General features: G+C 47.2%; 2 protein-coding genes and 1 non-coding gene across 5 annotated transcripts in view; 2 read left to right on the plus strand and 1 right to left on the minus strand.

Moving 5' to 3' along the window:
- The first annotated feature begins 728 nt into the window (after positions 1-728).
- Positions 729-37,599, plus strand: DUSP16 (dual specificity phosphatase 16). The gene is made up of 6 exons (XM_007540059.3): positions 729-1,295; positions 3,273-3,411; positions 21,892-22,055; positions 27,947-28,106; positions 33,619-33,742; positions 36,337-37,599. The coding sequence occupies exons 1-6, from the start codon at positions 1,068-1,070 to the stop codon at positions 37,466-37,468; spliced, it is 1,947 nt and encodes a 648-aa protein (XP_007540121.1). The 5' UTR covers positions 729-1,067; the 3' UTR covers positions 37,469-37,599.
- Positions 37,600-48,062: 10,463 nt separating this feature from the next.
- Positions 48,063-70,987, minus strand: part of BORCS5 (BLOC-1 related complex subunit 5) — a 73,251-nt gene continuing 50,326 nt past the window's right edge. For all 3 annotated transcript variants that reach the window (XM_016185056.2, XM_016185055.2, XM_060183853.1), the window contains exons 3-4: positions 66,481-66,638; positions 48,063-48,659 (exon numbers count right to left, since the gene is read on the minus strand). In XM_016185056.2, coding sequence (XP_016040542.1) covers positions 48,429-48,659; positions 66,481-66,638 — 389 coding nt within the window. In that variant the 3' untranslated portion in view covers positions 48,063-48,428. The remainder of the gene's footprint in view (positions 48,660-66,480; positions 66,639-70,987) is intronic.
- On the plus strand, positions 58,997-59,130 carry LOC132536253 (small nucleolar RNA SNORA29). The gene has a single exon (XR_009547907.1). It is a non-coding gene; the product is annotated as a small nucleolar RNA SNORA29 (small nucleolar RNA).

Genomic DNA, 70,987 nt, shown 5'->3' on the forward strand with positions numbered 1-70,987 from the left:
CTCATGAAAATTAATTTTCAAAAAAAAAAAAAAAAGGTCTAAGAGAGAGAAACTGGGGGCTGTGGGGTATGAGACTACCTGAGGTGGAGCTGAGTACATACAATGCGGATCAGCTCAGTGTTGGGTCTGGTGAGCCTGTTGACCATTTTTCTCTCTCCTGTTTCCTTAACAGGCAGCTGAAATCTTTTGCTGTCTCTTTTCTTCTCTGTGAGGACAGTTTAAAAGGGGCTGGCATTTCTGTGTGTGTGTGCCATCATAGTTAATTATCATAACAGAAGAGATTTTTTTTTTTTGTCCTGATACTATATAACTGTTACCCTGGTTCTAGATTGTTGCCTATATATATCAGATTCAGAGGTACAATGGAGGGGAACCAACTTGGAATAATGATCCCTTAGGCAACTCTTAAGATTCTTTTTTGATTTCATGCTTCAAGTCATTTAGATTGGGACCCCAGGTGAATGTAATTCACAAACACACATCCTGTTTTACCGTTTTAAATGAAATTATTTTGGAGTTTTCCTGTTTGGGGGTAAGACTGAAATCACTATGAGTGTACTTGCTCTAAAAGCCATACCTGCTGTCTTGTCTGTGGGAGTGAAACAGAGCATTGAGCATGGCACCTGACTGATGGAGTAAATATCATGAAGCATACACGCTCTCTGACCGGCTGCTCTTTCTTTCTCTGACCCGTGTTTTGTGTTCTGTCTTCCCCTCTCTGCCCAGGCTTCTGAAGCTGTTGAAGCGAGGGAGCAAAGGTAAAGAATGATGTAATGCGCCGGCCGCCCCAAAGCTCCTTTTGTTGTGGGATGGTTCCTCCAGTCATCCTCTTCTGAATCCCATGTGAGGGGCGGCTTTGTGGAGGGCACCCTTTGCAAGAGCACATCAACGGGCCACAGAAAGGGACATTCACTTGGAGGGCTCTTGCTGAAAATGGGCTCTCGCCAGTCCCCGCCAGCCTGACCTCCTCCATTTTTAGCACAATGGAGTGGCTGAGCCTCTGAGTGCCCCACCATTACATCATCGTGGCAAATTAGAGGAGGTGGGAAAAAAGAGGACTTATTGTCATGGCCCAGGAGATGATTGGAACTCCAATTGTCACTGAGAGCTTGGTGGCTCTGCTGGAAAGTGGGACAGAAAAAGTGCTGCTAATTGATAGCCGGCCGTTCGTGGACTACAATACATCCCACATTTTGGAAGCCATTAATATCAACTGCTCCAAGCTCATGAAGCGAAGGTTGCAACAGGACAAAGTGCTCATCACAGAACTCATCCAGCACTCGGCAAAACACAAGGTGAATAAATGCCTTCTTGGGTTTTGTTTTTTGTGTTTGTTTTTAAGAAGGATGATTATACTGAATGACTGAATGAGAATGGCTTTAGATGACATCTCATTTCTACAAAGGGTAACTTAAGGAAGTTTGATTGCTTTTTAAATTGTTATCTTATGTCATCTCACATGTGTTGTCACATTTAAGACTGTTTCTCAAACTAGACAGAAGGGTTAACTTGCTTTAATTTGTCATGTGATATGCCTTCCTATTAATGACATGATAAAACTGCTTTATTATTTGAAATACTAATAATTAATATAGATTATTATTTATTATTCTAGTGATGAATAACTGTTACTGGTAAGTTACATATGTATAATTGATAGTCCATGTGCATAATTCCTTAACATACTGTCTTGTGTTACTGACAAATTTAGTGAAGACATTCTTTTCAAAAGCCTTGGGAAGATGTTAGAAATGAATTACAGGGGGAGTCAGGCTGTAGCGCAGCAGGTTAAGTGCACATGGCTCAAAGTGCAAGGACCAGTGTAAGGATCCCGGTTCGAGCCCCCGGCTCCCTACCTGCAGGGGAGTCACTTCACAAGTGGTGAAGCAGGTCTGCAGGTGTCTGTCTTTCTCTTCCCCTCTCTGCCTTCCCCTCCTCCATTTCTCTGTCCTATCCAACAATGACGACATCAATAATAACTACAACAAGAAAACAACAAGGGCAACAAAAGGAAATAAATAAATATTTTTTTAAAAAAGAAATGAATTACATTAGAAGTGCTCTTTGGGGGCCGGGTGGTAGCACAGCAGGTTAAGCTCACATGGTGCAAAGCACAAGGACTGGCATAAGGATCTGAGTTCGAGCCCCCAGCTCCCCACTTGCGGGTCGCTTCACAAGTGTTGAAGCATGTCTACAGGTGTCTATCTTTCTCTCCCCCTCTCTTTCTTCCCTTCCTCTCGATTTCTGTCTGTCCTATCCAACAATAACAACAGCAATAACAACAACAATAATAATAACAATGATAAACAACAAGGGCAACAAAAGGGAAAAGGTGACCTCCATAGCAGTGGATTCATAGTGCAGGCACCAAGCCCCAGCAATAACTCTGGAGGCAGAGAGAGAGAGAGAGGAGAGAGGAGAGAGAGAAGTGCTCTTTAATTTGTGGAAAGGTAAGGTAGGCCTTGGTCAATACTTAAGGATATAACCCCCCTCAAGGAAGGTTTTTGCTGGGGTACCAAAATAGCATCTCTGTGGTATAAAGGTTAGTGGTTTTCTTCAGGGATCAAATAAGTTCATGTTTTCATTTAAACAACTAAGCACACATTTTAAACAACTGATTTATTTGTTATTTTGCGAATCTGTTTTATAAAACTTTGCTTTTTGCAAAGGATCACTGTTGATTTTGTTTGGCGAGCTTTTACCTTTCCAGTGTTAAGGATTTTTTTTTTTAACTCAAGAGTTCTTAGCACTCCTCTGCTCAGAAATAGTATCAGTTTTCGCCTCTTGCAAGTTGGTTTTTTTTTTCTGATATCATAAATACTTTATTTGTTTACTTATTGGATAGTGACAGAGAAATTGGGAGGGAAAGGGGAGAAATTGGGAGGCAAAGAGGAGAGGAAGAGAGAAAAACACTTGTACTGCTCCAACACTTGTGACACTTAAAATTAAAAAAAAAAATTCACACCATTTTACCTCAGAATTACCATTTCATTAATTCTACTTGAATAAGCAAACTAAATAAAGATATCATCAAAATACCATTTATAATATCAAACATAGGGGCTGGGCAGTGGTGTGCAGAGTTGAGTACACGTGTTATGCAAGTTGGTTTTTACAAGCATTGAAACCACTTGTGTGGTAGGTTTCGCCATAAGCTGACAACATCTGATGACAATTCAGGTTATTAATTGGAAGCAGGAAGCAGGGGTTTGCTACTCCGGAAGTTCTGTCAGATGACTCTTCTCCCTGACAGCTTCACATTTGCCTTTCAGGTCGACCTTGATTCCAGTCAGAAGGTGGTTGTTTATGATCAGAGCTCCCAAGATGTCGCCTCTCTGTCATCAGACTGTTTTCTCACTGTGCTTCTGGGCAAACTGGAGAAGAGCTTCAGCTCTGTCCAACTGCTTGCAGGTAAGGGCTGGGATAGTAGCTGGGATTCGCAATCTCTCCGAGCCCCATGAATAAGCAGTTCTCCGTAGTGGACCCGAAGTACAACTGGTCGCCAACTTGGAACTTAAGATAGGAAGTGATTATCCTCTAGCTTCAGGCTGATGTAATCCTTCTATTTAATGTGAATGCTGTCATTCTGTCACATCGGCCAGTGTGTTTCTGACTTAGTTCAAATAACCCCTGCATTTGGGTACTTATTAACTCAAAGTGCCCCACAGATCTTACTGTGCCTACAAAGATAGTGCAGACCCAGATGCTTTACTCTGGAATTTTTTCTCTTTACCTGTGATCTAATACTGTCCATCTCAGCTCTTGCTCTCTTTCCCCGCTGGCTGTGGGAAGAACCATTCTGGTGGGAAAGTCTGCTGATCAAAGCAAGCTAAGCCAACATGAAGACTGGGGTTTTAATTTCCTTCACAGTCTTTATTTATTTATTTTTAAAAATATTTTACTTATGTATTGAGAAATATAAAGTACCAGACATCACCCTGGGACATGTGCTGCCAGGGATTGAACTCACAGCCTCATGCTTGGGATTCCAATACTTTATCCACATCCTTTATAGTCATTATTACAGTATTCAGTATCCCTTTCTTAGAACAGTGATCTTCATTTAGCGTCCCTCAACCCATTTGTGGAATGCAGAAATTTGCTATATGGAAAGGTTAAATTAGAAATAAATCAAAGTGGGGGGTTGGTGGGACATAGCTCACCAGGCAGGGTACCTGTAACCCAGGTTCGAGCCCCATTACTACATGGGAGGTGCCATGGCAATGGAGAAAGTTCTAGTGCTGTGATGTCTTTTCCTCTCTCTGCCCAACCCCCCCCTCCCCCGAGCTAGCCTGGAGTGGTGAGATTCTATATGTACGAGGCACCCAGTTTTACACACACACACACACACACACACACACACACACACACTGTGAAGCTGTAAGAGAAGGGGCAGGGAGAGGGCTCAGCAGATAGAGTGTACACCTTGCTATGCACGAGACCCTGGGTTCAAGTCCTGATACCTCATAAGAGCACCATGAATGGTGGAGCAGTGGGTGGGAATCTCTCCCTGTTTCTCCTTGTCCCCATCTTCCTAGCTTCCAAAGATAACCACCGTAGTTCTTAGTTTGTTTGCTTCTGTTTTTTGTTTATTTTTACAAGTTTGTGTGTATCAGTTCTCTAGAGTCCATGTATGCGTGAAATCATCTGTAGATCTGCTGCTTTTGAAAGCGCGTCACCAAAACCATTAAACATATTAAAAACTGGGAGTTGGGTGGTAGTGCCTCGGGTTACGTGCACGTGGTACAAAGCGCAAGGACCATCATAAGGATCCCGGTTCGAGCCCCGGCTCCCCACCTACAGGGGAGTCCCTTCACAGGCGGTGAAGCAGATCTGCAGGTGTCCATGTTTCTCTCCCCTTTTCTGTATTCCCCTCCTCTCTCCATTTCTCTGTCCTAACGACGACGACATCAATAACAACAACAATAATAACTACTACAACAATAAAAAGACAACAAGGGCAACAAATGGGAAAATAAATAAATAATTAAAAAATATTAAAAAATGTTGTTAGGCTTCTGCACATAGCTAGACTCCAAGGGGAAGCTCCCCACCATTCTTAACCTTGTAAAACTGAGCTAGGGAGAGTGTGTGGGAAACTTTTTCTCCCTAATAGTTTAGGGGACAATCTCAAAATTTATTCACGTGTGTGCATTTTGCAAATTAAAAAAAGTATTACCTTGCAATCAGATGGCTAAATAAAGTACCTGGGAAGAGCTAGTTTATATTTGCCCTCAAGGAGGGTATTGTGGAATGTGAAATTCCCACCCCATCAAAGTCCAGACCAGAGTCTCCAGCCTTTGCTTCCCCTGGTTTGCAGATGATACTGGCTCACAGTGCAGGAAGTAGATTTTTATTTCATAAAACACAGGGACCTGGGCCACAAAGGTGTAGTGACAGACAGGAAGGACGGTTCTCCACAGTGTGAGCTAAAAAGGTGTTAGGCCAGGTGGTGGTTCACCTGAGAGAGTGTACTTATTACCGTGCACAAAGACCCAGGTTCAAGCCCCTGGTCCCCACCTGCTGGGGTAAAGCTTCACAAACGATCAAGTAGTGTTGCAGGTGTCTCTTTTCCCCTCTCTCTCACCCCCTTCTCTGTCAGAGAGAGACACCTGCAGCACTGCTTCACTGCTTGTAAAGCTTCTTCCTGGCAGGTGGACACTGGGGGCTTGAACTGGGGTCTTCGGCCTACTGCAACATGTGTGTTCAACCAGCTATCACCACCCGACCTCTGGTATCTTTTTCATACCTTTAGGCTGTTGTGTATAGGTAGGTATGATAAACTTGTTTTTTTTTCTTTTCTTTTTTAAGATTTATGTGTGTGTGTGTGTGTGTGTGTGTGTGTGTGTGTGTGTGTGTGTGTGTGTGTGTGTGAGAGAGAGAGAGAGAGAGAGAGAGAGAAGACACCAGAGCATTTCTGTGGCATATCGGGTGTCAGCAATCAGACTCAGTACTTCATGTTTGCAAGTCCAGCACTCTACCCACTGCACCACCTCCAGGACAATGATCTTAGTGCTATTGGCAACTGCTAGAAACGGAGACATTTCACCTTTAAGAGAATAGGATTGATGAGTTCCTGGTGAGTGGGTGTTTTTCCATCTGTGGGTTTAGGTAGGGTTTCTCTATCTCCAGTTCTCAAAGAACAAGAATGGTTTCCTGTCTCTTTCAGATCATTTATTGCCACACCTCCCCTTATGTGGTTTTTCTTTTCTCATTTCTGTAGGTGTTTCCTCAATTCAAGTCAGCCTCCCCCCTCTCCCCACAGAATTCTACAACAGAAGTATAATGGTAGGCCCTGTCTTCTTGTGATAGGCACATTCCTTTCCTGGGAGTAAACCAGCTGTATTATTTATTGGATGCATTTGGGAATGGTTTTTGAAGCCATTGTAAGGGACTTTAACCTTGAAATCCTATTACTGGGCTCAGGGCTGTTCTCCCCTGTCTCCCCATCATGCTTACAGTGCCCTCCCCAGCCAGAAGGGAGCAGGGATATAACCCTCGTCTGAGATAGGTTAACTTGACCTAGTAAACTCCAGTTGCTTCCCAATGAAGGATTTGTTAAAAAAAATTTATTTTCTCTTTTGTTGCCATTTTTTTAATTGTTGTTGTAGTTGTTGTTGTTGATGATATCGTCATTGTTAGATAGGACAGAGAGAAATGGAGAGAGGAGGGGAAGATGGGGAGAGAAAGATAGACACCTGCAGACCTGCTTCACCACCTGTGAAGCGACTCCCCTGCAGGTGGGGAGTCGGGGCTCAAACTGGGATCTTTGAGCTGGTCCTTGCGCTCTGTGCCACGTGCGCTTAACCTGCTGTGCTATTGCCTTACTCCCAAGGATTTTTTTTTAAAGCCACTTTGACAGCTGATTATCACTGAAGCCTGATGTCCCCATCCCCATCCCCATCCTTCTAATCCTGAAGCTTAAAATCTGGTTTTACAATGATCTCTCTGCCTGTGTCAACCACATCTGTGGGACTTGGGCCTTCCTGACCAGCTTCCCGTTTGCTGAGCCCTGTTGCTATTCCCAGCAAAATGATTCATTTGATAGGCATTGTACTGTCAGGCCACAAGTCTCTCATTATTATCATAAGTTCCTTTTTTTTTCCTCCAGGGTTATCACTGGGGTTTGATGCTAGCACTACAAATCTACCACTCTCAGTGGCCAATTTTTTTTTCTATTTTATTTGATAGGACAGAGAAATTGAGGAGGAGGAGAAGGAAATATAGAGGGAGAGAGAAAAATAGACACCTGAAGACCCACTTCATTGCTTGTGAAGCATTCTCCTTGCAGGTGGGGAGCAGGAGCTTGAACCCAAGTCTTTGTGCACGATACTAAGCACACTTAACCAGATACACCACCACCGCCTGGCCCCCTACCTCCCTTTTTTGCTGGGGCTCGGTGCCTGCACCATGAATCCACTGCTCCTGGAGGCCATTTTTGTTGCCCTTATTGTCCTTGTTGTTATTGTTATTGTTACTGTTGCTTTTGTTACTGGATAGGACAGAAAGAAATGGAGAGAGGAGGGGAAGACAGGGGGAGAGGAAGACAGACACCTGCAGACCTGCCTCACCACTTGTGAAGCTACTCCCCTGCAGGTGGGGAGCCGGGGCTCGAAATGGGATCCTTATTCCAGCCCTGTGCTTGGTGCCATGTGCACTTAACCCGCTGTGCTACCACCCGGCCCCCCTTTTGTTTGTTTTTGTTTTGCAAATCCGGGGCCTCATATATGTGCTATCTCTCCCACACCCAAACCCCAGTCATGCTTTAAATTCATATGGAGATACAGAGGCAGAGACACCTGAGCATTGAGTTTCCCCCAGTCCTGGGGCTCTTCCATGCAGTGTAGGGGCTCAAACCCAGGCCAGGAACATGGCAAGGGCCTGCTTTGTCAGCTCTCTCTCATCCCTGCTGCCATAAAATTTTAAACTTATGTCATCATTGACATTTTTCACATACTAGCTTATCCTCTCAAATGGATTCTCTTGCAGTCTCCTGTTCATTTGTATTCCCCACAAAGCCTAACACTCCTTAAGATTTTAGTAAATATTTGATATGTAAATAAGTTATACACCATTTGTTACACAGGATTTCTGTTATTCAGATAAACAATAATGAAATTGTCATGAAAAATTGAGATTGTGTTGAAAAAGATTTGCACTTGTTCAGATAAAGCAAACATCTGCTAAGGAAAAAGTATCTAGCACGGAAATGTTTCCTTCCGTTTTCCTTTTTTTTTTTTTTTTTTTTTGCCTCCAGGGTTATTGCTGGGTCTCGGTGCATGCACCACGAATCCACTGCTCCTGGAGGCTATTTTTATTTTTCCCTTTTATTGCCCTTGTTTTTTCGTTGTTGTGGTTATTATTATTGTTGTCATTGATGCCATCGATGTTGGATAGGACAGAGAGAAATGGAGAGAGGAGTGAAAGACTGGGAGAGGAAGATAGACACCAGCAGACCTGCTTCATTGCCCGTGAATTGACCCTCCTGCAGGTGGGGAGCTGGGGGCTCAAACCGGGATCCTTATGCTGGTCCTTGCAGTTCGTGCCATGTGCGCTACCGCCTGACCCCCCCCATTTCCTTCCTTTTAAAGTAGATTTAAATATGGTTTTAAAAAATTGTTTAATTTTTTATTATCTTTATTTATTGGTTAGTGGCAGCCAGAAATTGAAAAGGAAGGAGGGAGAGTTAGAGATGGAGAAAGACAGAGACACCTGAGACCCTGCTCCATCCCTTGTGAAGCTTCCCCTCTGCAGGTGGGGACTAGGGGCTTGAACTCCGGTCCTTGAGCACTGTAACGTGTGCTCAACCAAGTGTGCCACCACCATCCAGCCCCTAAATATGATTTTTAAGATCTCATTAAAAATACCTTTGCAATTAAACAATGCTTATTTTTGTGTGAGCCTTACATATAACACTTTGAGAAAGAACGAACAGCCTTAGAAACATGACTTCTTTCTTAGAAAGATACAAATTCTTGAAATCATGTGAATTGACAGAAAAAAATTGTTAAAAAATATAAGTTGATCTGTTTAGCCATTGGTAAACCTCCCAACCACCAAACTAAACCAAAACATAATAATATCTCATTCCTAGAGAATGAAAGGGTTTGATTATCAGTAACAATCTCATCTGGGGGAGTCGGGCTGTAGCACAGTGGGTTAAGCGCAGGTGGCGCAAAGCACAAGGACCGGCATAAGGATCCCGGTTCGAACTCCGGCTCCCCACCTGCGGGGGAGTCGCTTCACAGGCAGTGAAGCAGGTCTGCAGGTGTCTGTCTTTCTCTCCCCCTCTCTGTCTTCCCCTCCTCTCTCCATTTCTCTCTGTCCTATCCAACAACGACGACAACAACAACAATAACTACAACAATAAAACAACAAGGGCAACAAAAGGGAATAAATAAATAAAATAAAATGTTTTTAAAAAAACAATCTCATCTGAGCAAAAAAGAAATGAATTTGGATCCCTTTGGACAGTTTTTCATCATTATTGATGAATAGTAGGTAAAGGCAAAACCACCACCACCCCCCTTTAAATTCTGAAGTCTGTCACTGCACAAGCACAGCTTAGAAACACAAGTAGCTACATCTTTAAAAATAACACATAAAATTTCAAATTAGGGTGCCAGGCAGTAGTGCACGGGGTTAAGTGCACATGTGAAAAACAAGGACTGGCATAAGGATCCTGGTTCAAGGCCCCAGCTCCCCACCTGGGGGGGGGTTACTTCACAAGCGGTGAAGCAGGTCTGTAGGTGTCTTTCTCTCCCCCTCTCTGCCTTCTCCTCCTCTCTCAATTTCTCTCTGTCCTATCCAGCAGCGACAGCAATAACAACAGTAATAATAACTACAGTAAGGGCAACAAAAGGGAAAAAATAGCCTCTAGGAGCAGTGAATTCATAGTGCAGGCACTGAGCCTTAGCAATAACCCTGGAAGCGAAAAAAGAAAAAAAATTCAAATTAACAGAATGAGCTAGACATTTATTACTAAGAACTCAAATTAATGGAATGATGGAATAGATGTGAACTAAACATTTATTTCATGGATCCTATTTTGAGGGTTGTATTAGACAGTGCATGTGGAATATGTATAGGGATAGTCTTTATAAAGCTGCTGTCACTATAAGTTAAAAATACAAAGCAAACAGTTGCCAACATTGATTTCTTGGTCAACTTCTTTGGTTTTGATAACCTCCAGAAAACTAGTTCTCTTTAGAAATAATCTTGCCTCTTAGCCTTTAACACTAGATATCCCTTTATTCTACTTAGCTTTAAATCTACTTTGTTTCTACTTCTAAGGGTGTCAGACTGAAAATAATAAATGACTTCTTATTTTATGCTAAATTAAGAGAGTAAGTGGATTTGATTAGTAGAAATAAAGAGCAGCCCACAGGCGAGAAATACTGTTCTATTACTTCTGCGTGTCTCCTCACGGTCACAGTTAAGTTAGAGTCCAGAAAGCCCAGGGCAGCCTACTGGTTCTGCAAGCTCCTCTCTCTCTCATCTGGTGAGGCTCAGGTAGGACACAGCCCGAGAGCAAACTCAACCAGCCACAGGCTTCAGCCATCTTATCTACAAATAACCGAATAACAGAGACCTGCGTGAGTCTCTCACATTCTCCCTGTGTGCTGACCTATAACCACAATCATCCCAGAGCCCTCTGGGACCTCAGCAGGAGGCTGGATGGGGGATCAAGAATGCCCATTCCAGGTCAGACTTCTCCTGAGAGGCTCTTTCCGCTCTGTCTTAGCTTCTGGAGATGACACAGTTGTCACAGTCTGACTGCCCGCTTTATGGAATACAGCAGTATATGAAAATTAACTCTGTAGGGCCGGCCAAATAGCTCACCTGGATAATGCACTGCTTTGCCTGGCCCTCACTGCATTGAACTTTGGTGCTGTGGTCTCTCTTACTCACCCTCTCTCTCTCTACCTTGCAGTCTCTGTTTAAAAAAAATTTACACTGTTTGTAAGCAGTCTGAAGCATTAACTTACTTTAGTCAGGAGGATTATTTAAAAAAGTAACTTATATGCTCTGTGCTCAAGTGTAGCTCTGAGTAATGATGGGAGAAGTCATTCATTAAGCATTTATTCTGTCAGTGCCACTGTGAAGGGCTCTTACAAACATTTATTCTGAGAACATAGTTCAGGTTGTAGATTAATGTTTGCTGTGGATAAGGGCCAAATACCTATTTCTTTGGGTTAGACTTGCTAGTGTTGTGTGAGGTGTGAATTGAAAGGCACTGGGCTCTGGATGGTCTAAACAGGGATGTAGATTCCTCCACCAGCTCCTTAAAGGCTTGTCCAGCTGTGGCTTCATGGAAGTTGAGAAGCCCATCTCCCTAGTTACAGCTTTTGCTGGATTTGCTATTGCAGTCATTTCGATGGCCTAATTTGGCTCCCCCCTTTTTTTTTAAGATACAGAGGTAAACACACACACACACACACACACACACACACACACACACACACACACACACACACACGCTTATTTTAATGCTGTGGGGGCCAGGCTCAAACCTGGGTGTGCACATGGCAAAACTGCACAAAACAGAGCTATTTCTCTGGCCCTACTTTGGCATTTCTGCCTTCCCTTTGTCTGCAGGAGGGCATCTTCCATCATCCTCTCTGCAGCCCTTTAGTAACTGGTGAGGGTGTAATGGGCTGTCTGGTGTCTTAAGGATACAGTGAATTGTAGGTGTCTCTTTGCCCTCTGGCTTCCGTGGGTCTGGTGCATCTGCTCCTAGGTCCCAGCTTGATGAGGCCATGCAAATGGAACCCCCACTTTTTTTTGCCACTGCCCCATTTTATTGGATAGGACTGAGAGAAATTGAGGGGGAGGCTAGATACCTACAGACCTGCTTCACTGCTCGTGAAGTGTCCCCTGTGCATGTGGGACGAATGGAACCATTCTTTCAGAGAGAGAGAGAGAGAGAGAGAGACCACACTGCCATTCCATTGTTCATGGAGCTTCCCCTGGTGTTGTATATGCTGCTCTCATATGGTGGCCTGAGACTTGAACCCAAGTCCTCATGCATGGCAAAGAGTGTACTCTATCAAGTAGGCTGTCTCTTGGCCTCTGTATATGTATTTTCAAGGTTGATTTGACTTCCTATGAGATGGACACTTCCCACATGAGAAAGAAGCCCTCCCATATACATGGTGCCAGAGAGTGAGCTGGGAGGCTCTGGCATGAGTCCTGTGCTCCACCAGCTGAGCTATTGCCCCAGATGCTATGTTTAGATTCTGTCCTTCCCCAGTTTAACAGGCATTGGTTCTCTTAGGATGGGTCTAGAATTGTCAACACAGGAGGAAGGCCCTTCTGTTGCTGGTTGCTGCCCACCTCTCTCATTTCCACTAATGCTGCTGCCCTTCATGTCTAGATTTTTGGTTTCAGCTCTTCGTTTGAGCTCTCCTGGCCCTTACCCAGTTGCTCTGACCCTGTATGTCAGCCTCTTTGGTCCTCAAGGGCCTCTTCTTCCATTCCTGAGCTCCTGGTGGGCTCAGTGCCATCATCAAGCCATATCTACTGGCAATGTGAGTTGCTGCCATTATACACACTTCTTTGGTTCCCTGCCATAATCAGCTAACAGTTCACCTGATGATTTGGTTAAAGTTTGTCCCACTAAACTACCAGCTCCAGAGGGGGGGCTGTCAGGTTACCTCTGTGCCCTTCCACAGCACTGTCTCCGCTCATAGTAGGCATAGTAGGCATTCAGTGAACGTCTCCTTAGATTTCAGTGTTACTCCCCTTGGTCTCTAACGTTGTCTAGTTGACTGGGCGGGTCTCCAGTGCTTCCTCCATGCTCTGTGAAGTCTCCGGGGAAGCCGTGTCCCTGGCCCAAGGGGAGAACTGCTGATAGAAAGCGTAGTGGTTCTCAGGTAGAACCCATCACAGGAGAGAGGAGAAGGCAGTGAGCTTCAGAGACAAGGCCTGGGGAAGGAGTGGTTCAGCGACTCATGGACAGTTCACACGTTAGTCAAACATGACTCTCAGGCCTCATCCTCCTGGGCCTGGCTGCTCATCCCTTTTCATCCTGACTCACAGAGACTTTTATTGGACCCTTAACCACAGCTGTGGACATCCCACCAGCTACTGCTGCCTCATTTGGGGTGTAATGCAGTTGGTCTGATCAGCTATCTAAGGGGCCTACCCTGTTCCCTGAGCTGGGGGTGTGGGGGGCATCGCTAGACCTTCTAGGTCATCCTGGGGATCAGTGCCACTGGCCCCTTGGGCCTGGGAGAAGAATACCGAGGGTTCCGTTTTTGGACAACTGAGGCAGCGCTGACCAACCCTCTCCTGTTCCTGGCTCGAGCGTTCTCTGTCACCCGCTGAGTCTGCAGGGCCTCAGGGTCTCAGCATAGGAAGCAGATTCTGGGCCCCCACCCATGCTAGGCCCAGCTTATGGCTTTGAACAGAATCAGGAAATCCTTTCGAACACCAAAAATATACAAGGCTTATGTCCATCAACAGCTATTCATTGTCACAGGGAAGCACTCAATAAACATTGGCTGACCTCCAGTTGTGTGCCAAGCACTGTATGGAGTGGACTGCAGGGTCTCTGTCCTCAAGTAGTTGTCAATGTGCTACTGGCAGGGTTAGGGGAGGGTGGGGGCTACTCCTGCCAGGTTCCACTGAGCTGGAAAAAGTATATCTAGACAGGCTTGTCAAGGGAAACTTTTTTAAAATTTTTTTTTAGATTTCTACTGCAGGGGGTTGGGGGGCAGGCTGTAGCGCACTGGGTTAAGCGCACATAGTATGAAGCACAAGGACCTGAGCAAAGATCCTGGTTTGAGCCCATGGCTCCCCAGCTGCAGGGAGGTCATTTCACAAGCAGTGAAGCAGGACTGCAGGTGTCTATCTTTCTCTCCCCATCTTTATCTACCCTCCCTCTCAATTTTTCCCTGTGCTATCCAATAATAATAAAAAAAAATTGGAAAAAAAAAATAGCCTCCAAGAACAATGGGTTTGTAGTGCCCACATCAAGCCCCCAGTGTTAATCCTGGAGGCAAAAAAAAAAAAAAAAAAAAAAAAAAAACAGGCAAGGAGAGAGTGAGAGAGACCACAGCACTGAAGCTTCCTTCAGTGCCAGGGGGACTGGGCTTCAACCTGGGGGAACACATGTTCAAGCAGTGCACCATCCGAGTGAGCTGTCGTGCTGACCTGGGAACTTTTCTTACTTTCTAATGCAGCAGAACAGAACTGCAGCAGTTGGTGAGCACCTCACAGAAAGGAGTGGGGTGGATGTCACAGAACTGGTTCCCATGCTGAGGGTATGTGGTGTTCAGAAGGCTTGACTGTAACATGGATTTTAAAAATATCTTTTTATCTTATTTTTTTATTGCTACCAGGGTTATCACTGGGACTCGGTTCCGGCACTACAAATCTACCACTCCAGGTGGCCTCCCCCCTTTTTTATGTGATAAGACAGGTAGAAGTTGAGAGGGATTGGGGGAGATATAGAAGGAGAGAGAAAAACGCCTGTAGACCTACTTTGCCACTCCTGAAGCTTCTCCCCTGCAGGTGGGAACTGGGGGCTTGAGCCCGGGTCCTCCCTCACGTGCTATGTCTGACACCCAACAGGGTACGCCAACTGGCCCAGCTGTAGTGTGGATTTAATGGCCATGGGGAAAGTTGGGATATGCTGCTCTGGAAGAGGTGTGGCTTGTGCTTGCCCTCTGTGGACAGGAATACAGTGGGTCAGGACAGAGTTGCCTGGGGCCTGAGCTGTGAGAGCACAGGTGCTCCCAGAAACAGCAAGAAGGTGGACCTGCCGGATAGGTGCAGGCTGGCAGGGAAGGAGCTGGGTTGGGTGGCAGCTTGGGGTTCCTTTAGAAAGGACATGCCTTCCCTGCTTGTGGCTTTGGGATTTGATTTTGCGAGTGTTAGGGATCAGAGAATACACTGACTTTACTGTAGCATCTGACCCTGGGAGCGCCGCCCCCCCCCCCCGGCTATTAAATTTATGTTTAAAATGTCAATAAATCTTTTAGGTGAAAATGGCCAAAAGGGGCTTTAAAATGTTAGAGTACTGTCGGGGGGGGTAGATAATGGTGATGCAAAAAGACTCTTGTGAGGGGTCGGGTGGTAGCACAGTGGGTTAAGTACACATGGCACAAAGCGCAAGGACTGGCGGAAGGATCCCGGTTTGAGCCCCTGGCTCCCCACCTGCTTGGGAGTCACTTCACAAGCATTGAAGCAGGTCTTCAGGTGTCTATCTTTCTATCCCCCCTCTCTGTCGCCCCTCCTTTCTCGATTTCTCTCTGTCCTGTGCAACAACAACACAACAATAATAATGACAACAAGGGTAATAACAAGGGCAGCAAAGCGGGAAAAATGGCCTCCAGAAGCAGTGGATTTGTAGTGCAGGCACAGAGCCCCAGCAATAACCCTGGAGGCAAAAAAAAAAAAAAAGACTCTAGTGATTGAGGCACCAAAGGTCCCAGGTTCAACCCCCAGCACCACTATAATAATCAGAGCTGAGCAGTGCTCTGGTAAAAATAAATAAATGCAAAAATAAAATACAGTTAGATGTCTGTTGGGCTGGGAGATACTGCACCTGGCTGAGTGCACATACTACCATGTGCAAGGACCCAGCCTTGGGCCCCAGATCCCCACCTGCAGGGAGGAAGCTTCACGAGTAGGGAAGCAGGGTTGCAGGTCTCTCTTTCTCTCTCCCTTCTGTCTCCTCCTCCCTTCTTAATTTGTCTTATCAAATAAATTAATAAAATAGAAAAAATGTTAGAGTACTATAAACCATTAACCCCCCAATAAAATGATTTTTAAAAATGTTAAGAGTTTAGGTCATCAAGCTCCCAAGTACCAACCTGGCAATTTGGGGTTTCCATACAAAAATGAGTAAATATTTTTTAACTTTAAAAATTTATTTATTTATTTATTATAGGATAGAGACAAGGACTGAGAGGGGTGGGGGAGATAGACAGGGAGAGAGATAGACACCTGCAGCCCTGCTTCACCATGTGTGAAGCTTTCCTCCTGTAGGTGGGGACCAGGGGCTTGAACCTGGGTCCTTGTATACTATAATGTGTGTGTTCAACCAGTTGCACCACCACCTGGCCCCGAAAATGTGATCTTTCTAAGCCCTCCCCCACTCCTCCTATGCTGATGTGAGTAGAGACCTTCTTATGTTAAAAATTTTTTTAAAAATGCTATTTGTCTAGTATTCTTAGAGAGGGGATAGGGGAATCCACCAAAGCCCCACTCTTGTAGCCCTTGGAGTCCCCTTTGGGGCAGTCACGGTTCTTCCAGGAGGTGCTGGGGGTTGCAGCCAAGGCCCCAAGCCCTGGAAGGTGTGCACTGTACCCGCCGTCTCCGGGCCCTGGAAGTGGAGGCCGCCTAAGCCGTCCCTCTCGGAAAGGTCAGGCCAGGCTGCAGGGTTGCTATTTGAGTCACGGGTGCACCTGTTCACAAGGCTGCCTCTGTGGGCCTGACCCTCCACTTGCACAACGGGCTTTGGGCTTCTCCTTGGCCACATGGTCATTCTGGCCACATTACTTTTGACGAGTCGGTTGGGTTGCACACTTGAGAACCATCTCTGTTTGCTTGAGGGTCTCCATGATCAATCCTGAAGACACCTCAACCCTGTAGAGTGCACAGCTTGCCTTGTGTGAGGACCCTCGCCCAAGCCCTCAGCACTGCATGGCTTTCATTCGCATGTCTCAGTGATAAGTGATGTGGAACATTTCTTCCTGTGTTGGAGAGCCAGTATTTTAGAGTGACCCCCCCCCAGAGGGAGCCAAGGGCTTGGGTTTTTCTTTTTTAATATTTATTTATTTATTGGATATAGACAGCCAGAAACTGAGAGGGAAGGGGGGAGGTAGAGAGGTAGAGAGACAGAGAGACAGCTGTAACCCTGCTTTACCACTCACAAAGCTTTCCCCCTGCAGGTGGGGACCAGGGGCTTGAACCTGGGTCCTTGTGCACTGTAACATGTGCATTCAACTAGGTGCACCTCTGCCCAGCCCCAAAAACCGTATTTTAAAACAATGAAGCTATGTGAATGATGTAAAAATGGCTCAGTCTAACATTTAGTTTGTACGTAACTTTTTTATTTTTATTATTTTTAAAATAATTTTCCCCTTTTGTTGTTCTTGTTGTTTATCGTCATTGTTGTTATTGTTGTTGTTGGACAGGACAGAGAGAAATGGAGAGGGGAGGGGAAGATGGGGAGAGAAAGATAGACACCTACAGACCTGCTTCACCGCCTCTGAAGCGACTCTCCTGCAGGTGGGGAGCCGGGGGCTCGAACCGGGATCCTTGCACCTGTCTGTGCTCTTTCCGCCATGTGCACTTAACCCACTGTGCCACTGCCTGGCTCCCTGTACAGACTTATGAAAACTTTTTCATAGAGTAGAGCTCTATGTAGACCATGTTACTGCGTCCACACACGGGGTCCATTCACAGTATGGGGAGGGGTCAGTTGCCTTGAATGTGCCAACCCACTGGGGGCAGCTCTGTCACTTAAGTTCTACAGACTGCGCTCTTCAGCCAAGGCACAAGCAAGAAACCTCCCGCTCTGCCCTGCATTATTAAAGTAGGTATTTCTGGTTTGACTCAGTTTTTTTTTTTTTTTTCAGAATTTGGATTTGAAAATTTTAAAATAGTCACTAGACATCATGAAAGTGCTTCTTTCATTTCTGTGCAAATGCCTTGTCATCTCTGGAAAAGAAACACTGACTTATGACTGCCAGGGCCAGAGGGGAGAGACTGACAGAGACTGTCGAGGAGTGTGGTTGCGTGCATTTTGTTTTGCTTGGCAGATTTTCTTGGCTCCACAAGTTGAGTGATCGTTTGCATTGGCCTTTACAGAAAATGGTGTTGGTGGTTGGAATTGTGAAGGGGGAACTCTGAGGGGAAGGCTCTCTCCTTTTTGCCTGAGAGGTGACTCAGTGGTGAGTGCAGGACTTGCCTGCGAGAGGTTCTGCTTCAGTCCCTAGTACCACATATGGCTCAGGGTGCTCCTGTCCTCTCATTCCCCCTCCCCACCAAGCAGAAAATCTTAAGAAAAAAAGGGCTTTTAGTTAAAGTAGGAAAAATATGTGTAAAATTCTGAGTGTTGTAAACTGAACTAAATGTCTTTGTTCAAAGTAATAGGCATATTTTTAACATAAACATGGTTTTTCTTGGTTGGATTTGTGGGAGATGGATGAACATGGATTTTTTTTTTTTTTTAATACCAGAGCACTGCTCAGCTTCGGTTATGGTGGTGCTGGGGGTTGAACCTGGGACTTTGAAGCCTCAGGCACAAGAGTCTTTTTGCATAACCATTATGTTATCCACCCCATAGATTTCCTTTAAGTGATATTGGAGATTGAACACACACACACACACACACACACACACACACACACACACGGTCTGTCCATTGGGATTGGTAGAGGCAAACAGGGTCTGCCAGCCTCTTTCCCTACAGGCCAGGAGTGCATGTATATGTGTCTTCCTTCTAAACACAGATAAGCGAGGTGGGGTCTGGGGGGGGGGGTGCACAGCTGTCCTGGACTCAGGCCTTTCAGAAGCAGGTGTGGGTTTTACACCCGTCTGTCTGTGTCAGTCCCAAATGATAACCCGCCTCAAAATCTTGTAGGTAGAGGAAGCTTGACAAGATTGGACAAGATTCAAATGCTTGAAAATATTTTAAGACTCTTTCAGGAAGCTTATCAGCTCAGCAATACTGCTTTCTGCAGTTACTGCAGAAAAGGAGAGCTGTGAGCTGATGCTGTGTCTTCTTGTGGGGGCCTCGAAGTCAGAGTGCAGGGAGAGGCCTGGCAGAGTGCTCCCCACAATGGACGTGAGGATGACTCTTGATGGAGCTCGAGGTCTTTGGGGACATAAATGAATTGCTCTTGCCTCCTTGCAAAGCTCTGCCCTGTAAGAGGAAGAGGGACATTTTAGACATATTTCAAGACTGAGTTGCTGATGAAGCCACAGATAGTTTTTCCAAGGGTTCGGGGAAATCATCTGTTGTTAATTAGCAAAACGAAACCAGGGTCACTCGAGTACAGCTATGAATGAAAGGTCAGGGGATGGCAAAAGCTGGGGATGGAGGAGGATGTCAGCAGAGTGGAACACTGTCAGATAGCCATCAGGGCCTGGGCTCCGCTCAGGCCGCGTCCTCTAGAGGTGACTTGGAGCCATGGTCTGGGATGTTTTAAGCCAGACTGAGCACTTAATAAGTATCCCAATTTTAAGTCTCTCTTGCATATTTAAAAGTAACTAGATTTGTGCTAGAGGTTAGAAGGAAGGATTTGCTTAGGAAAACATTTATTTCTTTACTTATTTATTTTACACCCACAGAACCCTGCTCAGCTCTGGCTTGTGGTGGTGCTAGGGTTTGGACTTGGGACCTAGGACCCTCAAGCATGAGTTTCTTTGCATAACCACTGTGCTCTATTCCCAGCCCTCCTCCATTTTTGTAATACGTTTTTGCCTTGTTTGGATTTTGTTTTGAGGCTGAATACTGGTTTCTTTCTCTCCTTTCTGTTCTGTGTCTTGATATGTTCTAGAAACTTCCTCACTTTGGGGACCACCACAACTAATGAATGTGACTTAGGACCGCAGTGCCCAGGATGACTGACCCTCTGATGACTGTGGTTCCCGGTGACACAGCTTCAGCCTCACGGCTCACGTTTCAGCTAGATCAGACTCTGGTTTTCTTTCGCACAAAGCGCATTGTGTCTCTGGTCCTGTCAGCTCTCCTTCCATCCTTCCTTCCTTCCTCATGAAAGTTTTTGGACCACATGGCTTGGGAGAAGCAAGGGTCCTTCCAGCCCCTTGGGAAAGGCCCAGGGCTTGTCTATAGCTTGGCATAGAAGTTGGCAGATGAGGACAGGGCCATAGATAATAGTGCCCACAACCTAGAGTTAGAGCCAACACTACCACTTCAAGAACGGGTAGAGGACAGTGATGAGGGCAGACTCTGGACCCAGGCTACCTGGGCCACTCTGCATCTTTTTATTTAAATATATTTTATTATTTATTGGACAGAGACAGGGAAATTGAGAGGAAGGAGGGAGAGTGAGAGAGAGAGAGAGAGAGAGAGAGAGAGAGAGAGAGAGTCCTGCAGCACTGTGTCACCTCTCGTGAAGCTTCTCCTCTGTAGACAGGGACTTGGGGCTTGAACCCAGGTCCTTGTGTGTGGTTGCATGTATGCTCAACCAGGTGTGCCACCACCCATCCCCTACTTAGTGTCTTTCTGAACATCTACTTTCTCATCTGGACAGGGCTGGCACCTACCTCACAGAGGTGTCGTAAAGATGAAAGAAATACTTTTAACGTGCTCAGAGAAATGTGTGTCACACAGTCAACCCTCAGTGACTCCATGATTACTCCTTTATTGGTCCGGTTATAAATTTCAAATGGAATTCAAGTGGGGTTTCCTTGGGTTGTCTGGTTTCTCTTTTCCTCTGAGAATATTTATGGGAACAGTGTTGGTTGGGCTTGTATAAGAGATCGTCCCGTGGATGGTTTTAGAGCCAGAATAAAAATAAAATGGAGCTGTCCTTTCAGAAGCACCCAAACCACAGACGTTCATAGAAGTTGAAACTCGCAGAGTCATTATCATTAGAGCAGCACCTGCCAGTGATCTGCTGGGTAGGTGTGAGGCAGGCAGAATGCTGGGGTTCTTTAACATTTATTGCCACAAGAGCTGCTTTGAGGAGGGCTGAAGAAATGGCTCACCTGGATAGTTTCTTGGGTCCCTGAGATTGGACTTAGAGAATAGTTGAGGAGTTGGATACCAAGGGATTACTTTGAAAATCCATCAACATGTACTTGGTGTCTGGGTTTGGATTTGGAATGCAAAGAGTATTTTTTTTTTTTGTCTAGTTTCTTTCAACAGTCATACAATTAATTCTTTTTTAAAATCAAACTTTTTAATCTTTATTTATTGGATAGAACAGCCAGAAATTGAGAGGGAAGGAGACAATTCAAGAGGGAGAGAGACAGTGACCTACGATACTGCTTCACCACTTACAAAGTTTTCCCCCTACAGGTGGGGATGGGGGTTTCGAACCTGGATCCTTGTGCACACATTACAGTGTGCCACCATTACAGTGTGTGCCACCACCTGGCCCCACAAAGAATATTTAGATTGGAATTCTCAGTGAAGAAGGCTGGGCAGTGGCACTCTTGGTTGAGCACTCACATTACAGTGCACAAGGACCCAGGTTCAACTCTCCCACCCCCGCCTACAGGGGGAAGGCTTCACAGGTGCTAAAGCAGGGCTGCAGGTAGGTCTCTCTCCCTCCCTATCTCCTTCTTACCTCTTGTTTTCTCTCTATTTACCTAATAAATAAAGCATTTAAAAAAATGGTTACTCAGGAGTTGGGCGGTAGCACAGCAGGTTAAGTGTATGTGGCACAAAGTGCAAGGACCGGTGTAAAGATCTGGATTCGAGCCCCCCCGGCTCCCCACTTACAGGGGAGTCGCTTCACAAGCGGTGAAACAGGTCTGCAGGTGTCTGTCTGTCTTTCTCTCCCCCTCTGTCTTCCCCTCCTTTCTCCATTTCTCTCTGTCCTATCCAACAACAATGTCATCAATAACAACAACAATAACTACAACAACAATTTAAAAAAACAAGGGCAACAAAAGGGGAAAATAAATATTAAGAGTATAAACTCTGTTTTTTAAAAAAGATGGTTACTCATTTTTCTTTTCCCAAGGGAGTTAAGAGTAACCCACCCTCACCTCCAGAGAGATCTCTCTTTATTCTGCTCCAGCTGCAGAAAGAATCTGTGACCCAGCCTCAGTGGGCATCCGTGGAGCCAGAGGCGGGGGGTGGGGGGGGTCCTAGCAGGTCTGTGCTGTGTTGAGTGGCCCACAAAGGCCAATGGTGTTCCCCATGTGCACGGACGGCCTCACTCTACTGCTTCCTTCTAGGTGGCTTTGCTGAGTTCTCCCGCTGTTTCCCCGACCTCTGTGAAGGAAAGTCAACCCTCGTCCTGTCCTGCATCTCCCAGCCTTGCTTACCGGTCGCCAATATCGGGCCCACCCGGATCCTCCCCAACCTGTATCTCGGCTGCCAGCGAGACGTCCTCAACAAGGTGGGTTCCTGGGGAGCCTTCCTGCCCGGTCACTGCTCACCACCTGCTCCTGAGCTTTATCCCTCAGGGCTGGGGACTGAACACAGGGCCTCATACAAAGCATGCACGGGCCATTTCTTTTTCTTTATTTCTTTTTATTTTATTGGCTAGAGATGGGGAGAAATTTAGAGGGAAAAGGAATGATAGAGGGAAATTTAGAGGGAAAAGGAATGATAGGGAGGGAGGTAAAGACACTGAGACTGACCTGCAGATCTGCCTCACTGCTCCTGAAGTTTCCCTCCTGCAGGTGGGACCAGGAGTTTGAACCCAGGTCCTTGCTCATGATAAGCTGTGCACTCAACCGAGGACACCACTTTCTGCCCCCCCTTGTTTTTCTTTCTTTCTTATTTTCTAATTATAGTATCACTTTATTGAGGAAGTGTTCACTTTTTTTAAAAAAAAAATGTAATTTTTATTATTTATAGAGACAGCCAGAAATCAAGAGGGGAGGGGATGATAGAAAGGGAGACAGACACCTGCAGCCCTGCTTCACCACTCACAAAGCTTTCCCCCTGCAGGTGGGGACCGGGGCCTCAAACCCAGATCCTTGAGCACTGTAACATGTGCACTCAACCAGGTGTGCCACCACCTGGCCCCTAGGAAGTGTTGACGTAAGAGTTTTGTCATCACATGCCCACAGTTCCCCAAGATGGGTGTCAGTACATTTCACCCTCCCACTGAACCACCCTCTGTTCCACCGCAGGGACTTGGGTCTCCAGTCTCCGTTTCCCTTCTCTCCCCCACCCCTCAGCCCCTGGCTCTGCTGTGATTGGTTGTAGTGCACTGGGGACCCACTTTACTGTTCTTTGCTTGCTTGCTTGCTTGCTTGCTTGCTTGCTTTTAAATTATATTTTTATTTATATATTATTGGATAGAGATAGAAATTAAGAGAGTGGTAGGAGGTAGAGAAGAAACAGACAGACACCTGCCACCCTGCTTCACCACTCGTGAAGCTTCCCCCTGCAGGTGGGGACCAGGGGCTTGAGCCTGGATCCTTGTGCACCAGAATGTACACACTTAACCAGGTCCACCACCACCTGGCCCCTTTCTTTTTTAAATTTTTTTTCATTGCTACCAGTGTTACTATTGGTGCTTGGTGCCTCCATGACAAATCCACCACTCTTGAACATTTTTTCCTTTCATTTCCTTTTTTGATAGAACAGAGAAACTCGAGGGGAAGGAGAGATAGAGGAGACACCTGCAACCCGTAGCTCACCACTCAAAGCTTCCCCCTGCAGTGGGGATGGGGGTGAGGGTCCTTTTGAGTGGCGATGTGTGTGCTTAACTGGTCGCACCACCGCCCTGCTCCCCAATCTGCTTCTCAGAGCCCTTTTCTCATTCAGGTCTCCTGCCTCCACCACATTGCCTCAGTGCCATTGCCAGTCACATGCCGATTGCCCAACTTACCTATTTGACACTGGGTCACTTCTGCTCCAAGCATGTGGCGATGAAGAGTTTCCTTGTAGGCAGGAGCAGGCTTGTCCCAGAACAGGAATTTGCTTTCCCAAAGTCATATGCATCCTTGGGGCCAAGCTGGAGAAGTGCTTTTACTCTGGGATCTGAATAGGAAAATGAAACTCCTGGCTGGCAGTCCTTTTGAGTTACCACAGTAAGACGGTGATTCCACCAGTAACCGTGCTACACATCCCTCTTGCTACATTAGGAATACAAGGAAACAGCACATTCATTTTGTTATAGAACTTCTAATTGTTTTGTTTTTTAAATTTCTATTTATTTTTCCTTTTTCTGCCTCCAGGGTTATCAGAGGCTTGGTGCCTGCACTATGAATCCACTGCTCCTGGAGGTCATTTTCTCCATTTTGTTGCCCTTGGTGGTGGTGTTATTGTTGCCATTGTTGTTAGATAGGACAGTGGAGAGAGGAGGGGAAGACAGAGAGGGAGAAAGACAGACACCTGCAGACCTGCTTCACCACCTGTGAAGTGACCCTCTTGCAGCTGGGGACCTGGAGGCTCGAACTGGGATCTTTGTGCCACTCCTTGAGCTTCACACCATGTGCGCTTAACTCACTGCACTACTGCCTGGCCCCCTTCTACTTGATTTCTATCCGTGCTGTTAGCCAGATGCTTACTTTGAGAGGATGTGGCTGTGAGGAAAGTTTTTGTTTGTTTGTTTGTTTTTTGGAAATGGGTTTATGGATCTTCTATTAGAGATGGCTGTCAGCCAGCTGCAGAAGAAAATGTAAACTGAGGGCTGTGCAAAATCAACTGCACTGGTGGCTGCGGAGCTTTGAGAGTGTGACTAGGAGCTCGTGCTTTACCTCTAGGCTCTTCAGGGAGATACTTCTCTGTGCTGAAAGGGAACAGGGGCCATGGAATCTCTCCTTCACTGGGTGAGCAAGGAAAGCAACATTCTAGAAGGGTCACAGTAGCTCTCCAGCCCCACAGCTGACAACTGTTAAAATCACACGTCTCTTGTGCACAGGGGGCACTAACTGCTCACCCTGTTCAGCTCTCAGACTAGAAATTCCCAGAAGGGAGAGCTTTTCTCTCTTATGTGCCTTTTATTTATTGTTTGATAGAGACAAATTGAGTGGCAGAGAGACAGATACCTACAGCCTTATGAAGCTTCCCCCCTGCAGGGGGGCTAGGGACTTGAACCTGGGTCCTTATCTGTGGTAACCAGGTGCACCACCCAGCCCCTGCTTCGTTTAAGGATCTTCAAAGGTGAAGCTCCTATAATCTTGCCTAGAAGTCCAACGTTATTAAAACTTGGATGCTGGTGTTTTAAACCAGCAGCCTGGTGAGGTCACTAGTTCTTTTTGTAAAATGAGACCAACATGTGAAAAGCAGGAGGGCTAAATGCATTAACACCTACAAAGAGCCCAGCGCCTCAGATGGTGAATGATTCCCATCATCACAGGAGGGGGTGTGGAATGGGCCCGAACTGCCAGGTCACTGGCCTAAGGTGAAGCGACCCTGGGAAGTCAGTGGCTTCAGAGCTGGTCAGTGGCAGAGGTCACCCTCAGTCTCAGGCTGCTCTGACTTTGAAGTCCTGTGTTTCTGCAGCTCCAGACAGATCCACTTGTAGAAGCTAGAGCTATCTATGGCAGGTGATTAGGAAGCTCTGAGAAATCTCAACTGCAATTTTCTTTCCCTGGCTTGTCAGTATATAAAAAATGCAAGGAGACTTTCTGTGTAATGGCATGAGTTTTGGAACCTGGCATGTGCTTTAAGTCGATGCATGTCCCAGGGTGGAGCAGAGCTGTGCCATGACCTGACTCCCATTTTACTAGGACCCCTCTGGGCCCTGGGCTCTGGGCTAAGCACAGGCTCAGTCCCACAGGATGGAAGCTGGTGAGAGATGGCGAGGTGGATGGTTGGGAATCAAGATGCAGCCAAGGGGAGATGTGGCTGCAGCATGACTGCAGTCACAACCTGTCTGAGCTGTGTCTGAGCTACTAAGTCTGCTCGGCATGGCTCCGGGACACAGTTGGATGATGGGCACGAGTAACCTCTCAAGGCATCTTTGCTACAAGGAAAATGAATAAATGGGCTAATAGCTAGGGAGGAGAGAGATGTGTCAAGAGAAGATATTTTAAGACAGAATCCTGGCTCACTTGATTGCTGTTCCTAGTGCACAACAATGTGTGCGTTCTACCCGAGGTGTCACCTCCCAGCACCAAGAACAGTTTTTCGAATGGATTCTTCTGACGGTCTCAGGTTAGCTTAAGTGACCAGACTATGAAGACCTTAAAGGTCTGTCCCTGGGAGTCGGTCGGTAGCGCAGTGGGTTAAGCGCACGTGGCGCCGAGTGCAAGGACCGACCGTAATGATCCCAGTTCAAGCCCCCAGCTCCCCACCTGCAGGAGTCGCTTCACAAGTGGTGAAGCAGGTGTCTACCTTTCTCTCCCCTTCTCTGTCTTCCCCTCTCTTTCCATTTCTCTCTGTCCTATCGAACAATGACGACAATAATAACTACAACAAGGGTAACAAAAGGGAATAATAAAAAAAGTCTGTCCCTTTACATCTGTCTGCACCAGACTTGGGTTCGAGCTTCCAGCCAACACGGGGGAGTAGTTGCGTGGGGAAGCTTACGAGTCATAGAGCAGTCTCTCTCCCCCTCAAAAAAGAAAAAAAAAAAAAGGAATTGTGCACTGTGGCCTCATGGTTGAGGGAGGGTTGGACAGTTAATCTGGATTCATCATATTGACCGTTTACGCAGGAGAAGCTATATCCACTGTGCCTAGTGGGCTGAGTGTAGTTGGGAAAGGCTTGTGAAGGAGTGAGCACTCCAAAGAGCTGACAGTTGCTTAGAAGAGAATTACTCCCAGCTTAGAGCACTTCCTGAGAGGCCCTGGTGGCTGTGTGGGCCTATGGGGAGAGCAGACAAACTATTGGGGGGAGGGACACAGACACAGACACTAGTGCAGGCAGCTCTGTACCAGGTGCTGAAGGGAGCGAACAGGCACCTCCAGCCAGGACCGAGCTGCTTTCCTCCAGATGAATCCTAACACTAACTCACTAGCTGCCTTTGAGACTGACCATAGCTAAGAGCCAGCAAGAGAGAGATGGTCGAAGGGGCCAGAGTGCTCACCTCCAGGAAGGGCACGCTTGCCCCTGCCAAGTGTGCAGTCTGAGAGGGAGCCCTACGCCTCCCTACTGGCTTGTTCTACATGGCAAGGGCTGACCACCCAGCAGTGGTCAGAGGCAGGGAGATAAGGCCATAATAGTTGGACCGCCATTTGGATGTAGGGGTTTCGGGGAAGAAAAGTGAACTTGTTTCCTAGCTCAAGTGTCATCACCATAAACCAGTCTGGGGGATCAGAGCGAGGAAATCAGATAGAGGGCAGGGGAGGAAGCCAATGTGTTGAGGCTCTAAGAGTTTGAATTTGAAGGGCAGATAGAACATCCAAATGGAGACACCAGTGGTGGGCTGGAAATTCAAAAGGTTACCAGATAGTTAAGCCATCAGCACGGAAAACTGACAGGATGTCATCCATTTCACCTTCCACAGGCATTCTGAGTGAAAAGAGTGCCTGGAACTGTAGCTTAGACAGTAACTGGCAACTTGCTTAGGAGAGAAAATGTTCACATAAGTCCACGCTGTTGGCCAGAGTTCATCTTCTTCCACATTTTTCTCTAGTTGACTATCCTGATGATGCATGCTTTTCAAGCACACTTTATTATTTGTTTGTTTTTAATTTATTTATAAAAAATGAAACAGTGACAAAACCATAGGATAAGAGGGCTACAACTCCACACAATTCCCACCACCAGATCTCCATATCCCATCCCCTCCCCTGATAGCTTTCCTATTCTTTAACCCTCTGGGAGTATGGACCCAGGGTCATTGTGGGATGCAGAAGGTGGAAGGTCTGGCTTCTGTAATTGCTTCCCCGATGAACATGGGCATCGACAGGTCAGTCCATATTCCCAGCCTGTCTTTTTTTTTATCACCACCAGGGCTGTTGGTGTCATTTGGTGTCTGCATGATGAATCCACCATTCCCGGTGGTTACTTTGTCCCTATCTTTTTTTAAATTTGATAAGACAGATAGAAATCAAGAGGGGAGACACCTGCAGCCCTGCTTCACCACTCTTTGAAGCTTCTCTCCTGCAGGTGGGGAGCAGGGGCTTGAACCCAGTTCCTTGTGCACAGTGATATGTGCACTTAACCAGGTGCACCACCGCCCAGCCCCTCAAGAACCCTTTAAAAACAGCCTATTTTCCTTACTTTTCAGATGTTTGTCATTGTTCTAGGTTCGGGGATTTTGCTTAATGACCTCTGATTATTTTAAGGAAGCGAGTTGTTTTTCCCTCATGGCATTCAGCTTCATTCTTCCAGAATGACTGTCTGTCATGACTCACTTGAATGGCCCTGTCTTCCTCCCAGGAGCTGATGCAGCAGAATGGGATCAGCTATGTGCTCAATGCCAGCAACACCTGCCCGAGGCCTGACTTCATCCCTGAGTCTCACTTCCTGCGTGTGCCCGTGAATGACAGCTTCTGCGAGAAGATCCTGCCATGGCTGGACAAATCAGTGGATTTCATTGGTGAGGAGCTCAGTATTCACGTGGCCCTGGGTCACAGGCTCTTGTAGAGGTTCAGAAATCCCCCCTTGTTTTTTCTTTTCCAGAGGCAAGAGACCTGTTTTAGAGTTTCCAGTGGTCTGAAAAACAGCTCTTGGTGGCTTGTCCAGTGATGTAGGGTGTCATGACACCTCTGGAGCCTGGCCCCATGCTGTCCCTCTTAGCCTGATGACTGCCAGGCTTCAAGTTGTGTGTGTGTGTGGGGGGGGGGTGTGGAAGCAGTTTTCCTGATCATGCGGAAGGCTCTGGGAAGACCATGGTGTGGCGTTCCTTCAACAGCTTTGGCTTGGCAGCTCTGTTTTCTCCAGAGAAAAAACAAAGCCTATGAAAAGCAAAACCCATTACATTTAAAGTTTTATGTCAGGAGACTTCTAAGCCCTAGACCTCATTTTAGTAATTAGAAGTCATTTGGGGCTACTAAAATCCCAGACCAAACTTGCTCATTCACTCCCCCTGCCCCAGGCCGCCTTCTGCCCACTTAACCGAGTGTCCCAGCATGTCCCCTCAGCAGAGTCTGCTTTTTCACAGAGGTCTGAGCTCTGTCATAGGTGAGCTGAGCAGGTCTGAGGGATTTTTTAAAAACTCGATTCTTTTGAAAAGCTAAAACATGTAAATTAAACCCCTCATTATACCCTTTTGCATGCATGTGTGAGGGTTTCCTAGATAATGAATGTTTAGAATATTAGATAAAACCATCTTTCCTCACCCCGCAAGATTCCAGATGGTCGAGTTTCCCCTTGTAATTAGGATGCACTCTGCAAAATCTCAAGATGTGACTTAAATCACAAAACAATTCCCCGAGTTATTTTTCTAGGGAATATTCAGCATATCATTTAGGTTTTGCCTCTTTCAAGGACAATGATTAGGATTCAGGTTCCCAGTAGATTTTACACTGATCTAGAATTCTCTTGAGGTAAGAGAACATAACTCAGAATCTGTATGGAAGAGGTTTGGCTCTACTAGGTCATGACATTGCTTCAGCCTTGGGAGGGCTAGTGAGTGAGAGCGAGCTGTGTCTCCCACTTATTTCCTTCTCACTTGGGAGTTACTGGGGTTGCCATCTCGGAATTCACACGAAGGAGACCTGGGGGATTTGGTAGTGGCTCAGGAGAGGTTCTCATGTGAGGTTCTGGGTCCAAGCCTCATGCCAGGTATGACTGAGCAGTGCTGTTGTCTCTCCCTTATCAAATCTTTATTTAAAAAAGGAGAGAAACAAAACCATAGGACAAGAGGGGTACAACTCCACACAATTCCCACCACCAGATCTCTGTCCTCCCCTGATAGCTTTCCTATTCTTTATCCCTCTGGGAGTATGGACCCAAGGTTATTGTGGGATGCAGAAGGTGGAAGGTCTGGGGAAAAATTGATTGTGATTGTATGTCTCAACTTTTTAAAGCACAGACTGAGTTTTTTTTAACAGAGGCTGAGTCTTTGATATGTTGACTTTCTCATATCTTTTAAAAAAGAATTTTACTGGGAGTTGAGCAGTAGCGCAGCGGGTTAAGCAGATGTGGCGCAAAGCACAAGGACTGGTTTAAGGATCCTGGTTCGAGCCCCCGGCTCCCCACCTGCAGGGGAATCACTTCACAGGCGGTGAAGCAGGTCTGCAGGTGTCTTTCTCTCCCCCACTCTGTCTTCCCTTCCTCTCAGTCCTATCCAACAATAAAACAAGGGCAACAAAATATTTTTAAAAATTTTACCATGTTCCGAGCTGATTAAAGGTATATACATAATAAACACGTGGTGATTATGTTTAAGATCTGAAAATACTTTTTACTTGACTGCAATTACCATGGCCATTCTCCCTTTTATTTTTTTCTTTAGAATTACTTTTTAATTTGATGGGAAAAAGTATGATAGAGAAGAGAGACTGGTATCTGCAGCACAGCTTGGTTACTCATGAAGCTCCCACCCTGCACGTAGGCATCATGGGCTTGATTGCTGGCCCGTGTGCACTCAGCTGGGTGTGCCACCACCTGGTCCCACTTTTTTTTTTTAAATAAAGATAGAAGCAGAGAGTGAATGAGTGAAAGGCCACATCAAAGCCACACTTCAGTGTGGTGGAAACCTGGGTCTTGCATGTGGCAAAGCAGCACACTGTCCACATGTAGCCAGCCTCCAGGGCCGGCTTCCTTATTCCACGTGAGTACCTTCCGGGCACCCTCTCTGCTGGCACTAAAGCGAAGGTCAGTCACAGCAGGTGAGGGTGTGTGGGTGAACCTCAGACCAGCACAAAATCACTTGAGATTGTACAGAAGTAATTTTTTCTTGTGTTGTCAAGACAGAACTTGGGACTGTTTCTGGGTCGACCAGAAGCACTCAGATTCTCATGGAGTTCCTTCCATCTTTAAAGGAGGCTGAGTGAGCACCACACTGGGCGTGTCCCCACGCGGAAGCTGTCCACAGGCCCTGTGTCCTTGCCTCCAGCCCCAACCAAAAGCCCTGGCTTTGTCTGTAGACAGTTCAGGGAGATGATGCAGTGCTTGGACTTGAAGTCAAATTGTAATTTAGTCCCACCTCCCTAGGTTACTGGGGCAGATCTGAGGTGAGTGACTCAAAACTCAGTTCCTCAGGATCCGGACCTGGAAACTGAAGGTGGTACCATACTTACCTTCTGGGGATAGATAGGGTGAGACAAAGTAGATGCTGTGGGCTGGGACATGGCTGTGTGGGAGAGCAGATGCCCAACATGGGCTGCACATGGCGGCAACAAAGACCAAACAGAGTGCCGCCACCAGGCCCAACCTGGCACCACCCTAAAGACACAAGTAGAACTTGTGTCTTAAATGATGAAGCAGTGCTCTGTTCTCCCCCCACCATACAAATTTTTTAAACAGTGTATGTAAAATGCTTTGATTCTTAACTGGCTCTTAACATAAGTAATTTTTTTTTAAAGAGCTACTTTAACTTTTCGGCGCTGCTTCACCTTTTATGATTTCCCCCTTGTCACTCCTCATCCTCTGGCTCGAGGCCCCTTCTCCTCTGGCAGCTGCCCCCCCCCCCCTTTTGACCTAGATTTTGGCCTTGAGCTGCCGGCAGTGGTGTTCTCACCCTCAGTACCTCTCTGTTGTTCCCTGGTCAGGAATCTGCAGAGGCTCCATCATTGCCTGAGTTCCCGACATTCCCAGACCCTCCCCTACCTGCCTCCAACCCTGAACCCTCATCTCTGTCCTCTCCCCTGTCCTACTTCCTCTGCTTTAAGGCTGCCAAGAACTGTGTTCTGATGAACCCCACTCCAGCCTAATTGCCTTTGGTTCAGTTTTTTTCAAATACATCATCAAAAGCATGTTAACTGTAAAAACAGTGTTAAATACGGTACAGAAAATCTGAAAACCAGAGCAGAGGAAAGCCATAACCTCAACAATCGAACACATCTGTTATCATTTCCTCCCAAGCCTTTTCTGCTTCTTTCCTTACGACGATTGCTGCTTCAGCGTGTGTCAGCCAGCCAGCATGTTCTGGGCGTGTGCTCGGTGCCAGGTGTGGGGGCCTTTGGGGTAGGGGGAGGGTTAGAAGCAAGATCTTTCTAGGTTTAGGGACTAACTGCTAAAAAGAGAGAACATTGCCAACATTAATAATAGCTGTCTCCTTCCAATAAGAATTTGAAGCAGCTCACAGTGAGAGACTGAGTCAGACAGAGTTCACATCATACACAGATGTCATCAGCGAGCAGGACCCAGGCACAACAGGGTGAGAGGCGCCATGAAGCCTGAATGCAGTTACTCATTGAACTAGAGTAAACACCTCGAGCTCGTTAGCTGCCCAGGCAGAGGGCAAAGGCCGTGTACTTGAGAGAGGGCCCCCAGAAAGGCCGGGGGCAGTAATACTGTGTAGTAGTCTGTGTCTGCTTTGGTGTTCTTTCATACTGACTGTTTTATCATGTTTAGTGTCGCTGTCTGAAAGGGAGCTGCAGAGTTTTCATATGCTATCCAGCACCCCCTTAAATCACATACTTTAGAAATATGTAGTATAGGGCCCAGTTGGTGGCACACCTGGTTGAGTACACGTCATCATACACAAGGATCTGGGTTTTTGAGCCCTTGCTCTCCACCTGCTTGTGAGGCACCCCCTCTACCGCCCCTCTTAAATTCTCTGTCCTATCAAAAACAAAAAGCCACCAGGGGTGGATTTGTAGTGGCAGTACTGAGCAGTACTGAGTGGCAGCGATAGTCCAGGTGGCAGTAAATTTTCTAAAAATGTATTTGACACTATGATTCAGCTGCCTGGGCAGAGTACCCGGGTATCGGTTAATTATAGGAATTTTAAAGTGCGCTTTAATGAACTTGTGGGAGTAGCAGCTGGGAGAGGAATAAAGAGGGAAGGCAGCACCTTGGCGGTGGCTCATGGGAAACAGAGGCTCCTGGGCTGAGGCCGTCAGTCACTGTACTCAGCAGGGTATGGGGTGACTCTGTCCACCCCCACACATTCAGGGGCCCTTCTGCTGTGACGTGGGGAGGTTACAAGACACACACAGGGCAGTGCCTGCTGGATCTGAAGGGCTGAGAGTTGCCCCCAGGCCTCACTGAAGTGAGCTGCCAGAACCAGCTCAGTGAGGACGGATGGACGTAGCTTTCCCGTAAGTCCGCCAGTAAAGGCCTGGTGAGACGGCTCTGCAGCACAGCACTTTGGACACAGCTTCTTCACATGCACTGGTCCCCTGCCACACTGAAGGAAGCTTTGGTGCTGTGCTCTGTCTCTCCTATTTAAGTCACCAAATAAAGCAGGACCACTGTGTGATAACAGGAAAAGTCTCCTAAAGAAAATTAGGGAAGCTGCATGATTTTCCTCTTTCACAAGTAAAAAAAAAAAAAAAACTCTGTCAAACAACAATACACTAGCTCTACTTGGGGGTGAAATTTGGGGTGCTATTCTCTGTACTTTCTCAAATTGTCTACGCTGGGCCAGTAGAGTCATTTGTTACAGTGCAGCCTCCCAGCTCCTTAAAATAGTGTAAAAATTAACATGACAAGGGAGTCGGGCGGTAGCACAGCAGGTTAGGTGTACATGGTGCAAAGCGCAAGGTCCAGCATGACTGGTATAAGGATCCCAGTTGGAGCCCCCGGCTCCCCACCTGCAGGGGAGTCACTTCCCAGGCGGTGAAGCAGGTCTGCAGGTATCTGTCTTTACCTCCTCTCTCCATTTCTCACTGTCCTATCCAACAACGACATCAATAACAAAACAAAATAAATTTTTTAAAAAAGTAAATCTAAAAAAAAATCACTTGACAAGAAGTGCTAAGTACTGGGCCTGAGTCAGGAGCAGAGTGCAGCTGACTATGTCTGGACCTCCCCTGCCATGAGTGGGGGTTCTCCCCTGCCCCTTGAGAGAACACGGACAGCATAAGCATGTCCAACGCTGAGGTTTCCTCTGCGACAGTCAGGCAGCTACAGTGACGGACACCAAGCCAGCAAATGGTGACTACCTCTCACTGCTGGACTAAGTCACTGAGTGACCCTTCTCTACCTTTCACTCACAGAGAAAGCGAAAGCCTCTAACGGCTGCGTCCTCGTGCATTGTCTGGCTGGGATCTCCCGCTCCGCCACTATCGCCATCGCCTACATCATGAAGAGGATGGACATGTCCCTGGATGAAGCCTACAGGTGAGGGCCCGCAACACAGTGGGAGCTGGGCGGGGGGGGAGCCAAGCAAATCAGGACTGTGCACCTTTCTGTGGGCTCTCAGAGGATGGGAAGACTCCACTTCTCAGCATTCATTCTCTCCTCACATGTCACATTCAGCCTCCACTACTTCTGGGTCTAGGGGAGAACAAACCAGCCAGAGCACTCTAGCTGATGTGAGTTGTTTTTTGTTTTTACTACTGCCATTGTTATCACTGGAGCTTGATGCCAGCACTACGAATCCACCACTCCCGGTGTTTGTGTTTTTTTTTTTTTTTAAATATCTATTTTCCCTTTTGTTGCCCTTGTTTATTGTTGTAGTTATTATAGTTATTGATGTCACTTAGATAGGACAGAGAGGAGGAGAGAAAGACACCTGTAGACCTGCTTCACTGCCTGGGAAGTGACTCCGCTTGCAGGTGGGGAGCCGGGGGCTTGCACTGGGATCCTTACGCTGGTCCTTGCGCTTCATGCCACATGCGCTTAATCTGCTATGCTACCACCCGAATCCCCGGCCTTTTTTTTCTTCCCCCTATTTTATTTGATAGGCCAGAAAAATTGAGGGAGAGACACCTGCAAACCTGCTTCACTACTCTTGATGTGCCCCTCCTGCAGGTAGGGAGTGTGGGGCGGGCTCAAACCCAGGCCCTTTGCATGTTAGTATGTGCATTCAACCAGGTGCACAATTGCCCAGCCCCTAATGTCTTTCACTAGTTGGGAAAGCACCATTTGCTCTGGTTGACATGGGAAAGAGGGTCCAGTAGAACACTCATTACAGACTCTCCACTCTGAGGACAAGTGCCAGGCTCCATTCATGGAGCAGAATTTCCTGCCTGCTGGAAGCCCCATATTCTGCCAGTTGTTTTGACTGGAGTGCCTTGTCTTTTCTTGCTCAAAATGGAATGCAGAAAGTGACAACACACAGCAGAAAACTGGGGACTCGCTTAGTGCCCGAGTCCCCTGCAGGTGTTGTTCATCTGGTGAAGGAGTGATAAATGCCCGGCAGGAATAGCTCTGCAACAGACCTTTTCTCTCAAAATGGGAGGTGAGTTGCCTTCTCATTTGAGGGGACTGGGGGAGCTGGGCACCCCCTTTATCTACATTGGCCCCGCAACCTCCACCATGGACCCAGCAGCAAAGCACTCTTAGTAGCACAACAATAAAGACCATCAGTTTCTTAATGTGAAAACCCTACACTAATACTTGCTACAGCTTGGCCAGTTATTTCCGACTTCCTTTTCTTTAGGTCACTTGGTTTCTGGTTTTATTTTTCTCTCTCCTCAAACAGATTTACAAGGTAATTTTACGCCTGCCTCTTCTGGGGAGTGTTGAGGGCCGGGAGCCATGAATTTATCTGCTCTTTTTTTTCAGTATATTTATTGGATAGAGACAGCCAGAAATCGAGAGAGTAGGGGGAGATAGAGACACCTTCCCCACTCGCAAAGCCTTTCCCCTGCAGGTGGGGACTGGGGGCTTGAGCCTGTGTCCTTGCACAGTGTAGCTTGTGTGCTTAAGCAGCAGCGTCACCACCCAGCCCATCTGCTATCTTTGTGAGCTCAGTTCCTTAATGATTCAGATGCTTTCAACCATTAGTTTTGATCCCTCAAAGAATCTTTAACATAGTGGTCACAAAAAATGGGCCCAGGGAAGCTTCATAAGAAGTGGAGCAGTACTGCAGGTGTACTTCTCTATCAAAAATAAATGTACCGTTTAAAAAGAAGTGGGCCCAGGTGGCTGGGCAGTGGCACACTTGGTTGAATGCAGGTTACAATATGCAAGGACCCAGGTCCAAGCCCCCAATCCGTACCTGTAGGGGTTATGGACCCCACAGCATCATACAGTGGCTGTGTGAAACGTGTGCCTGTTTCACTGGGTAGTTACACCCGACATTGGCTCCTTTTGAGGATAAGTGAAGGGTAGCCTGCCACTAAGTGCATAGTGCTTAGCACATGGGAGGGCTACAGGGGTCTCTCTTTCTCCCCCACCCCTCTATCCTAGCAAATAAAAGGGAAAAATGGCCACCAGGAGCAGTGAACTTGTCATGCATGTACCAAGTCCCAACGCTGACCCTGGTGGCAATAAAATGAAAAAAAGTGTAGGGGCCAGCTGATGGCACACTGAGTTGAGCACATGCATTACAATATGCAAGGAGCTGAGTTCGAGCCCCCAGTCTCCATCTGCAGGGAGAAAGCTTCCTGAGTGGTGACGGTGCAGGTGTCTCTCCTCTCCCCTGAATTTCTGGCTATCTCTATCCAATAAATAAAGATAATAAAAATTGGGAGTTGGGCGATAGCACAGCGGGTTAAGCGCAGGTGGTGCAAAGTGCAGCGTAGGGATCCCGGTTCAAGCCCCTGGCTCCCCACCTGCAGGGGAGTCGCTTCACAGGCAGTGAAGCAGGTCTGCAGGTGTCTGTCTTTCTCTCCCCCTCTCTGTCTTCCCCTCCTCTCTCCTATCTAACAACATCATTAACAACAATAAAACAAGGGCAACAAAAGGGAATAAGTGCTTTTTAAAAAAAGATAATAAAACTCAGTGGTAGCATGTCTGAAACTCGTTATTTCCCCCTCCCTTCCTAGATTTGTGAAAGAAAAAAGGCCAACCATCTCTCCAAATTTCAACTTTCTGGGCCAACTCCTGGACTACGAGAAGAAGATTAAGCAGCAGACTGGCACTTCGGGGCCTAAGAGCAAACTCCAGCTGCTGCATCTGGAGAAGCCCAGTGAAGCCACCCCCACCACTGCCTCCTCAGAGGGTGGACGGCGAGGTGAGGTGTTGATCGGGCCCCCTTCCGTCCCCCCTGCTACCTCAGAGGCGGCGGGGTCCGGTGCCCAGCCCCCACGGCCAGGGGACAACCCGCTGGTCCAGGCGCTCCACGGGCTCCACCTGCCCCCCGACAGGCTGGAGGACAGCACGAAGCTCAAGCGCTCCTTCTCCCTGGACATCAAGTCCGTCTCCTACTCGGCCAGCGTGGCGGCCTCCCTTCACGGCTTCCCCTCCTCGGAGGAGGCCCTAGACTACTACAAGCCTTCCGCCACCCTGGACGGGGCCAGCAAGCTGTGCCAGTTCTCCCCAGTTGAGGAGGTCTCAGAGCAGACGCCTGAGAGCAGCCCAGACAAGGAGGAAGCCAAGCTCCCACAGAAGCCTCAGCTGCCCCGGCTCCCCGAGAGCCAGAGCAAACGGCCGCACACCCTCAGAACTGGCGGTGGGGGGCCCGGCCCTCGGGCCTGCCTGGCCCCACTGCACCGGAGTGGCAGCGTGGAGGACAACCGCCACACCAGCTTCCTCCTCGGCCTGTCCAAGTCTGCCGCGGGGCTGGGCCCCAAGGGCTGGCACTCGGATATCCTGGCGCCCCAGGCCTCGGCCCCCTCCCTGGCCAACAGCTGGTATTTTGCCGCCGCCGAGTCCTCTCACTTCTACCAGGCCCCGGCCGTGTACGGCGGCGGCTACTCAGCCTTCAGCTGCAGTCAGCTCCCTACGGGCGGCGACCAGCTGCACCCCGTGCGCCGGCGACAGAAGCCCAGCGACAGGGCTGACTCGCGGCGGAGCTGGCATGAGGAGAGCCCCTTTGAGAAGCAGTTCAAGCGCCGGAGCTGCCAGATGGAGTTTGGAGAGGGCATCATGTCGGAGAACAGGTCACGGGAGGAGCTGGGCAAAGTGGGCAGCCAGTCGAGCTTCTCGGGCAGCATGGAGATCATTGAGGTCTCCTGAGCGCGGTCACCCTCTCTCATTCACAAAAGATATTCCCTGTAAATCTGAAATATATATATGTACATACATATATATTTTTGGAAAATGGAGCTATGGTGTAAAAGCGAAGGATGACAGATCAGCAGGGCGCTGCCCCCACACCTGCTGTGGCTGAAGTGAGCCCCCTCCTCACGCTGCGCCGCAGAGACCTTCCACAGTGCACCTTGGCGCTGACTGAGCCAGCCTGGGGGTCCGGCAGGAGGGACCCTCTTAGGGATAGAACCTGATGGTAAATCCAAGAGCAATGACGCCCGGTGGCCGGACGGGTGACGCGGCGCCTCTCTGGACACACCATTAGGGGCCTTGCCAGGATCTCCTTTAGAGCAAACCCAGTACCTCACAGAAGGGCGGGGCTCTCACCACTAGTGTGTCTGCTAGCCCGTTTTCTCGGCATTGTGAATAGGTAGCTAGTCACACTTCTCAGACCAATTCCAACTGTCGATGCACAGAGCTTCCAGTTGGGCCCCATATGGAGGCAGTTTCTCCTTTTTCTCAGCTTTCCAGAGAAGGGAAAACCCATCTGGGACTCAGTGGAACAGCCAGAAGTCTGGCAGCAAGATGATCTGAGCTAAGGTTGGGAGGCTAACGGCATCCGTCTCCCTCCTATAAATCAAAGAATTGTTCGGAATGGGGTTGTTAATCCTCTCAATAAAGATTAACTTGGTTTAAAGCCAGATGTGGATTTATTTGGGTTGGAAGCAGCACCTTCACGCTGTCCGCCAAAGGAGATGCTTTCCATTTCTGTTTCACCACGAAGATAGATCATGTAGAAATGTTAGAGCAAGGTCGAGTTTTATAGGCAACTAGCAAGCCAGACCAATGATCAGAGGTGAAAAAGGCAACGGCACTGAGGAGCAGGAAACTTACTTAACGGTGGAGTGTGTTTTCCAGTCTAATTTAATGACAGTAGCTTCTCTGTGGTCCCTTGGACTTTGCAGACTGAGTAATAGAACTGAGAGAGGCTTCACAAGCCGGGAATGTTCAGGACTGAACAGCACAGGAGGTGGAGAGGGACAGCAGGGAAGAAAGCCACAGCACAGCCATTCTCAGAAACCCGTCCAGCGTTTTTCAGTAGACGAGTCAGATTACAGTGGAGTGGGACCAGGGTGGGTCCATCCAGGCCATGACCCACCCTCAGCACATGGAGTCAGTCCCGGCTGCTGGCAGTTGGTGGTCAGAACAGGTTGACAGGTGACACTGTGCATCTGCTCATCGACTTCCTGTTGAGTCCTGCCAGCTATGCTGTGCTCCCCCTGAAGCCTCCGTTCCTGCCAGGCAGCTGGGTGTAGGGCTTGGGGAGTGGTGGCGCTGTTACAGCTCTTCACTGGTGTGGAGCTCACCTCTGACATTTATCTTGGTGGCTCTCTGTGTCTGGGAAACGCACAGTCCTTTGAGTGGGGAGTGAGTGACTGCTGCCTGTGGTGAGCGTGGAGACCAGCAGAGACGATGTGGTCCACAACTGGTTGCTGTAACGGTGAAGGCTCAGCCTCGCAGGAATAGCTGCTTCTGCACAGGAAGGGTGGGTGGGCGTCCTTATGAGCAAGTCTTGCTCAACTGTCTGAGTGAGGTCTTCTCCGGCTGCTGGAAATCTGGATGCAGACAGACAGGCCAGGTGTCACCAGGTAGCTGCTGGTTATGTACATAACACACCCAGTATGCAGCTGGTCACGGCATTTTTAAGGCAGGAAACCCGTAGCTCCAATGCTTGGATTCAGGAGGGGTTGGTGGCTTGGCTTTTTGCTATTTGGGGGCAGAGAGTCCCCTTCCATCACTTGGATTGTTCTGGGCCATGGTCCCTTCCCTCCTGTGATGGGCATGGTCAGAGGCAACGAGCTTTAGTCCCTGAACACAAATGAGGAGTTCTGTGTTGTCATCTTATTTATGTGAGAGAGAGAAGCAGCAAAGCACCATCCCACCATCCCCAGAGCAGTCATCCTTGCTCTCATATAGCGCTGGGGATGGAGCCTGGGGCCTCACACATGCAAAGCACTGGCTGCTGCTGAGCCACCTCTGTTGCCCCTTATTCAACAGTAAATGTAGGGGGCAGACAGTAGTGCAGCTGGTTGAGCACACACATTACAATGTAGAAAGACTCAGGTTCAAGCCTCTGATCCCCACCTACTGTGGGGAAGCTTCATGAGCAGTGAAGGAGGGCTGTAGGGGTCTCCCTTTCTCCCTCTTCCCCTCTGTCCTATCAAATAAAAGGACAAAATGGCCACTGGAATCTTAGGGACAGTCCCCAAGGCAGCCTGGTGTCTGTGGGGGCTCAGGGCGAGGAGCTGCCTCTCCTCCACCTGCAACCACAGAAGAAGGAAGGCAGCCTGGAGTCTGTGAGGGCGATAAAGGCAAAACTAGACTTGTGAGAAATGCCGACTCTGGGGTGGTGTCTTTCTGGAGTAAGGCAGCTGTGGTATGGCTATGCTGTGTGTCAAAATTATGAAATAAAATCAAAGCTGATGACTTTATAAATGTGAAGAAGGACTAGAGGCTTGGACAACAAGGGTTTGAACTAACGACCTCTAAGTAAACCCATGAAGTTGAGACCCTTGTCTACCATTCTTAACTTGTACACCTCTCGTATGACACTGAACAAGATGACTTTTGAGACTAGGAGTTTAGTGTCCTCTGTGACTGAAGAGCTGTGCATTAGAGGAACAGAACTCTAATGTAGGCAGCTGGAGTGATGACCATAAGGTTGATCACACACATTACAATGCTCAAGGACCTGGGTTCAAGCCCCTGGTCCCCACCTGCAAGAAGAAAGTTCAGGAGTGGCGATGCAGGGCTATAAGTGTCTCTGTCTCTCTCCCTCTCTATGCCCCCTCACCTTTTAATTTCTGTTTATATCCAATAGTACATCAATAAAGAACACCATTTCAGTTGGCTGTGCACAGGCTTCAGAGATGAAACTAGATTTAAGAAAATACCAAAGCAGGGTGTACCAGAAGAGTAGAAGAGCTGTCTTGGCTAAGACCAGCAGGGTGGCATCGGTCTGAAGAAATGGGAAGAGGCAATGTCCCATCAGAGTCTGGGGAGAGGGGATAGGTTTGGGGGGGGGGAGGTCAAGCAGGCAACTATTCAGATAACCTCGACTTTGGGGGGGCCTCAGAGCCCAGCCTGCGGTCAGTACCTCATGTAGATTTGAGAGCCAACACTAGACCAGGGCTCAGAACCGAGGGAACTAGGGAAGGTGCAGGATTCCTGAGCTGGAGAAGGCAGTATGGCAAATATTGGAAACAGGCCTTGAAGACCAAAGGAATCACCTGACAGGTGGGCTGAGCCCATCAGACTAGCTGAGAACTTTTTTACTCTCCCAGACTTCACTGGCATTTTACTGTCAATACTTCTCCCTGGTGCTGGCTTCCTGAACCTCAGCAGGAATATTCTGGAGCTTAGTAAGCAGTATCTATGTGCTTTTTGTGTGTTCGTGTGTGAGTATTACTCTCCTGCTTGTATATATGGAAGAGGGAAGGAGGCTGTTTCTAGCGTTCTGCGAGGCCCACTCGGCGGAGAGTGCCACAGTCACACATGGTTATGTCTAAGGTGTTGGTAGAACAACTGGAAAACAGCGTCTTTGTCAAAGATGTTTACAAGGTAAGTGTGTGTGCTGCAGTTTCTGGACCTTATCCTGGGTTTATAAAAATAACTGAAGTGCCAATTCCTTTGGCTCAAGATAAAACACGAGTCCGTTTGAAATGCTCTGCCCACAGGAAAAGCAGGTGACTTCACAGGAGTGGGTCACAGGCCAACAGGCAACTCAGAGTTAGTTCAACTATGGTGTGAGTTCTCTCTGGCCAGGGGAATCAGGACAGTATCAGAGCTTGGAACATAAATCCTGCCTTTCTGTCTGACTTTTCAAGGCTGTGCCTTGAAAGTTCATTTCCTCCTCAGTAAATTCCATCGGTGCCTTGCCCTGACTCTAACTGGCCACAGAGTAACAGAAGCAGCACGTGCCAGCAACCCATGAAGCTACTAGATTCAGTGGCAAGAAGCCTTGAGGCATGTTACTAAGGATTGGACTACCTTTCCCCTCTGGAGCTTAGAGACAGAGACAGAGAGAGAAAGAGAGAGGTGTTTGCGTGAGAAAGTCACTGCCATTCATTAGGAATCAGCCACCAGTAAGGGACACCTCAGGGGTGCTCTGGGGCCCTTCACAGAAGTGGACGGTTGGTCGGGGGTGTGGAAGAGAAAAGCAAAACAACTTTGCATAATTAAAGGAAATCGCATCACCTTGACAGTCCACAAAAAAAGACTAGTGACTCTCTGCTCCTACCTTTGGCACCAACGGTCTAAGTTACTTCCTGAGCACTCTTCACCTGGGCTTAGCCGGAGCACACACAGGCAGAGACATGGCTCACGCTCCCTGCGGAGTCCTTATGGCCCTGTGCTCTGACTCTCGCTGAGGATTTCACACTGAAATTCGACGAAACAAAATCTTATCTCACCTTGGGAATGGAGTGTCTAATACTTAGATTGTCGGGGAAGCCTTTCTAGCTTCTGGTTTCTGGTTCAGTGGGGAGAAAATCAAACACCAGAGAACACTTTGCCATCAGGAGGACTCCCCCACCCCCCAATGGTTTGCTGTGCAGAGACCGTATGGCAGGTATGCCTTTCCCCTCCTGAAGAGCCTGTCACCTTAGTAGGTGGGAGGACAGGTGTAGCCCTCGATCCACACAGATGTGTCCCATTCCCGAGAGACGCCTTAGAGGGAGGCAGACATGAGTTCAGCAAAAGAATCACTCAACTTCACCTTCTCACTCACTGCATTTCCAGGCTGGTAACACAGGCTGGGGGCCAGACCACCAGACCCCCCCTTCAGCCATCAGGAGGAATGAAAGAAATAAGAAAGCTGGAATAAGTGGAATAAGAAAGCTGTTTTACCATCCACCAACAGCAGTGAGTGATCTGACAGATTAAGTCATGAGGGTCCTGGAAAGCAGGAAGCCACACGGACACTGTCTAGTTTATAGCAGGCAGAGAAGAGAAAGCTTTCCCTTGGGAACTCAGGATGTCAAGCCCCAGGCCTGGGGTCTCTGCTCACAGACAGCAGGCAGAGATACCCCTCTTTGCTAAGCCCTGCACTTGCAGACCTGGGATTCTGGTGCGGGGCAGGGCTAGAGAATCCATCCAGGGCAGCTCTGCGGGGAGGGCAAGCCGAATGACTTGGCAAAGACTAAGCTGGAAACTCCCAACCAGGGACTTCCTCACTCTACTAACATCTCATGCAAATTTCTCTTTCAGTTGTCCCTAACCAGAATTGACCAGGGAAGGGAATTCTGGAGAACACGGTTCAGCTTAGCCAAGCGGAGGGCACTGCAAAACCATAGGCAGAAATGTCAAATGAACTAGATTTCTTAAAAATAACTAAATAAAATGTATTGCCATTACTTCCAGATTCATTAAGTTGTTTATCTACTTGAGACCCAAGTCTGACAGTGTGTGACCTACCTTCTCTATAGAATGAAATGGATGGACAGCTGGTGGCTGGGTCTCATTTCATTTGTCGGTACTCAATGCTACAGGGAGGATGGCGTCTGAGCCCTCATCTACCTGATAGCGCCAACAACCAGCCCCTTGTTCTACAAGAGCTGAAAGAGTGTCCCTGTGTCCAGATTGGGGCCTGGGAACTCCAGGAACTCAAGACACTGAGAATGATGGCTTAAAAATTCCACAGCCTTGTTCCGGGAGGTGGCACAGTGATAAAGCGTTGGACTCTCAAGCATGAGGACCCGAGTTCAATCCCCGGCAGCACATGTGCCAGAGTGATGTCTGGTTCTCTCTCCCCTCTGGTATATCTCATAAATAAAATCTTAAATATATTCCATGGCCTTTCTACCTTGGTGAAGGAAATACTATTTACTGTAATAGTTTTTTTCATTGCCAGTGCTTCCATGCTCTTGGCCACCTCTTTGCAGACAGAGAGAGAGAGACATCACAGCACTAAACCTTTCCTCAGAGGCGTGAGGGCTGGGTGTGAACCTGGGTCACAGCAGTTGAGTGCAGGACTTGCATGCTTTAAGGCCCAAGTTCAACCTTCAGTACTGCATATGCCGGAGTAGTGCTGTGGCCTCATTTCTCTCACTTATCAAATTCTCCCCTCCACCTCCCAGCACTGCTCAGCTCTGGCTTATGGTAGTGCTGGGAATTGAACCTGGAACCTCAGAGCCTCAGGCATGAGTCTTTTTTGCATAACCTTTATGCTGTTTCCCCAGCCCAATCAATAAATAATTTTTTAAGTTAAACTCTTGAAAGCAGTAAGAGAAAAATACATTACACACAAGGAGACCACTGCAGAACTACCAGAAAAACTTTTCAGCAGAATTCAGGCAGGCTGTGAGGGAGTGGTGTGCAGTCCAGGAGGTGGTACGATGGGCCAAGTGTTGGACTCAGTCTGGAGGTTCTGAGTTCAGGACATGTGCCAGAATGGGTGTTCTGGTTCCTTCATTAAGAAAAGGCTTTATTAATAAATAAAGGCTTAAGAAAGGGTGTGATATGTCCCAAGTGTTGAAAGGAAAATGCTTCCCTATAAGGATACACCCCAGAGTGGGTTATCGTTTAGAACTGAAGGAGAGACAATAAAAGTTAAGAGTTCATCACCATTGGGGGGGGGGGGCTGGGCAGTGGTGCACCTGGCTATGTGCACACATTACAGTGCACAAGGACCTGGGTTCAAGCCCCCAGCTCTCACCTGTAGGGGGAAAGCTTTGTGAGCACTGAAGGGCTGCAGTGTTTCTATCTCCCCCTTCCTCTCAATTTCTCTGTTTCTATAAATTGATATAAGAACAGGATGCAGAGTTCATCACCAGTGAACCAGCCTTATGAGAAACGTTAAGCTGAAATGAGTTCAAAAGTTAAGTTGTTGGAGTCGGGCGGTAGCGCAGTGGGTTAAGCACACGTGGAGCAAAGCACAAGGACTGGCAAGGATCCTGATTTGAGCCCCCAGGTCCCCACCTACAGTGGAGTCACTTCACAAGCAGTGAAGCAGGTCTGCAGGTGTCTATCTTTCTCTCCCCCTGTATTCCCCTCCTCTTTCCATTTCTCTCTGTCCTAACTAACAATGACAACGTCAGTAACAACAACAATGAAAAACAAGGGCAACAAAAAGGAAAATAAATATAATAAAAAGTTAAGTTGCTAACAATTTAAGATCGATTCCTATATACATAAGATGCTACATGTGAACTTCATAGCAACCGCAGAGCAAAAGCTGTAAAAAGCTGGTGCAAGAGAGATCTGAACATAACTAGAGAAAGTCAGGCTAGAGGGGACGAGAACAAGGGAAGAGTCAAGGGAAAAGCGAGTATAAAAAAATCTAAGAGGAGGGCCAGGAGGTGGCTCCCCCATGAGATCACACATCTTACCATGAACACGGGCCTGGGTTTGAGCCCCAGGCCACTACACAGCAGCACCTGCAGAGGGCAAGCTTCATGGGTGCTGGACCCATGTCCTAATGTCTCTGCTCTGTCTCTCTCACACTCTATCTAGAGGGAAGAAAAGAAACAATGGCCTCCAAGAGTAGTAGAGCCATGCAGGTAAGGAGCCTGAGCGATCATCCTGGTGGCAGATGATGATGATGATGATGATGATGACAACGATGATGATAATAAAATGAATCACTCACTCAGTAGAGTGCACACCTTAGGATGCAACAAGTGAGAAGACCTCATTCTCTGGCCTCCACATAGGAGCAGCATACAACGGGGGAAATTTTACAAGTGGTGGAAAAGTGCTGTGGTCTCTCATCTCTCTTCTCCTCGGTCTCTCACTCTCTATCCAGAAAAAGTCACCAGGATTAATGGAATCATGTAGGCATGAAGCTCCAGCAAAAAATATAATACTGAAAAATTGGCTATGAATAACTATCAATATTCACTGCAAATGCAAATGGATTAAATTCTCTAAAGAAAAGATACTGATAAATGAATAAGACTCAGATGATGTTTACAAAGACCCACTTTAGATGTTAAAGCACATGCAGGATGAAATCGGAGAAGAGATGGAAAAAGACAATCTGTGGAAATTAAAAGGAGGCCAGTGTAGCTATATTCATACCAGACAAAAATCTGTAAATAAGTAAAAGGCATTATATAAGGATATAGGGTTGATCCTAAGAAGATATGACATTATTAAAAATGTGTAAGTATTCAACTCAGGAGCACCAAGATACACAAAGCAAATATTAACAAGCCTAGAGGGAGAAACTGACAACAACACAATAATAGTGTGAGAATTTCATTTATTTATGTAAGCAAGTAGACTGTCAGGACAGAAAATCAGTGAGGAGACATCAGTCTGAACACATTAGACCACCTGGACTTCATGCAGAACACTTCATAAGCAGCAGCCACTCTTGTTGAGTGCACACGGAGCATTCCCCAGCGATCACACATCAGACCACAGACCAGCCTTCATACCCTTGAGAATGTTAACATTATAGCAGTCGTGTTTTCTGACCACACCAGTATGAAACCAGAACCTGACACACAAAGAAAAATGGGAGAACCCCAAAGTGAACAGCAACTGGTCAAAGGAGAAATTTAAAACAACTTGAAGACAAATGAAAATGGAAAAACCTAGCAGAATCTGTGGGTGGCAGCAGATGTGGTTCTAAGAAGAAAGGACACACATGGCCTGGCACCACGACAGTCGCAGACAACCTAACGTATGCCTTGAGCAAGCAGAAAAAGAACAAGGCCCAGCCTGGCTAGAAGAACATAGTAAAGATCACAGAGAGATGTGAATTGTGCAACACAATGAACTAAGTTGGCTCTTTGAAAAGAAAAAATTCACAAACCTTTAGTGAAATACATTGAATGAGAAAAGAGAACACTTAAAATCAGAAATGAAAACTATCAATGATATACAGAAATAGGTTAGAAGAGACCTGGATGAACATTTATATACCAACAAGTTAAACTAGGAGACCTAGAAAAATTCTTAGAAATCACACAATCTTCCAAACCTGACGGAAGCAACAGAAAATTTGAATAGGCTAACTACTAGTAAGAAGACTGAAATGATAATCTAATCCTCTCTGCCCCCCCCCAAAAAAAAAAAGTTCAGGGCCAAATGTCACTGTTTGGCAAAATCTACCAAACACTAAAAACTAAAAAGATTTTATATCCTTCTCAAACTCATTAAAAAAAAAAAAAGTCAAAGTAGTGAGAACAATTCCAAATTCATTTTATAAGGCCATTACCTGATACCCAAATGAAATAGAGACATCAATCACATACACAATAGCCAAGGTGAAAATAGATGCAAAGTTCCCCAGCAAAATCCTAGCAAACCAAATTCTAGCAGTACAGGGAAAGGACCATACACCACATACACATGCCAGACCATCATACTGTACACCTGTAAGTAAGGTAATGTACATTAAATACATTTTAATCTTAAAATTTTTAATACACATTGAAAAATTAAGAAGTCCTGGGTTGGCAGAACAGCGCATTTGGATAGTGTGTTGCTTTGCCATGTGTTTCCAGCCCAACTCCCACAGCATTGAAAGACGCTTTGGTGCTATAGTCTCTTCCACTCTACTTCTCTCTCAGGATGGAAGGAAGGAAGGAAGAAGGATCCCTTCTGAGGTTTGGGGGAGCAAAGAAAATAGGGTGCTACCCTGTGCCCAGCACTCAGGCTCAGTCCCCCAACCCCCACAATCCCAGCTCTGTGCCTTGACTTCTGCACTGGCACATTCACAAGCACAAAGTGCTTCACTTCCTACATGTCCCGAGTTTGAGTTCTGTCTCTTTGGGAAAGAAGGGCAGGGATTACAAAACCACTCTGGTACCCTGGCATCATGCCCGGCACACCTGTAGACAAGGTGGGCACCTACTGAGCAGGTGAGCACTTCTGGGGGCCTGCCCTCGAAGCCCAGGCCAGTCACGTGAGTGGGCTCAAAGTTGGAGACCAACACCTCAGTCCTTCCAAGGTGAAGAACCAAGGACACCGGCAACGGTGGAAGAGAGGTCCGATGATGGTGCCCAGATGAAGCTGCCACCCGCCACATGAGGATCATATCAGAGAGTCATACTAGTGCCTCACCACAGCGGGAAGACAGTGCCCTGGATGTGGTGGCGGGAGAGACAGCATAGTGGTTATGCAAAGAGACTCTCAGGCCTGAGGCTCCAAAGTCCCAGGTTCAATTCCCCTGCACCACTAAGCCAGAGCTGAGCAGTGTTCTGGTAAAAAAAAAAAAAAAGAAGAGAAGAGAAGAGAAGAGAAGAGAAGAGAAGAGAAGAGCAAAAAAATGTAAAGTCAGGGCAGGACAAGTAACAACAAAGGGACCAGGGAGAAATTAGTTATCTTCATAGTCCATAAGCCTGTGAGAGCCTACTGAGAGAAAATGCATGACAGCTTTAAAGACACAGCTTATTAAAATGTATGTCCCTCAGGAGGTTCAAGCCCAGCCCCCACTGCACTGAAGGAAGTTTAGGTGCTGCTGTGTTCACATTCTCTCTCTCTCTTTCAGAAAAGGACACTTGAGGCCAGTGAAGCCCCAATGATAATATATATATATATATATATATATATATATATATATATATATATATATATATATATACACTTTTCTCTATATTTTCACACCCCAAGGCAGACAAGGCAATATATACTTTCAATTAAAGGGGGGGGGGAGAAAAGGAAGCAGATAAAAGCAAAATAATAATTCCCAAGGCAGAGTTCCACAAGGAAGTCCTAACCATTCTGGGGCCCATCCTGAGCCTGGCTCCCGTTGCTCAGGGGAGTGTGGCTGGGATGGGCAGGGCTCAGTCAGACTTTCAGACCAGCCAGGCTGCTTCACTCAGTCAGAAGTGCCACAGTTCCCAGCCCCAGTCACCTGGTAGGGCTTCCCTCAGAGTGTCGCTGGGCTCCTGGGGATGCCAGACACCGTCCCCAGTGAGAGAGGCGCCAACTGGACCTAGAGCTTGAACTCGCGATCCGGCTTCATGCTGAAGGGCTCCAGCCGCTCGGCCTCGGGCAGCAAACTGTTGAGCCTCTCCATCAGGGGCACCGTCTGGTCAATGCCCATCTGGATGCGGCGGAGGATGGCCGACATCTCGTTGACCTTCTGGATCTGCTCGGCGTACTTGGCATATCTCTTCTGGCGCTCTTGCATGAAGCTGAAGAGAGTTTCTACAGACAGGTCCATCTACAGGGGAAAAGAGAAGTGGGGGGTGTTATCCCTGGCTGAGCCACATCCTCACCCCAGGACGAGGGGTCCAGCACGCAGCAGAGCTCCGAGGGGCAACTGCAAGTTGGGTCACGGTGTGTCGGGGGGTCTCAGGTTGCCATTACTCTCTATCTTGCAGGAAGCAATGCCAGGCTTGGAAAGCAGACACACCGTGATCCAACTTTGGTTCTGCCATTTGAATTGATATTTATCCAGTCTGTCTCGGGGTCTTCACTTGAAAGACAACCAGGAAATTAATTCCAGAGAGACAGAGAGAGATAGGGGGAGAGAGTGTTGTGTGTGTGTGTTGGGGAAGGCAGCAGGGAGGATGCTCTGAGATGAGCGTAAACACATTTGACTCAGGCCTCAGTGGGGCTTCAGAGTACACTCTGCACCACATCACCAACATGCAAGTCAATGTGATGAGCGCAGGGAATGAGTGGCCAGGCGGTGGCACACTTGAGCACACCCATTACACCAAGCACAAAGACCTGGGTTCAAGCCCCGGGTCCCCATCTGCGGGGGTGGGGGGGGTGCTTCACAAGTGGTGAAACAGGTCTGCAGCTGTCTTTCTCTTTCCCTCTCTATCCCCCTCTCCCTCGGTTTCTCTGTCCTATCAAATAAAATAGAAAGGAAAAAAAATTTTAAAAGGCCACTGGGAGCAGTATGGGAGCAGTGTCAGCACGGAGCCCCAGTGATAAACCTGATAGCATTTAAAAAAAAAAAAAGAAGAAAAGAAAAGCAGAGACACCAAGCCCAGGGAAAGTCCTGAGGCAGCTGGAAGTGGGCTTGTCTCCTCTGAGAAACGAGGGTGAGAGGAGGTGTGAGAATAAACGTGTCTGCGCTAGCTAGGGGGTTCCCAGTACCCCTTCCAGGAAAGCAGCAAGTGGGGAATGTAGGCTGGCTCATCTCAGGCCACTGGGGCTGAGGGGCTGCTGATTCCCAGGCCTCCACAGAGACTCATGTCCCACCTGGAGAGCCCTGTCCTCTGCTCCCTTGCCTGCTCAAGCTGGCATCTTTCTTGGCATAGGCCAGAAGGTGCAGATGTTCACAGGTCTTTATTTTTATGTTTTATGTATTTATTGGGTAGAAGCAGAGAAACTGAAAGTGAAGAGAGAGAGGGAGACAGAGAGAGATCTGTAGCACTGCTTCAGCACTTGGGAAGCACCCCCTGCAAGTGGCGACTGGGGGCTTGAAGCAGCGGTAATGTGTGTGCTCAACCAGGTGCAGCCTCACCCAGCCCCCCAGTTCCCTTTAGGTGTAGGCTGTGCCCTTCCCATCTAATGGCCAGACTACATCCTCAGAATTGGTTGTGCTGGGAGTGCTGGCTGTAAGTGTGTGGCTATTAACATGGTGCCAGAAGACACACAGACTCCTGGAGACAGTGGAGGCCTCCTGTGATGTGTTCTTTGCAGACATGCCTCTCGGTGGTGCCAACCTACCCACAGAGGGTGCCCTGCTGCCCGGCCACTTCCCCAGGGGCTGAGGAGAAGCAGGAGGGAGCAGGAAGGGAGTCAAGGCAAGAGGGGAATCTTTTTTTTTTTTTTTTTAAGTTTGAATAATGCTTTTTGAAGGGGAAGAGATAAAATGTGTCTGAGGCATGGATACTCCCTCAAGTGAGGTGGACTAACGATCAGAGGTGGGCAAGATGCAGACCAGACAGCTGTCTCAGTGGGGCAGGGATGAGACCACTCTGAGGACCTGGAGGCTTCCAGTTCTTGGCAAAGTTGTCCTTTGGCTCCTAGCTGCCTGTGTGTGGAGACTCCTTTCTGACTGAGCCTTAGGGCACAGAGGACCCAGATGCTTTGGGACACATTGGCTTTAGTCCTCAGAATTTCTCCTTCCAAGGTTTGGCCGGAGCTTTTACCTTAGACATGACCCGACTGTCTAGGCACCCCCTGGTGCCTATATAAACATTTGCTCTAGCTGAGTGGTGGCTTGAAGTTTCTGTGACAAGAGCGGGCTTTTCTCAGAAGGGGAGGGGACACACTTGTTACAGAAGCAACAAAGATGAACACCGTGGGGTCAGAGAGGCCTGGGTCCAAATACTGGCTCTGAGTGACCAATTGCCTCCATGCCCTTGAGATCTGAGGGGTGCAGCTGCCCCACCCTTAAACTGGGGGGAAGTCCCAGGGTAGGTGTATGGATAAATGACATGAACAGAAACATCTAGCACAGCCCCCAGAGAGGAGAGCTCCACAAAGTATAAACTATTTGCGAACGGAAACGGCTATCCCTTGAACCTCTTTTACATGAAAAATGGAAAAGCTCTTGAGGGGACCTCCAAGTTGCTCAGGGGACACAAGAGCAACTTCTGAGCTTCTAAGTCTGTAAGGGTAAGCTACTAACTATATTTGCTCTGAGTCCTTTATCTAGGCTGATGTGGAGGGCAGTTAGAGGAATACCAAGATTAATTTAAAAAAAGAAAATCCACAGAGGCTGGGTGGTAGTGCACACTGAAGCACATACATCACAGTGCGCAAGGACTGGGGTTCAAGCCCCTTACCCCCACCAGCAGAGAAGAATCTTCACAAGCAGTGAAGAAGTACTACAGGTGCGTGCCCCTTTTTCTCCCCTCTGCCTTCCCCTTCCCCGTCAATTTTTCTGTCCCATTAAATAAAAAAGAAAAATAAATAATAATTAAAAGACCCAGTACTGAAAGTGATTATGATTAGTGAAATAAGTGAAAGACATACAACAAATCCTAACAAAGGGGTTTTTCAAAGTTAACCCAATTACCAAATAATGTCATTATAACAATAACTATCTATTGTCTTCTTGAACCCTGTCAGCAGGAACCTCACATTTCTACTATAAAGTCTGTATTTCCCCCAGTCGTGGAGCCTTAGGGTGGGCGCACTTTCCTGCTTGCTCCTGTTAATTCATACCAAATAATACTGCATCCGCTGATCCCAGCCTAATCAATGCAACGAGTACCACCTCAGCATGCTTCACTTCAGACTGTGTCCAGAGACTGCAGGTGTGAAATGACAACCCTTCAGCTTCATTACTTGGGTGAGACTTTTCCTTTCATAATACTCTCTAATGTCATTCAAGGCGGTTCACTTCCTATGAAAGTCTCAAAACCTAGATATAGACCATGTCCCCTGAGATAGAGCATATGTTCACACGTATCCATAAATTAGGGCAAAATATATACCCGAAACCAAAAGTACACAATAGTCTGCAGTGAGTATCCCCCCAACACTTCATCTACACTATTCCACACTTTAGGTCCATGATTGTTCAACAATTTGTTTGGCTTTGTATGTTAACTCTCTTTTCAGCCACCAGGTTCCAGATGCCAGCATGATGCCGACCAGACTTCCCTGGACAGACGACCCCACCAATGTGTCCTGGAGCTCCGCTTCCCCAGAGCCCCACCCTACTAGGGAAAGAGAGAGGCAGGCTGGGAGTATGGATTGACCAGTCAACACCCATCCATGTTCATCGGGGAAGCAATTACAGAAGCCAGACCTTCAACCTTCTGCATCCCACAGTGACCTTGGGTCCAAACTCCCAGAGGGGTAAAGAATAGGAAAGCTATCAGGGGAGGGGATGGGATACAGAGTTCTGATGGTGGGACTTGTGTGGAGTTGTACCCCTCTTATCCTATGGTCCTATATGTCAATGTTTCCTTTTTATTAAATAAATTTTAAAAAGGTAAAAAAAAAAATGGAAAAGCAAGGTAAGAAAGAGAAGAATGAGGGCAGAGAAGAAGTGACGCTTCAAGAAACCCAGATGGACACAGCTGCCTGTGTTGTGGGGGGCCGTGGGAGGGGGGCACTGCCATGCCTTCTCCGTTACATCAGCCACCCCCCGGCTTACACAATCAGGCAGGGGACAATTTGCCATTGTATTTTTCGCTGATATGTTTGATTTCTGTTCTGAGCTTCTGCTACTGGAATCTTACAACAGAGTCGCATTACTCACCCCAGAGCTTCCTGACAGAACTGTTTCACACGGTGTTCTGAGACTGCAACTCAGTGGCCGCGTTCTTGAGTGGCTTTACCCTGAGAACAAGGAACTGTCACCACTGTTTGGTACTACCCAACACAATAAAATAAACACATGGATTTTTAAAAAATATTTATTTATTCCCTTTTGTTGCCCTTGTTTTATGGTTGTAGTTACTGTTGTTGTCATTGTTGGGTAAGACAGAGAGAAATGGAGAGAGGAAGGGAAGACAGAGCAGGAGAGAAAGACAGACACCTGCAGACCTGCTTCACCGCTTGTGAAGTGACTGCCCTGCAGGTGGGGAGTCAGGGCTCAAACTGAGATCCTTATGCCGGTCCTTGCACTTGGATTTTTTTTTTTTTTTTTAATGATTTGAAAGGAAGAACCAAAAAAGCATTAACAACTGATGTATTCTGTTCAGGAGCACAATGTTTCAGAAAATATTTTGTTGCAGAAAATTTCCTGATAAAGCCCGTAGCGAACTGGGCTTGGGACTGGTGATCTTTTCAAAGCAGCAAGTACCCACCACGAAGGCTTACACTTTCCAGTCAGAGACGATGTGTAACGTCACTAATAAGAGCTTCAGGGAGATAATGTAACTCCTTGGAATTCTAGAACTTATCAAATGTAAGGCAAAGGTAATGGTGCCCCTTTGCATGGTAGGTGGTTGTGCTCCACAGCTGGCAGAATTCCACTGTTGCCTTTCCTATCCCTAAGTTAAGTACATTTCTAGAAAATGTTAAAAACCAAAATGAGGGCTTTTTTTTTTTAAAGTCACTCAACCTGTCTGCATACAGGATTTGCCTACCCGAGGCTCCAGAGGTCCCAGGTGCAATCCCTGGCACCACCATAAGCCAGAGCCGAACAGTGTCCTTCTCTCTCGTACATAAAAAAGTAAATCTTTAAAAATAGTCTCCCATGCACAAGGACCCAGGCTTAAGCCCATGAACCCCACCTAAAGCTTCATCAGCAGTGAAGCCATGCTGCTGCCCCTCTCTTCCTTCCCCCTCTCAATTTCTTTCTATCTCTATCAAATATTTTTTTTAAATCCACAATTAAAAACACTCACCAGCTGCTTAGGAGGTAGAGCAATGAGTGAAGTATTAGACTCAAATATGAGCCCTAGCTCGATCCCCGGCAGCGTACACACCCGAATGATGCTTTGGCTTTCTTTCTCACAAATAAATCTTTACCAAAAAAAAAAAAAAGCCACTCAGCTTTTCTTTCTTTTTTTTTTTTTTTAGGAATGTATTTATTTATTCATGAGAAAACCTGGCGGAGAGAGAGAAAGAAAGAACCAGACATCACTCTGGTACATGTGCTGCCGGGGATTAAACTCAGGACCTCATGGTTGAGAGTCCAATGCGCCACCTCCCAGACCACGCCACTCAGCTTTTCTACCCTCTGTAAGTAATGTTCATCTTTTATTCAGTTGAAACACACCTCTAAGTCAACTATTATTATTATTGCCTCCAGGGTTATTGCTGGGGCTCAGTGCTTGCACTATGAATCCACTGCTGGAGGCTATTTTTTCCTTTTTGTTGCCCTTGTTTATCATTGTTATTATTGACATTGCTGTTGTTGTTGGATAGGACAGAGAAATGGAGAGAGGAGGGGAAGACAGAGAGGGAGAGATAGATACCCCACAAAGTGCAAGGACTGGCATAAGGATCCTGGTTCGAGCCCCCAGCTCCCCACCTGCAGGGGAGTCGCTTCATAGGTCTGCTTGGTGGGAGCAAAGTCAAGCCTGCTGTATGGCACAGCCTCAGCAGGCTAAGGCTAACTGCAAAGCGGAAAGTCCTGGACTAAACTGAAGCTTTTTCCTTACATTGATTAAAGACCTATTTGCTATATTGGATATGCACAAATAATACCTGGGGACAATAAAAGGAGATCCCTGGGGGAAGTACATTGTGACAACAATTATGTCAGTGAGTGTGACAAGGTTAAAAATGGCCTAAGAGCAGACGCTGCTGTAGCCATTGAAAGGCTTTCAGAAAAGGAGCTATTTGTCACCATTATAGCTTCTCTATTAACTGGACTTGGACCAAAAACCAGAACTATGGGTGGTTTGTAGTATGAGTGGCAAACTGTGATTTCCATCTAAATATAAAGAGAAGAGACCCTATTACTTACTCTCACCCATAGACCCCTTGCTTCACTTACAAGCATCCACGATGAATATAGAAGTTCTATAGTTACATAGCTAATGTTAGGATCTATGGGCAGAAGTTAGCAACTTTCATTAGCTAAAAGTCAGTGAACTTTCACATATGTAAAAGTTAACCAGAAGAGAGCCCCCATGGTGTGTGCTTACTTTAAGGTGGACAGCTTACTATATTACAAAAAACTTGGTTTATGATCTAGTTAGACCCATCCAAGAATGGGTTAAGAAGAAAAGCTGTTAGATTTAGTTCCAGGGAAAAATGTTTAATCATACAGAAGGTCAGAACAGGGAGATGGTCAAAACACAGATGGTCATTTCAAAGGAACTTTCAAGAGAAAATTTAGGCTACTCCTGACCCAGGAAACTTTCAAGGGAAGATTAGGATGCCCCAGGCCTAGAGAACCTTTTAAAGAATACATACCTATAATAATAATAATGTTGTTTAAGGTTATTCCTGATGTTAATGAAAACAATGATACATGATGTCATCTGTATCCTTGATGTTAATGAAAACAATCTTACATGTCAACTATATCTGGGCAAAAAGTGTTTAAAATAAAGCTCTGCAGAGAAACGGCAGAGACACTTCTCTCCTGCACCTAAAGCAGCTGACATGTCACTTATTCATCTCACTGACTCCCCCTTTCCTTCAGGGCCTCTTACTTTCGCCGGGGCCAGCCCCGGCATCTGCAGGTATCTTTCTCTCCCCGTCTTCCCTGCCTCTATCCATTTATCTCTGTCCTATCCAACAATAATGACATCAACAACAACAACAACAAAAGGGCAACAAGAAGGAATAAAAAAAAAAAGACAAGGGGAGTCGGGCTGTAGCGCAGCGGGTTAAGCGGAGGTGGCGCAAAGCACAAGGACCGGCATAAGGATCCCGGTTCAAACCCCGGCTCCCCACCTGCAGGGGAGTCGCTTCACAGGCGGTGAAGCAGGTCTGCAGGTGTCTATCTTTCTCTCCCCCTCTCTGTCTTCCCCTTCTCTCTCCATTTCTCTCTGTCCTATCCAACAACGACAACAACAATAATAACTACAACAATAAAACAACAAGGGCAACAAAAGGGAATAAATAAATAAAATAAATATTTAATAAAAAATAAAAAAAAAAAGACAAGGACCGGCGTAAGGATCCTGGTTTAAGCCCCCGGCTCCCCACCTGCAGGGGAGTCGCTTCGCAGATGATGAAGCAGGTCTACAGGTGTCTTTCTCTCCCCGTCTTCCCCTCCTCTCTCGATTTCTCTGTCCTATCCAATGACAGCAATAACAACAACAATAATCACAACAATGATGGAACAACAAGGGCAACAAAAGGGGAAAAAATGGTCTCCAGGAGCAGTGGATTGGTGGTGCAGACACTGAGCCCCGGCAATAACCCTGGGGTCAAAAAAAAAAAAAAAACGCACACGTGCAGACCTAATTCACCACTTGTGAAGTGTGAAGAACGCCCCTGTAAGTGGGGAGCCAGGGGCTTGAACCAAGATCCTTACACCAGTCTTTCTTTGCACTTTGCATCATGTGCTAAGCACTTACCCCACTGTGATATAGCCTAGCCCCCTTTATTTTATTTTTTAGCTCATTCACTCTTCATTCTTTCCACACTCATAGTCCTGTTTCCCAAGAAGGTAACATCAGAAGTATGGAGCTGGGGAGGGAGCAGTTCTGATGGGCAAGGCCAGTTAACCAGGACTACCTGACCTCCCTCACCTCTCTGGCCCAACCGTGTTCTTACTGTGGCTGAACAGCCTTTAGAGCCCCAACTACACAGTGACACACAGCCCTACCTTTCTACCTAAGGGGCTGTGTGGGAAAATGATCCTTCTTTGGTTCAAGACTATCTGAATATTGAACTGTGACCTCTGTGACAATCTGTGGGGCCATAGCCATGCCTCAGAAGTGACCACATTACTAATTTTCAGCCTCCCCCCAAATTCTTGGTATTCTCATGAAAAGACAGAACTGGAGGCCAGGTGGTGGTGCACCTGGTTAAGTGCATGTATTACAAAGCAAAAGGACCTGGGTTCAAGACCTGATCCCCACCTGCAGGGGGAAAGCTTCATGAGTGGTTAAGCAGGTCTGCAGCTCTCTCTCACTCTCTCTCCTTCCCTCCCTCCCTCCCTTCAAATTCTCTATCAAATGAAATAAAGCAAAAGAAATGAAGAAGAAAGAAGAAGAAAAAGAAAGAAGAAAGAGGAGGAAAAAGAAGAAGGAGAAGAAAGAAGAAAGAAGAAGGAAGAAGAAGGAAGAAGGATGAAGAAGGAAGAAGGATGAAGAAGGAAGAAGGATGAAGGAAGAAGGACGAAGGACGAAGACGAAGAAGACGACGAAGAAGAAGAAGGAGTAGAAGAACTTGGAAGACCTGCATTGGAGACTCCTAGCTGGGTAATCTTTGGCCAATCACATGACAGTTTTCGCTCTGGTTGTGTTGTGTGTTCATCCATACAGAGAGCTAGAGACAGAGAAAGGGAGAGAAGTGACAGCACCAGAGCCTCCTGCAGTGCCTCAGCACCTTCCACACCATGCCAGGGCCAGAACCTGGGGAGCCAAGATGGTGAGGCTGGTGCTCCACCTGGTGAGCTATCCCTCTGACCTTTCCACCTCTACTTTATTATTTATTGTGGGCCACTTGGGCAAAGGTGGCTGACCCCATGTGGAAGCGGGTGCCCATTTTTTATTCCTTTCTAAGGCCTCACCTTCACCTCCTTTCTCAGTCACACTTAATACCTGTTACGGCCTCTGGGTATTCTTTCCTATTGCTCTTTATTCTCAGATAAGGAAAATAGGGCCTAACTTCCTCAGGTGTTCTCCAAAGTCTCTTCCCTCTCAGTGATGGGGCAAAAACAAGGGTTCCTAAGTCACAAAAGTTCCAGGTCGGTCCTGGCTTCCATCCTCTACTTTTTAAAGTTGTAATGATACCTGTCCGTCCACCTACGCGCCTTATCCTATACCAATGCCGTGACAATCAAATTAGATGACATATCAAGAGTCATCTGAAATCAGAAGCAAGTAAGATTATGCTTGGAGATATATTTTTTTCATGGTACTGAAATAAAACAAAGACCAATTATATGGCTACACTCAAAGGAAATTTTGCTGTTTTCTATAAAGCTTCATCCTTGCACATATTCTGAAGCTTAGAGCCACAGGTTCTGACTAGAGATCAGTGGTGTAACTGTCTGAGTACTGTCCCAGGGGAGAAATGCAGTGCTGCAAATTCAACTCCTCCTTCCTCTAAAGGTGACACACAAATGACCAATGAACACATGAAAAGCTGTTCCACTGCACTGGTCAAAACATGAATCCTTAAATGTGAGGGTGATCTGGCTGCAACATCTGTCACCCCACTGATTGCCAGGGTTGATTCGGCTGATCTGGCTGGCTAGGCGGGTGTCCCTTTCCTCCCTCACCACTCCATGTGCGTCCCTCCAGAAGACGACAGCCTTCCCTGAATAGAGACGAATAGAGACAGACCGGCGTTGGGTCGAGGGTATACTAGTAGCTGCACTCCCCTGCTAGAACCTCCAAAGAAGCTCTCAAAAGGAAAACACGAATCCAAACCACACAGATGGTGGGTGTGGTGTGGAACTCTACCTTGTGCTCTTACAATCTAGTAACCCACTATTAATCACAAATTTAAAGCATAGCACAAATGGTAATAATAGTAATTAGCTAACCACACAAAGGAACATCTTTATGTTCAACTAGGGGGACTAAAACAGACAATAAGAGCTGGTGAGCATGGTGAGCATGGAGCCCACACACACTGCTGGTGGGAACGGAAAGTGGTCCTGTACTTTGAAAAAGTTGCACAGCTCCTTCAAAGGTTGGACCTGAGGGCCAGGGAGATGGCTTAGCCATTAGAGCACAAAGCTTACATGCTTCAGCCCCAGAGGCTGCAGAATCAACTCTCAGCACCATGTTCTGCCAGATCTGAGCAGTGTTCTAGGCTCTCTCTCCCCTTCCCCTAGAAATAAACTTTTTTCTTTATAGGGGGATTAATGGTTTACATGTGTAACATTTCTCAGTTTTCCACATGACATCCTAATGCCCCAACTAGGTCTTCCTCTGCCACCAAGTTCCAGGAACTGAACATTCATTCCCCAGTCTTTACTTTGGTATAATATACCACACTCAGTCCAAGTTCTGCTTTCTGAGAAATAAATGAGTTTAAATGAGTTAAAATGAGTTTTCTCCCATTTGACCACCACATATCCTCCTAATAATAGATTTTAGTGGCTACGCTTATGGAATAGATTGATATTGCTGTGATCTGAAGAAGGAGATTCTCATGTCCTCTAACAGAAAACCAGTGCCTAGAACACTGACATTCAATGTCAGATGTGATAAACAAGAAAATGTGAATAGTGGTTTCAGAAATGTTTTCTTCCTCACTTTCTAAATAAAAAAAAAAAAGTAAATCATTTTAGAAGTTAATGTATGACCCAACATTTTCCTCCTAGGAATATACTCAAGAGAACTGGAACATACGCTCACACAAAATTTGTATATGTCTATCTGCAAACCTTTAACAGGAGTTTTTTTTCCTGTGGTGCCAGAGGAAGAACTGACAGGCCTCACACATGTGCAGTTGCACTGAGTGGCCTCCCTACTGCTGGTTTTAAACTATATACTGAGAGGGAGGCGGAGAAGAGAAGGAGAGACATCCCAGCACTGCTCCATGGTCTAAGGAGGGCCCCCTTGGTGCTGTCCATCGTGCTCCCCTGTGGTGCTGGGAATCGAACCTCCAGCCAGATGCACAATTAAGTCATATGCTCTCTCCCTACTGAACTAATTCCAGGCTCCAATCTTTCTAGTTTTCTTGAGGAGTGAAATGCCAGCACTGTTGATTTTTACAGCGACAAGATAACGAGTTACCAGTTGTGATATAGACAGTTAAGAAAGCAAAGCTGGGATCCAGGCAGTGGCACACACAGTATGAAGTTCAGCGCACATAGTATGAAGCACAAGGATCCAGGTTCCAGTCCCCACTCCCCACCTGCAGGGAGGACACTTCACGAGCAGTGAAGCAGGTGCCTCTCTCCCTCTCTATCTCCCTCTCCCCTCTCAATTTCTCTCTGTCCTATGTAACAAAATGGAAAAAATGGCTGCCAGGACCAGTGGATTCACAGTGCCAGCATTGAACCCAGTGATAACCCTGGAGGCAAAAAAAAAAAAAAATTAGAAGAAAGCAAAAGCAAACAGGAGTGGGCTTCACTGGCAGAGCCTGTCTGCTCACTTTGTGCTCTTCTACATGCACTGTATGACCTGGTACAGAGATCAGCAAGGGGGTTTAGGATGGTGACCTCCCAAGCTGCAGGGGTCCTGTGGGATCACCCCCCCTACACACACACACACACAGACACACACACACACACACACACACACACACACACACACACACTTTATAGATGGAGAGTGCACCAGAATAGGCAAGAAAGCCACCAAGTCCACACAGCAGGGACCAGCAGAGCCAGTACTGGACTCCAGAACCACCCCCCAAGCCACCCCAAGATACAATCTAGCCATGACAGAGCCTTTCTGTGGTTCTGTCCAGCCACATAGATTAGAGCTGTCTCTGAAAACGGGTTAAAAGCCAAGTGTTGGGGGTCAGGCAGAGGGTTAAGCACACAAGGTGCAAAGTGCAGGGACTGGCTCAAGGATCCCGGTTTGAGTCCCCGGCTCCCCACCTGCAGGGTGAAACAGGTCTGTAGGTGTCTATCTCTTTCTCCCCCGTCTTCTCTTCTCTCGATTTCTCTGTCCTATCCAACAATAGCAGCAGTAACAACAAGGGCAACAAAAATGGGAAAAGATGACCCTAGGAGCAGTGAATTCATTAGTGCAAGCACCAAGCCACAGCAATAACCCTGAAGGCAAAAAAAAAAAAAAAAAAAAAAAAAAAAAAAGCTAAGTGTTGAAGAACATCATTTCTGTCCATGTTAATATCCATCCTCAGGCAACCTCAAATGTTTTCTATCTCTCTTGGTTTCAAAAGAAAAATATTTTAAACTGAAAAAAAAAGACCCTATCCTGAATTAATGTCAACATCAAGGGGCAAGGTCAAATCAAGACAGATGGGGGGCTATGAGGAGCAGCAGACAGGCATCTGTTCAGGTGAGCCTGGCCCTGGGCCAGGATCATTGTGCTTCCTGCTGGCATCTGGTTAAGTCTTTCCAGCTCCTTCTATGCCGGCCACTTCCTGTTATACAAGGGACAATGGCCAGGCTGCCGTGAGTGTTTTCATTAATCACACCAGGGGCTGACTGGCATCTGCTACCACACAGTGGACAGTCTGAAGTGACCCACGCTTCCTTAGTTCCAACTGTGTATCTAAATGTCTCAGTAGAGGAACATAGTTGATTTGGACTTTCCAGAAAAATCAAGAAGATCCCAGGACTCGAGTTGGAGTTGCGTCACCCTGCTTCTATAGTTATTTTGTGGCTTGCAAAACTTCCCGTTACACTTTGTAACCTCAAAAACCTCTTAGCCATTCACAAAGCTGAGTCTGTTGAAGGCAGGCAGGCTGTCCCCTCTTGCCCCATCCCACCACGGGGGAACAGAAGATGGTGGCGTCAGGAAAAGAGGTGACAAGAAGAGCTGAAGGGCAAAAGCCCCCCACTCCTCTTGCCTCCCTCCTCCCCAAGGTCTGACTAGTTCAGAGTGTACCCACACCTCTAAGACCTCTTCTCTCCCCAGGGTCCCCAGTCCTCTCAGGACCCCCTCTGGTCACCTTCCAGAGCCCCTCCACTGGAGTCCACTTTTGTTACTGAGATTGGAGGATAGCTAGGTTCCCCCCCCCAAAAAAAAAAAAGTACCTGGTGGGGGCAGTGGGAGGGTTATTTTCAAGATGTCAATGTGCAATCTGTAAGACTCTTCATTTACAGTGTGGCTGTGAACTCTGGAGACAGCTCACCCCAAGAGTGTGGGTCTCAGCACACACGGGGTGCTGGGCCACACCGGAGCACCTTGGACAGTGCCATGACCAAGAAATGAACCTGGGCGGCGGGGCGGGCAGTGTGGGCTGCTGAGAAGGGGGCGGGGAGGGGGGAAGTTGGCCCTGAACCTGTTCTGGGTACCCTCCTGCCAGCAGGAAGGTCTCGAGGCAGTCTCAACCCAATGGACTGGCGAGCACCCAAAGGTGACCACTCTGAGGGGGGGACCAGGTGAGTACAAGGTCACAGAGAACCCGGCTCTCAGCAAGGGTGGGAGAGCAGATGGCTGAGGGAACAGTCATAGCTGAAACCAGGACCACTGTGCTCTGGAGCTCACATGCTGTCACAGGTGACACCTTGCTGTCACCTCCTCGCAGGCTCTGCAGCCTTGGAAAGGCCCTGCCTGCCTCCTGGCCATGACCCTTTCCTGGCAGCCTCCTCTCAGTCCTTCAGGGAACCCTCACACTCAGAGTCCATGTGCTCCAGGCTGCAGGCGACTGTCGCCTTTACTTTCTGCACACACACTTTCTAGGAATGGCTAAGCTATGATCTCAGGTGGGTGACAAGCTTGCTACTCAAGTGAGAATGAGAGCTATGGGGCTGGGGAGACAGCCCAATGAATCTACAAAAAAACTAAGGTCTGAGGCTCTGACATCTCAGGTTCAATTGCCAGCATCACCATAAGCCAGAGCTGAGCAGTGCTCTGGCCTCTATCTCTATATCTTTGTGTGTGTATCTCTCATTAAAATGCAGGTAAACAGAAAGGGGGGGCACAGCAAGTAGAGTGCTGGGTTTGCTTCCACCCATACCCCATACCACAAGGGACAGCACCACAGTCTCCCAGGATGGAGGAGCAATGCTTTCCTGTGTGTCTCTCTAGAAGCATCGAGGGAAGAGACTGTGCCAGGGAGGCAGCTATCCCCTGGCACCGCAGAGGCTGGCCATGGAAGCCTCACGATATGAAGGTGTCATGTGTCAACACTGGCAGAAGCATGCGTTAGATGCTGCTGCTTCCAGCTTGAGGGGCAGGACATTTCCCAAAGGGGCCGGGCTCCAGCTAAGCAGTATGAGCATGGGCCAGCCTCTGGCTGAGTCTGACCTGGGGGAGCAAGTCTCCTTGCCTTTTCCCTCAACCCCAAATTCAGTGGTGACTGTGATCTCAAACTCACGGTGCCTGGTGCCAGCCTCAACGCACAACTGATGTGATGAGGTGTCACAAAAGCCCCATGGATGGCCAGAAGCACTGCTGCCACAGCCCAGAAGCTGGGACTTTCACTAACTCATCTTCTCTATGGCTGGTAAGCTCCTTGGGTTCAGCATTAGGTTACATCCTCACACTAACCACCCAATTTCCAGGAAACATCTGGACTAACAGCATAGTCCGTGCTGGTTCAGACGCCATCCTCTGCTTTATGAATCTGGAAGTGACTCATTTTGACCCTTCAGTCTGAAGTGGGCACAAAGGGGGCTGTGTGTCTCATCTGCTAGCACTGAGCAGCAGGCATGGCGGGGAGCCCTAGCACAGCGCTCCACCTTCCCCAGCCTGGGGTGGGGGGCTGCGGACTGAGCACAGTCCTGGGGAGCCACTCAGCGCCCTTCATGCGGCATCCTGACTGCTCAGGACTGAGTGTTACAGATGCTGGTCCTCCTACTCTGGCTCCACAGCAGGGCCACATACAGCACTTTCGCCAATTCCCAAGTTTCCCACCCTTTCCCAGTTTCTCACCCTTCAATTGTAGCTTTATCTACAATTGCTTTGTAGCTGTGGTTTTCAAAAAGGAGTCCTTTGTGGGTGGGGATACAGGTTAAATTCAAATAAGGCAAATAATTCAGTTCCCAATTTTGTATCCATGTTAATTTCCTCATCTTGATCATTGTGCTGAGGTCTGGGAGGAGGAAACAACTATGAGCCATCTCTATGGCTTCCTCTGAGACTAAACTTCATTCTAAAGTTCTTAAAGAGCTCTTTTTTTTTTTTTTTTTTTTTTTTTTTGGCGTCAAGGGTTATCACTGGAGCTCGGTGGGTGCCTGCACTATGAATCCACTGCTCCTGGAGGCTATTTTTTCCCCTTTTGTTGCCCTTGTTGTTTATCGTTGTTGTTATTATTATTATCGTTGTTGGATAAGACAGAGAAATGGAGAGGGGGGTAGACAGAGAGGGAGAGAGAAAGACACCTGCAGACCTGCTTCACTGCTTGTGAAGCGACCCCCCCCCCCTTGCCAGTAGGGGACTGGGGGCTCAAACCAGGATCCTTAAGCTGGTCCATGTGCTTTGCACCATGTGTGCTTAACCTGCTGCACTACTGCCTGAGCCCCAAGTTCTTTACTTCTAATGGTGCCTACTCAAGTATTTATGAATGAAACAAAGTGCCTGGAATTTACTGCACAATGGACCAGCTGGAGAGACAGGGACGGAGTGGGTGTGAAAGAAACTGGAGTCTCACAGGTTGATGCCTCTGGTGACTGTAGTCCTACTATGTGCATGCAGGTTCATGGTGTTTGTCCACATCACTGTGTGGGTAAAATTCCCACTGCTGGGAGTCGCTTCACAAGTGGTGAAGCAGGTCTACAGATGTCTTTCTCTCCTCATCTGTCTTCCCCTCCTCTCTCCATTTCTCTGTGTCCTATCCAGCAACAACATCAACAACGACAACAATAATAACTACAACAATAAAACAAGGGCAACAAAAGGGAATAAATAAATATTTTTTAAAAAATTCCCACTGCTTATACAGCAAGGAAAAATCCCCATGGATTCTAACACATATTCAGAGCCAAGAAACATGAGCCCTCATCTATAAACTCATCTACAAAACACTTTACCCAGTTTCTACCAAGAGTGTACCACTACAGAGGGACAGGTATGAGGCTGGGGAGACAGCATAATAATGTAAAAGGTTATGTAAAAGGCTGCCATGCCTGAAGCACTGAGAACCCAGGTTCAATTCCAAGTAACACTATAAACCAGAGCTGAGCAGTGCTCTGGGGTGTGTGTATGTGTGCCATTTCTTATTTTGTTGGATAGGACAGAGAATAACAGAGGGGAAGATAGCGAGGGAGAGAAAAGGAGGGAATAAGAAGAAAGAGAAAAAGGTGGGGAGCGAGGGGCTCAAACTGGGGTCCTCATGCAGGTCCTTGTGCTTGGTATTATGTGTGCTTAACCCGGTGTGCCACTGCCCAGCCCCCTTATTCTAAATCCTTCTCTCTGAAAGTCATTTCTCACACAATAACCTATGATGGGAAGGCCAGAATGTCCGCAAGAGCATTCCTCAAAGAAGGTTCTAATAAATTCTGGCCACCTATCTACTAAGCGAACCTATTACTAAGTGACTACCCATTTACAGTGAGTCTCAATCCCTTACTGCTGAGTTGCCCCGCATCCAGGGTGTGCCCTTCCTGCAAGTGCTTTTCCCAGACAGAGCTCTGGGCCTCTTCTTTCCAGGCATGAGGAGAAAGAGACCCTCCTTGACCTGAGGACTTTGGAGAATGGTCTACTTACAGCATGGTGCCCTGTTGCTATGGACACCATGTTCTCTGTTCACTAAGTACACTTCCACGTGAGCGATATCACTTCTCTAATCACAAGAACTTACAGGCAAGGGAGGCACAATTGTTCCCACCCAATCAATAAGAACCACCTTTTTTTTTTCTTTTCTTTTTTTTGCCCACCAATGTTATCGCTGGGGCTCAGTGCCTACTTGATGAATACACCACGACTAGCAACCTTTCCCCCTCCTTCCTTCCTTCCTTTCTTTAATTTGATAGGAAAGAGAGAAGTTGTGAGAGGGAGGGGGAGGTCCACAGGGAGAGACACACCTGCAGTACTGTTTCACTGCTTGTGAAGTTTCCCCTCCTGCAGGTGAAGATCGGGGGCTTGAACCCAAGTCCTTGTGCACAGTAATGTTTGTGCTCAACCCGCCCAGCCCCTCCACCAACCTTTTCATATGCTAACAGTGGAAAACACTATCAATGAGGGGTATGGCAGCTCCCTTTCTCAGAAAAAAGAAAGTATGATCACATTTCCATTTATATTTCTAGACATCTAGTCAATCTGAAGACAGAGTGCTTGCTAGAGCAGGATGGTACATACAGTCAGAACAGCTAACACTCACTGAGCAATTTATTCCTCACTCAATTTTTTTATGGGTCATGACTAGCAGCGCCATTTCTTTAGATGAGGAAACTTGAGACAGAGAAAACTCTCCCAAGCAAGTAAATGCCAAGCCAGGATTCAAACTCCAGGTCCATCTGACTCCATGGACCACTCTTTCTCCCCCATCACATTTCCCTGCTAGGAAACATGCTTTCTCCAAAGCACAGGGGACTGGCATCAAGACACAGAGAAAACGACTACTTCCTGGAGAACAGCTTCCTACACTTAGTCATCCTGGTATGAGATCATTTGTTTGGCCACACTAGTGTGACTGAAAGGCTGGAGATTGGGCCACTGGCGTCTGGACTGTCTTTTTTGCATTTCCTTGTCAACGATACTCCATGAAAATGTCAGCATACAGAGCTGTGTTGTTTGCGACTTGGTGCTTGCTTCTCTTAGGCTCTGTAGCTGCTAACATATGGAATATAATATTCAGATACTGAACACTTTGGTATCTTAGAGGAAAGAGAAAGGAAGAAAGAAGTGGTTCCCCTGAAGCTGGGGCCAGTGGCTGCTGTTACCTAGCAGGAAAGGACTCGGGAGTCCCGGCAAGCACCAGGGGGCCCAGCGGCACTGAGCTCTGTACAGTACCTCTTTGATCCGTTTCACCAGAGCATTCTGGTCGAACGCCACAGCCTCCGCGCACTGATGGAGGTGGTCCTGGTAGCGGAGGCAGAGCTGCAGCACCTGCTGGGAATCCAGTTTCTCCAGCTTGGTGTTTGTTGGGAAGGTCTGGCCGCTCAACAGCCCTGCAAAGCCGAAAAAGACTCATGAGACTCAAGGAAATGGGGAACTGCTGCCAACAAATCTGCAACAAGCAGCCTGATATCCAGCTCTGTAAGACAGGACTACATCCTCTGTCATGTGTTAATGACACCCATAGCCACTGTCCAGTTCAAGCTGCCTCAACCGTGTGCCCAGCACTGGGCAAAGTGCTCCCTGAGCATGATCCTTCATATCTGTCACTGCCCTGGAGACGTCTTCTTATCCCCAACTTACAGATGAGGCACTCAAGACACAGAGAGGTCAAGGCACTTTCCTTAAGTCACAGAGCCAGGAGTGAGTTTCTCCAAGACATGGCTCCTGCTTTTAGGATATTAATTAATTCAAGGCAGCAGAAGACCATCCCCTTTGAGAGCTTTGGAAGACAAATTTGATTTTAGTGCTTAGAACAGTTGCCTGAGAAACCAGGACGAAAAGAATGTGCCGGAAACAACTGGAAGGAGGGGAAAATGAACACTTTTCTGAGTGAACAGGAAGCCAGCTGACACACCCTACACCTCACTCTCCTTTTCCTTGCAGTGCCAGTTCAGTGCTGACACAACATAGTGTGTACAGTACAACTGCATCGAACATGGTATTTTCAAGGCACATCGCAGAGAATGTTCTGAGTCTAAAGGGAAAAAAAGGTTTCTTCTTCCTTTTCTTATTTATTTATTGCCTCCAGGGCTATCGCTGGGCTGGGTGCCTACACTATGAATCCACTACTGCTGGAGGCCATTTTTCCCATTTTATTGCCCTTGTTGTTGCACTTGCTGTAGTTATTGTTGTCATACATGTCATTGTTAAATAGGACAGAGGGAAATCGAGAGAGGAGGGGAAGACAGGTGGAGAGAAAGATAGATACCTGCAGACCTGCTTCACCGCTTGTCAAGAGACCCCTGCAAGTGGGGAGCCAGGGGGCTCGAACTGCGATCCTCACACCGGTCCTTGCACTTTGTGCCATGTGTGCTTAACCCACTGCACTACCGCCCAGCTCCCAATATGTTTATTTCTATGAGTTAGTTGGGGGGGGGGGCAAAAGTCCATTCAGGCATAAGTGGTGCTGGGGATCCAGCCCAGGACACTCAAACTGCTGAGTTCCACCCCTGACATACATACAGTGATCTCACCTGGCTTCCAGGTGTTTAGAACAAAATGACCTCTAATACTGACAGAGAAGAAGTTGGTTAGTGAGGCTAAGTGACTGCCCACAGTCATACAGCCAAGACTTGACCAGTGCTGTAGCCTACTGACTTCCATCCAAAAGCTAGCTTTCTATCCAGCTACAGAGAGGGTCACAAGACCCCTCTCACTGCTCAGAAACCACAGAGGGCCCCAAAGAGCACTGGTGTCTGTAGTTGATGTCAACACTGAGCCATGAAAATGAAAACAAAATTCCCAAATGTTATTCTGAAATAGCAAAATAGCCTTCTCCTTTCTGTGTTAGCATAAATGGCATGCTTTAAGGACAGTGAACTATATTTTCCAGGATAGAAGGGCAGCAAATGCTTAGTTTTTTTGTCAGTCATTTTACTGTCTGACAGCACAGCAAGCAGCTGGCTTCTTCTCTGTGCTTTCTGTGTTTAACTGGGTGCTACTGCACAGCACAAAGGCCCCAGGAAACGCATGACACACTGTGAGGCAGCAGTTAGCACTGCTGTGAGGCATCTTTTAAGGTCTGAGGATCCCCCACAGCAGAGTTCAGGGGATAGCAGGGTCTTCCCTCCCCTTTCCCCCAAACACAGAACAGCTAAATGAGGCCACAGAGCAAATAGACACCATGGGGCTCTGCTGGGCATGAGCATGTCATGGGAACACCACCCAGCAATGCCAAGTCCTCTTTGGTTCTCAGCTCTAGGAATCTCTGCTAGTGTCTCCCCTACCCCCAGCCCCCAACCAAAAATGCTGAGGAAGGCAGTCAATGTTCCTAACTCTGCATCTAGCCTGAGGGAGCAGAGTACAGTGTGGGACCTGGGGTCACTAGGTCCCCTCCACTGCTCCCCCACGGGAGACCACCACAGACTGCTGAACCTGCCTCTGTGGGGTTGCTTCTAGTGAGGCCAGCAATCACAGAAATAAAGATCTAGTGTTTATTATTTTAATTTTTATTTATTTTATTCTGATTGGACAGAGAAATTAAAAAGGGAGGGGGAGGCAGGGGGAAAGAGACACCTGCAGACCTGCTTCACTGCTCACGAAGCATCCTCCACAGGTGAGAAGTGGGGGCTCAAACTCAGGTCCCTGCACATGGTAGCGTGTGCATTCAATCTGGTGCACCACCACCTGGGCCAGATCTATTGTTTATTTTGCAGGGCTGGCAGTGCCTGTGTTGCCTCTCATCCCCTCTTTTTGAGCCAAACCCCCAGCATGACCTAGTCAGCACTTCTGAAATTCAGTCATCTCAGAACTAGTTTATAAACCAAACAATGGTGGTGACAGACCTCTTGAGATGGGCTTTTTTTCACTCAACAAAACTGAAAAGCTCATCTGTGTCTGTTGCATATGTCAGCTGTTTGATCCTTTTTATTTCTGAGCAATATCCCAGGTATGGTAGCACCTAAGTTAGTTTAACCATCGTTGAAGGACATCTGGGTTGTTTGCAGTGTGGGGCTATTACAAACACAGTTACTCCCAACAGGCTTTAGTGTAAACATAAAGTTTCATGTCTCTGGGATAAATGCCCAAGAGTAATTGCTGGGTTGTGTGGTAACTAAATGTTGAATTTTATAAGAAACTACAATTCTCTTTTCTAAAGTGCCCATGAACAGGAAAAAATGGGAGATTTTTCAGACCACTGAAATTCCCTAGCAAAATGATCCACTCACTGAGGAAGGCAAGCAGTCTGGGGAGGAAGGCAGAGGGCCTCTGTGCCCTAAACACAGGACTGAGACCAACAGGTAGAGACCAACGTGGAAAGAACAGTTTTGTGCCATTGACAACAGGCCGCATATTATGGAGACCACAATGAAACACTAATAAACTCAACCATGTAAAAAATCACCATTTCACATAGACAACAATCATCACAAGTTAAAAGGAGGAGGAGTGTGAAGAGGAAGAGAAAGGGGACAAAGGGGAAGAGGAGAGTGCTGTTTGTAGCACACCAGGTAGAGTACACACATTTCTAACACAAGGACATGAGTTCAAGTCCCCAGTCCTCAGCTCCAGGGGGGTAAGTTCAAGCACAATGGAATGCTGTGTTATCTATCCTTCTCTCTCTTTTAATTGCCTTCAGGGTTATTGCTGGGGTTTGATACATGCATAACAAGTCCACTCCTCCCAGCCATTCTTTCCATTTTCCTTTCCTTTTTTTCTTTCTTTCACTTTCTTTTATTTATAGGATAGGAAAACTGAGAGATGGGGGACCAGGCAGTGGCACATCTGGTTAAGCACTCACATTATAGTGCTCTAGAACCCAGGTTCAAGCTCCTGGTCCCCACCTGCAGGGAGGAAATCTTCAGAAGTGGTGGAGCAGGCATGCAGCTGTCTCTCCCTCCATCTCTAAATTTCTTTCTCTATTCAATAATAAATAATTAAAAAAAAACTTTTTTGAGCAGCCAGCTCCCCACCTGCAGGGGAGTCGCTTCACAGGTGGTTAAGCAGGTCTGCAGGTGTCTATCTTACTCTCCCCGTCTTCCCTCCTCTCTCCATTTCTCTCTGTCCTATCTAACAATGACGATATCAATAACAACAATAATAACTACAACAACAGTAAAAATAAAACAAGGGCAACAAAAGAGAAAATAAATAAATATTAAAAAACTTTAAAAAAGAGAAATTGAGAAAGAATGAGGAGATGGAGAGGGGGAGAGAGAGAGAGAGAAAAGGAGAGAGATATCTGCAGCATAGCTTTACTGTTCATGAAGCTTCCTCCCTGCAGGTGAGGGTTGGGGGCTTGAGCCTAGGTCCTTGTACATGGTGACATGTGCACACAATCAGGTATGTCACTGCCTGCCCAGCCCCTCTGTCTCTTTCTCTATATCCTTGTCTCTCACCCTCTAAAGGGGTGGGAAAAAAGGCCTCCAGGAACAGTAGAATCATGTAGGCACTGAGCCCCAGTGAGAACCCTGATGGCAAAAAGAAAAATTCAGACATTACAGCAAAGTCCAGTCATCACTTATCAAATTGGTCAAAACTCAAAAGGATGAGGGAAGCTCTGTGGGTGGAACAGTGAGGAAACAGACATAGCTGTTTCGTGTGTTAAGTCGTTAACACCTCTGTGGAGGCCTTTTGGCACATTTATCACAATTACAAATGCCTTGAAGGCAGCAACTTCACCAATTGGGATGTACACATATTAGCTCACATGCAGAATGGTGGCAGACAGCACGCACAG

The sequence above is a fragment of the Erinaceus europaeus genome, unplaced genomic scaffold (assembly GCF_950295315.1).
Source record: "Erinaceus europaeus unplaced genomic scaffold, mEriEur2.1 scaffold_295, whole genome shotgun sequence".
Lineage (NCBI taxonomy): Eukaryota > Metazoa > Chordata > Mammalia > Eulipotyphla > Erinaceidae > Erinaceus > Erinaceus europaeus.

Bases quoted from the DNA above. Each gene is read 5' to 3' on its own strand.
- DUSP16 (XM_007540059.3), top strand. From the start codon at position 1,068: ATGGCCCAGGAGATGATTGGAACTCCAATTGTCACTGAGAGCTTGGTG. The intron at 22,056-27,946 runs GTGGGTTCCTGG...TCTTCCTCCCAG, and splicing joins AGCGAGACGTCCTCAACAAG to GAGCTGATGCAGCAGAATGG. The intron at 33,743-36,336 runs GTGAGGGCCCGC...CTCCCTTCCTAG, and splicing joins TCCCTGGATGAAGCCTACAG to ATTTGTGAAAGAAAAAAGGC.